The 72,089-nt window shown below is 36.5% G+C and overlaps 2 protein-coding genes across 3 annotated transcripts; both read right to left on the bottom strand.

Moving 5' to 3' along the window:
• Positions 1-17,150: 17,150 nt before the first annotated feature.
• Positions 17,151-40,198, bottom strand: LOC134655977 (nose resistant to fluoxetine protein 6-like). Its single transcript, XM_063511492.1, has 13 exons — positions 39,871-40,198; positions 34,784-35,007; positions 32,538-32,749; positions 32,111-32,196; positions 31,682-31,863; positions 30,702-30,853; positions 28,851-29,019; positions 28,026-28,219; positions 25,819-25,966; positions 24,637-24,820; positions 23,894-24,036; positions 23,486-23,595; positions 17,151-17,325 (listed from the first exon to the last, which is right to left on the bottom strand). The coding sequence occupies exons 1-13, from the start codon at positions 40,169-40,171 to the stop codon at positions 17,184-17,186; spliced, it is 2,247 nt and encodes a 748-aa protein (XP_063367562.1). The 5' UTR covers positions 40,172-40,198; the 3' UTR covers positions 17,151-17,183.
• A 7,750-nt stretch (positions 40,199-47,948) lies between these two features.
• LOC134656148 (zinc finger protein 200-like) lies at positions 47,949-58,944 on the bottom strand. Of its 2 annotated transcripts, none has more exons than XM_063511673.1 (5): positions 58,844-58,944; positions 51,330-52,052; positions 50,341-50,535; positions 48,926-49,171; positions 47,949-48,238 (listed from the first exon to the last, which is right to left on the bottom strand). In XM_063511673.1, the coding sequence occupies exons 2-5, from the start codon at positions 51,987-51,989 to the stop codon at positions 48,074-48,076; spliced, it is 1,266 nt and encodes a 421-aa protein (XP_063367743.1). In that variant the 5' UTR covers positions 51,990-52,052; positions 58,844-58,944; the 3' UTR covers positions 47,949-48,073. The 2 variants fall into 2 exon arrangements, with proteins under 2 accessions (XP_063367743.1, XP_063367744.1); XM_063511674.1 differs by having other exon boundaries at positions 47,949-48,235.
• Positions 58,945-72,089: the final 13,145 nt, after the last annotated feature.

Below are 72,089 nucleotides of genomic sequence, written 5' to 3'. Positions count from 1 at the left end.
AAATATTTTTTTCTACTCCCGTACTTTTATTTATCATTTCAAAGGGTCGTGCACAGACCTTTAAAACCCTACCTTATTATAGTTGTCAAGACAAGTCTTTAGTCTATTCCCCAAGAAATAATTTGTGCATACACGCAGTATCTTTTTGGCGATTTTACGATACTTCGTGTAATGACCACTTAAAAAATATTGAATGAAATACAGTGTTGCCAACCTTATTTTAAATGTCATCTCTCACAAATAAGTGAACAATAGACATGTTTTTTTTTTCTTTTATTTCATTCACTCGTTCATTCTTTTCCCGCCCGTACCCTCCATTTTTGCTACTTCTTGGATTAAAAATATTTTTTAAATTTACAATTGCAACGTTGTTTAACTAAGTACTCGTGGCGTCTTTATTAACAATTTGAGGCGAAGCCACGCCACTCGCCTTTTTTACCTCTCTTAAACAACGGTTGCATAAAATACTATAATATGACTTAAATAATTATTATAAACTAGCGACCCGCCCCGGCTTCGCACGGGTTATCAAATTATACATAAACCTTCCTCTTGAATCACTCTATTAAAAAAAAAACCGCATCAAAATCCGTTGCGGAGTTTTAAATATATAAGCATATACAGGATGCTTCCTGTAACAGGAGCAATAAATTAAACTGTAGGCTGTACTCCTCAAACTGACCAACATTTGTTCAGCAACTTTTGAAAATAACTCATGTTTTGATTTTTATTACACTTTAAAGTTTATTCTAAGACGCAATGTATTGTAAATTTTGTTATGTTTAAAGCGTGACAAGCAACGTCAAACGTCAAACTCACTAATGTCAGCGTACATTGAAGGCAATATTTATTTTGTATGAAAAAGAGGAAGTCTAAAGGATTCATAATTTTTAAAAGTTGCTGAACAAATGTTGGTCTGTTTGAGGAGTACAGCCTTTAGTTTAATTTATTGCTCCTGTTACAGGAAGCACCCTGTATATACATAGGGACAGACAGCGGGAAGCGAGTTTGTTTTATACTATGTACCTACTTAGTGATGTGATGTCCCACGAACTACTCATAAAATATACTTACTATAGGTAAAATTATTAGGTTCGTTCGTAGGCACTAAGTAGTCTAAGTACTCACACCTTTACGTACTGTCAAGTATTTTAATAAAAAAAAATAAAGGTCAAAACAATGGAATTACAAGGCGGAGGGTACTTTGTATAATTATGTAGATTAGCTCGGTTTAGTCGGGTATTAATAAAAGGTCACAATGTACAAAAAACTGTACAAATGTACGTTTTGTACGTGTCTATCATCAGATATGTGTTTGAGAAGTTGTATTACAATTTTACATAATATACCTACTACATAAGTAGGTAATAGGTACCTATACTAGACTTAGCTTAGCATGAGCACTTTCAATACCTATGAATTGAACCTTTCAGGTCTTATCTAATTATTACCTATTCCTACTTATTTTTATCCCCAAATCTATAAATTTTCCGAGATAGGTAATTGAAAATGAGAGAATCCATGCTGGATTTACTTGTTCTGTGCTGGATACCCGTCCTATGACGTCAACAAGACACCAAACCTCCCCGGTCATATGATCACCCTCGCTAATACGTCCCTTAATCTACCGTCCCTTTCCCCCTGCATTAGATAGAGAAGGAGGCAGTTTCCGAGTTTTCCGATGACGTCCACCCGGGCGTGGGTGGCCTTGGGCGGTGTTCTGAATGCTTCCCGAGGCGCTGATTCAAGCTAACCAGTATATGTGGTTCTTAGAGTTTTAATAGGGCTGGAGGTCAGATGCTAGGTTGGTTGGCGGTTCCCTAGTGTTTTGTAGGCTTTAGTAATGCTTGGCCTTGTGTGGTAGAATCGATAGGCGCGCGCTCAGCTGGGCCCGGCGGCGGCGAAGTACGCGTGGTAATGAATCGGTACTTTGTTTTGGAATTCCGATACCCGGGCAAGCGTGGGAGGTTCTATTTGTCTTGTTTTAGTGTGTTTTTACCCGACTACGGCAAAGGCTATGTCGCTTTTAAAGTATTTAATTGAAAACTTACTAAAGAAAACATGACAAAGCCAGGGGCGGAGGCCAGATTCGAATCGGCGTCTTCAGATATCACGGTTAACCCAGATTCTGGACCTCTAGGCAACCCCGCCACAACGGCACCCGTCCCAATTTCCCGAATATATCAGGCGTGGCTCACTCGGCGATTTCGTCGCCTCGCTACAAGTCCCTACAAGTAAGTACATATGGCCCACACCAATTTTGGTGTCTAGCCATAGTAGTTGCCGCGCACCGGTACCTACGGAACGGGGACGCCTGCTCGCGCTCGTCATATCTGTCGTAATAGACGCGTTTTGTTAGGTTAGACAGTGAATCTTCTGTACCTAGTATGTACTATTATTTATTCTGTGACTATATGCCATCTAACTAACGCGCTGGCCACGACATTGCGCGACGGCTTCGGCTTAGGCGACAACCGACATTGTGCGACTGGCTTCGGCTAGGCTAAAGCAAAACCATAGGTGGGAACGAAAGGTCCGATCGCTGTGTCTCGCTCCAACATATGGTTGTCGGTTGTCGCCTTAGCCGAAGCCAGTCGCGCAATATCGTGGCCATCAATAGGTACGTGCATGCACCTCGTATACCTACTATTAATCCACTTGATTAATTTATTCATTTACTCCTTGGATCTGGCAGACTGTGAATAAAATTGTCCGTAATTTCTCCGTAACCAAGATCGAGCATGTATATTTGAAGCCGAGGATCTCTCGAGGACAAGACATGTCTATATTTAGACGGTTTTTATAAACACTTATAAAACAGAACGACGCGGCGTGTTGCAAAAAATGACGATAAAAAAGTAGGTAAACTTTTGCGATGCTAATTGAGATAACTATTGACAAGATACAAGATACTTACAAGAAATGTATTGATAAAAGTCAATGTTTTACAAGTCGGCAAAAAGTAGGTACTCACATATTTTACAAAAATTAGAAGGTACCGCATTTACATAGTAATATTTATGTCACTTATTATTAAATAAAAAACATAATTTAAGTGAAACAAAAATAAGTCAGTAGGTAGTCAAATAGGGTCGCATATAGCTTAAACATACATAAGTTATTAAAGTATTCATTTTATAAAGTATACATTTGTTTATAATGATATAATAAATTACTTAGGGGCCAGTGCACGTTAACAAATTAAATATCAGAAATTGTTACTTAAGAAACTTACCGTCGGATTGTTTCCTTCTAATTTCCTGACTTTATGCCCCCTCTTAAGGCGACTTAGACGTAGCCCACTTTGTTAGGTTAGGTTAGAATGGTTAGATCATTATCTCAATATACGTTTTTCTTACTATATCACATACTTAACATTTTTTCTTACAATTAGTCGCTTTTCTCCGCAAAGCAACTGTACTGTTCATATATGTACTTATGGATTAAGGACTTGAGTAGCATTAAGTAAATAAGCGTAGGTACATATTTCATATTATGTTCATGTTTTTTAACGGCTAAATTGCCATACAAAGGAGAATCGGTTTGTAACGTTTTTATGAAAAGGGACCATTTCTAACTGAATAACAATGGCAATTTGTATTGCTTGAAAATTCAACCAAACTACTGTTGTTTCTGTCTTGTGTAAACTTGTTTATGTGAAATAAAGTGACATACATACTAAATAAAACATATAAGTTATGAAATTTATTGAAAATAGTTCATTGATTCAGCTGTTGTTATTGTTATTTGAGGTGTGCAATAAAGATATTTAATGTACCTATTGTACTAACATTTTTTAATCAGTTGTACGCAAGCTAGCAAGTAGTGACGTAGTTAGCTGAAGCGTGACGTCAGACAGCGTTTCGTCTTGGCTTGACGCTTATTATGCAACCAAATTTGATAAAGGAATTTGAATCAAGTTGTTTAGAATATAGGGTTGATTTTTTTTCTGGATCAATTTTTTAAACATGCAGATTACGTCTGCGAGCGATATTCCAAATTTTGCGGAATTTGTTTTTTGAGGTTGCGGGTTCAAGTCCTGCCGGAAGCGTAATTTTTCAATTTTTTCCTTTAATATAATTTTTTTTTTCTGGGTCTAATTTTAGAGACAAAGTTTTAGAGACTAGTCGTTTTATAAATTTTTTGAAGTGAAAACTTCTTTAGCGGCGCTGGGCACTTTTTGAGGCGGGGAAAAATGATAAACTCGAGACAGCGTAAGGCGATCACGTGACCGTAAGGGGCGTAAGGCGATCACATGACCGCAAGCCTTAAGGTGGCCACTCATAATTTAAATGGCATTTAAATCAATAAAGGAAAACTCAATGTTATTTGACATTTATGTTGCGGACTCCTTTTCAAGACTCTTTACCTATGTTCAATTAATTTGACGTTGTCATGGCAGTATGTAAATAAAAAAGTGAAAGTTTGTCAATGAAAAAGTGTGATCTTATTTGAGATAATAATATATAATAAATAAATAGAATACCTCCACTAAACTATGTAAGGCGTCGGGCGTCGGTAACATAGTGACTATAGTGAGGTGAGTTTTCACTTCTATCGGCACTCCCGGAGTGCAACCGTTGTTGCTTTTTTTTATTTGAATTATCTAGACCAGGTACATAATACATATATGTACTTATGTTTTTATTTAATTGTATTTAATAATGTAGGTACATAATTAGTTTGAATCTTATATGGAAATGTTTTTCTGGAATAAGTTAATTTCATTCATACATTCAAATTAAATTTAAATTAGATTCGACTTTTTTTCTTAAGTAAGAAAAAGCAGTTCCTTTAGATTACTACTCGTATTATCAATATCTAATAAATATTAAAACTTGCTGTACAACACCTCACTTATTATAATGTGGTTGATTAAATAGGATTATATTTATTCTTTATTCTTCCATAATTGCATACATGTTGTACATAAGATATTAAATATTACATTTCGTTCTTACATGCTACCCGATTCGGGTGTTGCAATATCTACACTAATTACTTATTCTAACATTATATACATACAATTTACATATTTACAAATTAAAACTAAATTTAACTTCAACTGTTCGCTACAAATTCATCGACAGAATAAAAACATTTTTCCACCAGGTACTTTTTAAGTTTCTTAATAAATATTATTATATTTTCCTCCGACTTTATATGGGCAGGAATTCTATTATATAAAGTAGCCGCAGCATAGTTTGGGCTGCTTCGGAATAATTGGGTACTTGATGCCTGTATTACTAGGTTAAGTTCTCTTCAGCGACTTTGAATTCGCCTGAATATGTGTGAATTTTTGCGCACGAAAGTTGCCAGTTCTAGAATGTAGATGCCAGATAATGTTAAAACTTCATATTCTTTGAAATACGGTCTACAGCTGGTTGGGCACCTAATCTTAGCCAGTATAGCCTTAGAGCGTAGCAAAGACCTTCCTTTCAGAATACACTCTTTTGTGATAGTCGACAAAAAAAGTTGATTGTAATTTTATTATTTATTTATTAGGTAGGTACGAGGGGTATTCAAAATATTCTCGGTATGAGAATGAAAACAAACAAGTACGAAAAGTTTGATATTTTTATTTTTCAATATACTCCCCCCCTATGTTCATACACTTAAAAGATCGATCAATTATTTTTTTTAATCCCTCGTAAAAATATTTTTTATCTTTCGTGTAAAAATGCTCCTCCACTGCCGCCTTCAATGCTTCATCGTCAGAAAATTTATTTCCACGCAGATCCTTTTTAAGATTGGGGAGCAAAAAGAAGTCGCTGGGGGCTAAGTCCGGACTATACGGTGGGTGAGTAACAGTTTTAAACCCACATTCAACAATAGCTGCCTTGGCAATATGAGCAGTATGGACGGGGGCGTTGTCATGCAGAAGCAGAATACCTTTGGTTAACTTTCCTCGCCTCTTTTCTTTAATTACATCCTTTAATTGACGTAGAATGTTAGCGTAGTACTGTCCTGTGATATTTACACCTTTTTCTTTATAATCGATTAGTAATACTCCTTCACAATCCCAAAATATCGTGGCCATGACCTTGCCAGCTGAAGGGATGACCTTCAACTTCTTGGGATGAGCTGAACCCTTAATGTGCCACTGCATGGACTCTTGTTTACTCTCTGGGTCATAATGATGAACCCAGGTTTCATCTCCAGTAACTATTCTTTGCAGCACCTCATCAGGATTTTCACCGCACAGGTCAATAAAATCGGAACAACAAGCTACACGCATGTCTTTTTGAAGCCGAGTCAGCATTCGCGGAACCCATCTTGCACTTACTTTTGACATATTAAGATGGTCATGTATAATATCATGTACGGTACCAATAGAGAGATTGGTTACTTGTGCTATAGATTTTACCTTCACTCGACCATCTTCCAATATAAGTTTTTCCACTTTATCAATATTTTCTTGTGAAGTAGCTACTACAGGCCGGCCAGGTCTAGGGTCATCTTCAATACTCTCCCTTCCGCGTTTAAACTCGCTTGACCACTTTTGAATGGTAGATAAAGAAGGAGCAGACTCACGGTAAACACAATCCATTTCCTCTTTTATGGTTTTTTGATTTTTACCCTGTTTTGTCAAGAATTTTATCACGCATCGATGTTCTAATTTAGTTAACATTGTCAATTCGCACAGGATGTTCATGTTTGTTCAGCAATTGCAGAAAAACAAAAGACTATCTCGGTTCGAATTATACTTTTTTTTAATGTCAATGAATAAACCTTAGCGGCCAGTAACGAAAGAAATTTTAGAAGAGGTCGTAAGATATCAATACCGAGAATATTTTGAACGCCCCTCGTACTCAGAAATTTACTGTATTTTTTTTAATTTTTCAATTTACAAAGTGTGATCTATGAATCTCTCAATTAAATATTTAAATGGAAAGCATAAAATTAATTTATAACGGTTTTTCCAGAAAGTCGCTTATATCTCGGAATCATAAGTCGTAGTAAAAATTATCTATGTAAGAATTAACTGAAAACACTCACCTTTAACGCCCACCCTTTCCCAGAGTTCTCCACCCCCCACTCATCAGAACTTTTTCTTACTTAAAGCTTAGATATTACCAAAGGAACATGTAAACCAAGTTTCAATACTCTTATTTTACCCGAATGACATTATACTCGTATTGAGTAATTCGGCAGGGGTAGGTAGGGGGGTAGGTATTATTACACTTAGTGAAATTGAAAAATTAAGAAAAAAAAACTAAATGTAAATATTTTCAAAATTGCTATATTAGGATGGGATATGAGGATATTAGGTATAATTTGAGGTACTTAAATTTTACAAATTTTTTTTTTATTGTATTGTATTGTTTTGAAAATTATTTTTATTATAATTTAAAATAAATGACTCAAATGTAACGATGTGTGTAAAATATTTTTGGGATCGGCTCAAAAAGACCTTTCGTTTAATACCACACACTATAGGTTTCTAAACATTTTTTTTTATTATTCCATACAAAAAAAAGATAACCTCATAACTCATCTCGTTTTTTTTTATTTGTTGGTGCTTCGGGTCAAATTGTTTCAAATGTCCTAAAGATCAATCGTACTGATTTTCATACCTTTAACACCATTTGCAGCGTTTTTTTTGCGAACCGCTATCGCTATATGTGATATGTGGATGTTTACGGAAAAGGTACCACATTGTCGATTGTCGATAAGGGAGAATATTTACGGCTTATTATTAACCGGGCAACTAAAATATTAAACAGGAACTTTCATTGGGCATATATTATAATAATATAATTTGGCTGTGCATTAATATTTTAGCCTCAAATATAACTAATATAAGCATCATATTATTTAAAAAAATGGTAGCAACATCACGCCACCTAAAAAAATTATAGGGAACTTAAAGTGATAGGTTGGCATCTAAAATAATAAATTGGCAACTAATATTGTAAAGCGATCATAAAATTTAGTTATCATCTAGTTATCAACTAATCATACCTGAGCATAATTATCGTTTCAGCTAGGTAGTATTTTAACACGAAAGCAGTTAAATTTAATGAATATTGGTCACTTTTTACACAAAACACCTCAAATTAATTTACCAATACGCAATGGTCAGTATACTTATAGTCGAAATTTCTAATCATGAAACGCCTAATGGCCATTATACCATTAGATCTTTAAAATTTTAATTACTAATTTCAATAGTTACCACTGTGTTCTGCTAGAGTCAACAGATAGGTGCGACGACGAGCGAAGCGAGGAGGAGCGTGTTAGGTTGACCGTGTAATGACCAACCAAATATTTTAAAAGAACTTAATTTTTTAATTAATAGATAGCCGTTTTCTTTTTAAAATTTGCTTCATTAATGGTCTCCAATATATTAATTCAGTTGCCACATAAATACTTGGTACCTACCTAAAAATAATCAATAGCTGTAACGGCATTAAAATACAACTCATATTGATATATTTTAAGGCTTCGTTTTTGTTGCCAAACTATTAATTTTAGTAGCCATTTCTATTTTTTTTTAACTAGGGTTAGTTGTTGAACAATGAAACACTAAAAGTTCAAGCCTTCCTATCTCTGGTGTTTTTAAAGTTATGAGTGTGATATTTCGTATGAAGATAAACAATTTATTTGGCTATCATATGGCGTTCTTGGTTTCTACTTACTTTTAACAGTTTCTGTATTATAAAGCTTTTTTTGAAAAATGAGTTTTGTTTCATTGTGTACTTGTGCATGTTTTCAATGAAACACTCTAATTTTTACAGTGAAACAGATGTAATATATATAGTCTACCATGAAACATCCTTAATAAACATTGAAACGTTGTAATAAATAAGTTACATTAATACATACATCCTTTCAATCAATTAATGAGAAAGGAAAGGAGAACATAGTGGTAGGCTGAAATTTGTTATTTAAAAGGTTTCCGAAATATGGAATCGTTATAAGATTGCTGAAATATCTAAAAGCGAATGACTTGTTTCATTGTACACACACCTAAGTTTCATTGTGAATCGAAAATCTGGTCGGCACTTACGGCATGCTGCGAGAAAGGCGCCTTTTATGTCCACGGAGCATGATTGCCAACTAGGTGGACGCGGGAGGGTTTTAAGCATATCCATGCTTGATATCCTACACTTTCTTGCAACATAGTGTTTATAAACGACTGTTTCAATGTTAGACATGTGACCTTAACCTTGCTGTCAATGAAACATTCAACATATAAACTATCCTATGTCAGCTATTTCTTAAGTTAAGTATCTTATATTTTGTCATATGATAGACAAATTATTATCAATTTTCATGGTATTTTAGTTTCACAAATTTTGCACATAGTCTTTAATTAATTAAAAAAAATTATGAGTTTGTTTCATTGTGTACTAATACTGGTGTTCAGTGAACATCATGTTTCATTGTTTACTACATAAAAATGTTTCATTGTGAGACTAGGGGGTGTTTTTTGAAGCAATTAAAACAAACTGCACCAAAGAGTGAAATAAATTTAAAAATATTTTGCTCCAATGTAACTTTAATACACATAGAACACAACAAAATATTAAATAACGCCAAACTAGACTCTATATCTTGGTAAAAAATTGCGAAACATAAATGAAAAATATTACTTTTGTCGCACGAATTCACAATAACGCTCGTAGCAACGTGCTCCTTCTCCGAGGCGCGCTCGCGTATTGGGGAGGTGCTGGGGGTCCCTGAGCCTGCCCTTGCTTGATAGACGGCACTAGCTGATAACACCTAGTTTCCGAGATATCGCAAAGTTTCACTGTGTACGATTGTTTCAATGTTCGACAAGTGACCCTACCCAAATTCGATTAGGTAATTAGTTGACCGGTTAAATACGTGCCCGACGGTACGGACCGAGAATATTAAGCTACGTAAACTTTGACCTTCAGTAAAATACTGAGGGTGACTTATCCGTGTTAAAGACAGCGACGCACGCAGGTTACCTAAAGTCAATGCGGTATTATGACACGAATATAGTAAGTAAATCAGTTGTTGGTTTGATTAAAAATAATACGATATTAACAGGATTAAACTGACATTGCTAGCTGCTATAAATATGATACCTATACCTACGGCAAAGCCAAAGTTATTAACAAAATAAAAAATGTAATAAAAATATTAGCAAACTGGAATCAATGTTTCGATATAATAGTTGCTCAAGCAACGATACTGTCTTGTATTATTTACTCAAACAGCAATTAAAACTACGCCTATGCCAACAAAAAACGCAGGTAGCCAGCAATCATTACAACCCCTAACAAACAGATTTATTCACAATCCAAAAACACCCTAAAGCCCCTCGAAATAGTTCACGCTTACGCCTATTCAACGGGTAGAGTTTATCCGCCATTCGAATTTCAAAATGTCTTAACGTTCCTATGTTGCAACACAGTTACGCCATTTTTAGGTTGTATGTGTGAGTGGGCGGTAGGTCGATAATGATAACACCCCTCGCAGATACCCCCACCCTCTCAGCATCACATGACCTACATAGGGGGGTGCTCGCACACGCACATGAAACTCACACATAGAGCTGTGTGTTTTGTGTGTGACATTACGTGCAATATCTTGCATAAATAAGTACGCAAAAATATTTTAGCCACAGGCTCTATTTGTAGGTGATGACTGTACTGTCAGAAACTCACGTTTGTTTCGTAGCTAAAATAACAAAAACGGAACCCTTATATGTAGTTTCGTCATGCCCGTCTGTCCGTCCGTTGCCTACGTCGGTCCGTCTGTCCGCCTGTCAGCCATCTTACTCGGAAACTATACGATACCTATATTTTAACGAATTTTCCCTTTACTTACCTACAGTACCTACATTGAACATTTCATGGGTTAGGTATCTACTTAAGTAATATTGAACAACGATTAATAATACTTAAGTAATATTGAACTATTATCAGGTAAGTAACTCTAAATCACTCAATAATTAAAGACCGTGACCTCTACAAATTATTATTCAATGCAGTTTTCCCGTATCGATCCCGTACTAAAATTATTTTTCTTTATCTGAAGCCTAAAATGGTAGGGTAAAACACCCGTTGTTTGGCACCATAAGCACTATTGATTTTTTCTTATTTTTTTTGTAGAAAAAAGCGTAAATGGTATTACCTACTCAAAAATATAATAAGTGATCAGTAGAAACACGTAGAAGTGAGAATAAGTAAGTACCTAGCTGAAATAAGAATCATTTTCATTTTAAATATATTGTGTGAATTTATTTCTTTATTGAGATTGAGAGATAATCCATATTAGATTTCCTCAGGCTCATACATTAAATGCAAGTAAATGAAATTTTCAGACTCGATGCGTACCTCCTTAAATAATAAATAATAAAATAAATAAATATTATAGGACATTTATACACAAATTGACTAAGCCTCACGGTAAGCTCAAGAAAGCTTGTGTTGTGGATACTCAGACAACGAAATATGTAATATACAAATACATAGAAAACAACCATGACTCAGGAACAAATATCTGTGCTCATCACACAAATAAATGCCCTTACCGGGATTCGAACCCAGGACCGCCGCTTCACAGGCAGGGTCACTACCCACTAGGCCAGACCAGTCGTTAAGCCTACACATTCAATAAAAGTAGACTTCACCGTCTTCACCAAACATTAATTAGGTAATTTTTTTCCTGAAATTGACAAAAGGTGTCCTAAACCTGAACGAAATACACAAAGTATGTATATTATGTTTGGGGATGTAGTTGTAGGTAAGTACGATTCCAATTAGATACTCGTATGAGTCACGACAGAGGGAACTGGTGTTTGTTTTTGTCCACTAATTATCAGTAGACGCAGAAAATGTTCGATGTCGTTGGTTGTGCGCATTTTTTTCACAGTATATTAAAATTGTATGAATCTTAGGACCTGATACATGAATACATTCATATAATATAATATACAATAAAATTACTGGTCTGCCGAGTGTTGCAAAAAAAGGTGGATTGCTCCGACGATCACTGCCCGCTTGACGCGGTGACGCATACCATACACAGCTACAGCTTCAAGACGCTCAAAATTAATATTCGTGGTGGACAGCCATTTTAAAGTGAACTAAAAAAATTGCGTTTAAAGTACCAACGTTGGAAACAAACAAACAAAAGCGTAAGTAAATAACGATCCATAAACTGCGTCTGCTAAATCTGACTCACGTGACCTAAGTAAAGGTTAAACCTCCATTTTGATTAATGCTGAGATGTCAATAATTTACCTGGATACTAAACAGACTGGCCTGCACAAAACAAATGACGCTCTCAACTCGCACGTTCATACAGAATGTTTTAGCTAGCAAAACAGTCATCTGACGCAAAAAGATACACCTAGGTAGCTACAGACTGATTACAAACATTATACAACATCGATCGGACACAAATCGGCTTGAGTTTCTAAATTCGGCGGTATTACAGTAAGATTACCTTTCTGTGTCCATAGTTAGTGGTTAAAGGTGCACTCGCGTCGTTTTTTCGTGTTTTAGCCCTTTTGAAAATTTCAAAATGGCGTTAGCTCGACACCGGCCGGCGCGGCGGCGCGCGGCGGAATCGCGGCCTCGACCTTGGCCGCCAAACGCGCGCATGCGTCCCGCCGCGGCCCCCTCGCTCGCTCCCCGCCAATTATGTCATTATGTTAGGTTGTGATGAGAGCGCAGGCGCTGGCGTCTTTCGATTCACCAGAAAACTTTGGTCTGGACTGAGTATTCCGGAGTTCTAGAGAGTTAATTAAGGTGAAGCCTCTTATCCCCAACTAGCTGTGACGGTCGTCAGGTAGCGTAGGGGACGTCCGCTGTCTGTCAAAATGATAGTGGTATATAATATGCAAGCAGCGGTTTCGTAAAAATTTGTGCTTACGCCAAATCTTGACTCAGACTTCCTTTAGCCTCCTAAGTCCTCGCGTACACATTTTTGTACATATTCCAAAAAATATTTTGAACTTACATTGAGTAACTAAACTAAGAGTTCCAAATTCAAAAACAAAACAAATGCTTCTGGGTCTTAGGAGGTATTGCATGCATGCAATTAATAAAGATGAAGAATAAAAACCACTAAAAGTTAGGTATAAACAAAAGTCCTTTAAGGACCTTGAAAAGATTACCACCAGCTGACTGGATGTAAATATATTATAAGAAGCTTGATTACGTAATGGTTTATATGGGTTCATGTCACTTTACCAATTCGTCTGGGATATATAGGTAAGTAGATACTAGGTACCAGGTACCTCCTTTAGTTTTATCACGGTCCGTTTGTTTACTTTGCTGATTTAAGCAGATAAAGCCTAGATAAAAGCAATTATGACGATGCGGCTTTGGTCAAACGTTATTGTAGACACCTACCCAATAAAACAACATCACTATATTGGCTTTCTGGAACTGAAATATACCGTTACACGTGGGTATTATTTCTTCACGTTTACATAAGCACTAAGTGGACCGAGGAGGTCGATTTACAAGAGTGCGTTCTATTCTATCATCTATATTGAACTTGTGGAACATAGTTCTAACACTGGTTTGAAAACTGGATTATACAGCTCAATGATTTGGCAGCAGTTGCAAGTTGTTGGCTGGAGTCGAAACTTTGTATTGGTTATAGAAACCACATGGCAACGAATTAATCGCCAAGTATGTGGCCGTTAACGATTTTGGACAGGATTTTGATTGAATTGCTTAGTCTCCGTGGACCGTGACCAATTTCAGCCATACACGCTGTCAAAACCTACTCATTGTCGGTTAAAATTAAAATTTGACCATTCCGCATGCCTGCAAATGCATCTTGACTTTTGTAACCCCATATAGTAGTCTAAAATTATCAATTATTATGTACGTATATTTGCTGAAATATTGATGACGATACTGCAAAAAATTAAGTGTCCATAATCGGGTGTTTTACCTTGGTCAAATAATTGGATAAGTAGTAAAAAACGGGAATTATAAGTAGGTTTCTTTCTTTTTAAGTTGATTTAGTTAAAATATGTCTGAATAAAAAAACTAGTACCTACTAACCAACAACGCAAGATTAATTTAGAGTTTAGACCTCCTATGTACCTAGTTTGATTTGAAAGTTTGTCCTAAGTGGTCAAAAATACGTTAACATTTTTTTACTGCAACATTGTTGATAATTTTAACTAGGTACCTATCTAAGCTAACGTTTGCGTTTGTGTATCAAAGCTTTTTTTTGTTAAATGATTGTAGTTTTTTAAATATTTAATTACATTTAAGTCAGAAAAAAATCCTTAAAATTCTTCGGGAACGTATTTTGGGGCATCCCGAAATATTTTTTATCCTCTAGCCGCCGACATCATATAACTTGCTAAATATGTACAGATGCAATTTTGATTTGTCAAAATAAAGATTCAAATTAGAATGGAACGGGAGACAAATTAAAATTTACTTTACTTCTGGGCCATCTTGTAATTAGCCTTATAGAGGCTTCTGGTGACCAGAGAGCTGGCCAATATTTTGCCCAGCGGATCAGCATTGCCATCCAGCGGGGCAATGCGGCCATGCAGCCTTCTGGGTGCCTTACCGGACCACGACCTAGGCCAAATTATATATAAGTTTTTATTTAAGTTTATTTAAATTATATATAAGTTTTGAACATAAATAAATAATATCATGTTTTGAATTAAAATTCTTGTAATTTTATCAAAGTGCGATGAATACCTTAGGTACTTACATGAATGGGGCTGTTAGGTAACGTTATAAAATAAATACCATTTGCATGCCGAGTGCAGTGAGCTAAGCGCATCCTTTGTGCATCGGACGCTATAGATTATAGATAATAGCATCTTATAGGAGTTATAGGTATGAATGCATTGTCTGCGCCCGTATCGTGATTGCATTTTTATCAGTTTATCACTTGTCATGTCATGCGTCACTTTCGCACTTACATACTTGTTACAACGTGACAGGTGTGATGACAGAAATGATAAAAAACCGATCAACTTAGCCCTTAGCCCTACAGTTTATACAGTACTTAGGCCTTATTCTGTGTTTACGCTCCGTCTTATCGTGGGCATTCTAACCCTAACTTAGGAAGCCTAACCCTAAGGTAGGAAGCTTAACTTTTTCAGGTTTGTTTATTGCAGATAAAATTTAATAAGTACTTACATAAAATATAAAACTATTTGCCGTATATATTAGGTAAATAATAGCCTTATATGCAATATATTCAGTCGCATTATTATTGGGTAGGTAATCTATTCTTTGATTTTTTTTATTTTTATGAAATGGATATCAAATTTATTCTAAAATGATTATTTTTTGTTTTATTCTAAAATCTTTAAGTATTAGATATTTAGTGTGAAGACTAGAACCCATACTTCCAATTACACCTCAAGGTTAAAGACAGCCTGTATTTTAAGTAAATACATACCAAGTATGTAGTATATTCTCAAACGAGATTATTTCTTGTTATGTTATCAGCCTCCTGGCTGACAGCCAGGAGACAACCGCCACGCATATTGTTATAAAAATGTTCCCATCTCGCAATAAGTATGTAGGTAGGTACTTATTTTGATGGCCCATATTGAACTAAAGTACCTACTTACTGTTCAGAACGCATCCTATGTGACGTCACGGACGGCCGATTGCGTCCGAAATTCGAAGATCGGCAACGATCGGATGCGTATATAACGTCCGCCGCCACATAGAGAAATATAGTAAGACAAGAGTGCTCACTCTATACATCAGTTAGAGTTAGACTATTAATTTCAGTGTCTACATCTAGCATCGAGTAGCGGAACTATCAGTACTGCTACTTGACAATAGATGTAGCACCGACCGGAAAGTCTTATCTCAACAGCATAAGACTTTTCGGTCGGTGTTACATCTATTGTCAAGTAGCAGTACTGATAGTTCCGCTACTCGATGCTAGATCCTAATAGTCTTTTTGGTACTAAAACTGATGTATGGAGTGAGCAATCTATGTATTTTTTTCTCTATGGCCGCCAGCAGCCAAACGGCAATTTTCTAAAATATATTGAACGACAAACTCTAGTTGTACTGTATTAATTTTAATTTACAAATAAATCTTTGTACACAAGTTTAAAATAACAAGTCTTCATTGAAGATCCACTTAGGCATCCCTGCACTATCTAGAAAGGAGCCTAGGCCTCAACATTCGGTCCTTCGAACCGGATTAAAAAAAAATTGAAGTTCGGTGTAAAGCAACTCATCTAGGTACTCAAAAAGCCAACTTACATAGATTTGACAGGCAGGTACTGTACTGCCAAGTCAGATCCACTTTCTATTCGGTTTGCCGAGTATATTATTATTTATTATACCATGGGTTTGCCGTAGTATTAAACAAGTAAAGAAGAAAAGGGTGTAAGCAGTGCCATCTAGTGTATAAGTGCGATATTACTGTATAAACGATTGTAATGTTGTTGTGCCTGCTGCAGTACGAGGAAGAGTACAGAGCGCTAGTAGTTTGCAGAGTTAATAGACAGATGGCGCTATTCTCAACATTGCGCATATATTTTTAAAAATAAAAAATGTTGTACTACAAAATAATATATTCATAGACGCAAATATAAATTTCCAAAAGTTAGTTAATAATCTTACTTAGGTAACTAATTTTGCTAGTTTACATATATTTTAACAGCATTATTATAAGGCGGATTATGATATTAAATATTAGGTTATGTACAGTCAGCATCAACATTGCCAGAGAAATAACGTATCTGCCACTTTCTTCTACATACTTTACTTCTCTTTGCTTCTCGTTAGTTCTTTATTAATTAGCTTGAAATTTACACTTTAGAGAAAAACTGCACGATAGTAGGCAGGTTGTCCTGTAGATGTCCCGAACTACTGCCAGGTGTACTGCTGGTACTCGTTTGTTGAGTGGCCGACTTTTTTACGTTCTGTTGTGTGTTTCATTGGCTTGAAATTTACACTTTAGAGGAAAACTGCACGGTAGTAGGCAGGTTGTCCTGTAGACGTCCCGAACTACTGCCACGTGTACTGCTGGTACTCGTTTGTTGAGTGGCCGAATTTTTTACGTTCTATTGTGTGTTTCATTAGCTTGAAATTTACACTTTAGAGGAAAACTGCACGGTAGTACGCAGGTTGTCTTGTAGACGTCCCGAACTACTGCCGGGTGTACCTACTGCTTGTACACGTTTGTTGAGTGGCCGACTTTTTTACGTTCTGTTGTGTGTTTAATTGGCTTGAAATTTACACTTTAGAGGAAAACTGCACGGTAGTAGGCAGGTTGTCCTGTAGATGTCCCGAACTGCTGCCAGGTGTACTGATGGTACTCGTTTGTTGAGTGGCCGACTTTTCTTCTGCTTTACGTTCTGTTGTGCGTTTCATTAGCCTGAAATTTAATTAGAAAATATCTTTTAATTAAGTGGTAGGTAATATACGGTACCGCCGTCCGCTTTAGCTCGGGAAAAAATGCTTTTGTATGTATGTCGGGTCCTCACTCCGGCTGTTCTTCTTAAGTGGCCCACAGATTACCAGTTCGCCGAACGATATCAGCCGTCAGTTGTTCGGAACTGTCACCTTTTGCGTTTAACTGACAGGCTGATATCGTCCGGCGAACTGGTAATCTGTGGGCCCCTTTACAGGTCGCAGTTGACAACCGAACCTCTTGAAATTTTGTGAGTGGCTCGATAGTTTCATGAAATTTCTTGTCGATTTAATATTTGTTTTTTTTTGTTTGGGTTCGTGAGATCAACAGGTTACAGAACCACTATATTTCATATAGCTTGATTACGGTGGCAGCTGTCATATCCGTACAATTTATAACCTTAAAACGCAAAAGACTAGAGATGACAGCTGTCACCGCCAAACTATGTGAAAAATACCTACCTAATTATAGTTTAGACACAGAATAGTACTACCGTACAGAAAGTCCTATACGTACAAAACCGAAGTTTGACAGCGATTCAGGGTCGAATCATGATCTAGATTCTAGACACGCGGTAGCGTGTCCAGCCAAGTTCAAAGAAAAAGGAACTGGCGACGCAGCAACTGTGTGTAATATTACACGAACCATTTCAAGCTACTTTTGACCCCTTTACAACTTGAAACCTACTTAACCTACACACATGAAATTTGGCACATGTATTCAAGTCCCTTAGCATGTCCAAAATACACAATTTCATAAACATAGCTCAAACAGTTATTGATAAATAGATCAAAAACCTGACATATAGATCAAAAACCTAACCCACTTCCAGATGACCTAGAAACTTTAAATTTGGCATCAAGGTAGACTATTAGGTGTATATAGAGGGAAAAATGTGAAAACTGGAAATGATTGATATTTTGATGGAAAAAAATTAACTAATACTTATAGACCAAAAACCTAACCCACTTCTAGATCACTTAGAAACTTGATATTTGGCATCAAGGTAGACTATGAGGTGCACATAGAGGGAAAAATCTGAAAACTGGAAATTATTGATATTTCGATGGAAATAATAATAATTAATACTTATAGACCAAAAACTAACCCACTTCTAGATCACTTAGAAACTTGATATTTGGCATGAAGGTAGACTATAAAGCGTATACAAAAGAAAAAATGTGAAAACTGAAACTTTTTGACAATTAACCGCGCGTTAGCGAGGGTCTCCTTTTCAGCTTAGACAAACTGCTTTCATGATGAATACTCTAGTAATTTCTGTACAAAAAGTAATGATATCCCAACAAAAACATAAATGTGAAATGAGAGCCGGGTCGTTCTACCGTTTCGTGCCGATTTGCCACTTTTTTGGAGATTTTTTTATTTTGAAGTTACAGTGTAGAGTTTGATATTGTGAATGTGTATACGTATTGTGTATATTATTTTACGAAAGGCACCTATATACTAGTTATACTTTTGGAAAACAAATAAGGAATGTAATGAAGGCACAGATGGAAATGAAAAAGCAAGGGAAGGTAATGAAACATGAATAGAAGGAAATGAAATTAGATTAAATATAAATTAACTTTATTGCTCAAAATCAAAGTGATAATATTTTAAACGATGGAACCATAAATATCTTGGCTTTTTAAAAGTATATCTACCCTGTTGACCTGTTTAATATAATAACCTACTTTTTAACAATACTTTTTACGATGTTTCAGTATTCGTTTTCGGTCTCATTATTTGTCAGAACTAGAAACATATAATAATGAGATTTGTAATGTAAAAAACTGCTTACATAAATGAAATTAAAAAAGCTTAAATTATCTACAAATTTTTATAAAAAACAATCGTTATTTATGATAAAATATATTATTCGGGAAAGAACTGAGGTATAATTTTAAAGTATCCAGTATCGATGTAGGTAATGTGACTTAGCCGTCTTTGTAAAGGGCAGATGCTGTTTTTTTAAATAATGAAGTGGGCCAGAATATTATATTTCGGACACGACCATGATAAGCCGTTTCAGAGCTGGAGACGAACAAATAGTTGTGTATTAAAAAGCAAACTAGTGGACCGCAAACACGATGTTGAGCTCTAAAGCCATTGGAGGTCGAAGAGCGTACTCTACGAAACACAAAACCCTGTGTAAATAGAGGCCAAAGGCCGAGTACGCCCCAATAATCAAAATACTTATTATAAATAACAAACTCCATAGGGTTGTAGACTCAACAAGTCGCACTTTCGAGGAAAAATGCAAAGGTCAAGCCGCAGGAGGGTCCGAGATCACATTGGTTAAATTTCAAGCTCTCTTAGTTCTCAAGTTAGGTCTTCTATGGAAGCGCAACGTGATCAGACGGACTGGGCCTTCAGCGTTTATGCGGACCTCGGCCTTTGGCCTCACTTAGCAAAGTTCTGCTCTCTTGCAGATTGATATTTGGCCTTGCACGGAAATGTGCCCCTATCTGAAGCTCCCCCGGGCCTTCGGCCTTGCTTTTTAATACATTCGGCTATTGGTTCTTGTTTGAGGTCAGCTCCATTGAAGCTCAGTCTTTGACCTCGCACGATTGTGCCCGCTGCTAATAGTTAAAAGAAATTTTTAACACCTTTTGCGGAGCCCGGCTTTCGGCATCGGTTGCATTTGGGCATTGAAACAATTTAAGGTCTACTCTCCTGCGAAAGCTCGGCTTTCAGCCTCGCAGGAAAGCGCGCCACAATCGGAAGCTCCGAGCTGCTTGCTCTTTCTTTGCGGAACTCGCAGAAAGGGTGGGAATGGGACGCTCCTCTCCAGTTCTAGATGGTGTTGGACCATTGTTTCATGAACTTTCTAGATTTTTCTAAAGCTTGGCCTTTAGACGGTTACAAAGTTACAAGAAATTTCCCTGATACCCTCCTCATAAATATCTGGCGTCGGAGGACTCGCTCTTGAGCTTTATTCAAGAACTATCAAAAGTTTTCAGTATTTTAATTAGCATATTTTTTTCATTAATAGGCGTTAGATAAGTTTCAATCGGGTCATCTGTCCAAAATGTTCCGCATTTATAAAATGTTGGAAATATGATGTATCTATCCGATATATTTACAATATTTGCCATGACAAAAAAAAACCTACTTACGCGCCTATCTGCTCATTTATATGCAATATCCACAACCAACAGGATTCCCATGACATAGTGTCGGGTAATATTTTTCCCATGACATAGATAAGAACCTATACCCTGAAACTCTGTCAAACGGTCTAACGAAGCACAGACAGGTATTGTGCCTCAGAAGCTGGCCAAAATCCATTTTTTTTATTTACGCTGTACCCCTTCTCAACCATTGTTTCTTAAAACTAGGATAACCCCTCCACACAGTAAAAAAAAATACCACGTGCTAAGGCCATCCACCACCCGCGCAGGCTTAGTCGAAAGTTACCGTTCGCCGAAAGTGTCCGCGTGATTGTTCGATGCGCTCAAATTTCATAGTTTTCAAATATGTGTTATTCCTTGATCGGGAAGTTTTGTGTTGGTTTTTAATATGGATCATGAAGAACCAGGTATGTACTTTATTTAACACTAAATTTTACTTAATAATTAATTGATTTTCTTCATTAATACCCTTGAGAAGTGAGTACCGGGAAATTTTATATAAAAAGACAAGTTTTTCAAGAACATTGGAAGTTTTAATAAGTTTCCAAGCATTTCCAAGCAAACATTTGAATGGCATGTGATAGAATGGACTTTCCTTAATAATATAAAGTGAAAAATAGCCACCCTAATGCACCCCTCTATTTTTGGTGATTTTTTTCTCCGTAAGCACATTCGATACTCAGTACATGAGATTTTACTTATAGTTGTGTTTTTTTGTTTTAGGTTCTTCTGGAATGCGGATATTATCTAGAAATGATTTATTTGCTATAATTGAACGCTCAGATAGCTCAACTTTTAACGAAAAGTTGCAATTTATGGAGCACGAACTACTGAATCAATATACAGAAAATGACCACAATATTCCTGACATAAAGCATAAACTGTCTCAAATCAAGCATCAATTTAAACAAAAATGGTCAGCTGCTCGCAATACAAAAGCCAGATTCCTAGATAACAACGTCGAGTGGCTCAAAGGATGCATATCTCTACCGAAAGCAGGTAGGTGATACCCAAATTTCGTTAATTCTTTTGTTTCGATTTTCTACATAATTAACACGTAGTTATTTACTTAAAAAAATATTTCGTGTAAATTATGATGAGATGTATTGCCAAAAAACGGCTGAGTTATACGTGAACTTGTATGAGTTCTACCCAATGACTCCGACCTTACACAAAGTGCTACGTCATGGGTCCCAGGTGGTAGCGGAAGCCATTCTTCCCATTGGACAACTTTCCGAAGAAGCGGCAGAAGCCCGCAACAAACATATAAGGATGTTCCGACTGAACTATACACGGAAGTTTTCCCGGGTAGCCTACAACGTAGATGTTTTGAACAGACTGCTATTAACATCTGATCCTGTCCTGACAGGCATGAGAACCAGGAAAAATAAAAATAAACATCCACTTTCTGCTGATGTCCTGAATTTATTGTTAGAAAGTGACATTGCCAATGTAAGCTTTGAAGAAAATGACCAATAAAAGTTGAAATATAATACTTAATGTCTTTTTTTTACCTTCTTAACTCTAAAACCTAAATAACAAATGGTTAGGAGGCCATTGGGACAAAAAAATATTTTTGGCCAACTTTTAGGGTCAAATACCAGTCTGTGCGAAGTCGAAAGAATTGGACATATATTATATACGTTTCAAAACATGGGAGTTATGATTTAAGAGCGTATGTGTGTATATAACTCTTGGGCTGTGGGCTAAAATCATAAAAAGGTATCACATCTGTCATACAAAATTATTGTTCATTTCCTTCCAAACTGGTTCATTTCCTTCACCCGACAATATTGGAAGAAATGGAGAGGGATGAATTGGAGTGGAATGAACTTTCGACGGTTTTTTTAAATTTCTTTATAGTCTTTAAGGCTAGATTGTCATCAAGTAAAAGTAATGAAGATATACCAAAATGCTAACAGATTATTAACAAGGTGATTTTTTTGCAATATATATAGCACCAAATTACTTACTGGATAAAAATGAGTAGTAACCGTGACAAAGTGCCTTTCCGGTGAGGAGAACCTAAATTACTCGTAAATCAAGAGCGCGAAACCTCCTTCGTTGACGTATTGCGGTAGACTAAGGTACTAAAAACACGTAGCAATCACAGTTATTCGTGAATAAAGGCGCGTTTAGATTTGGCATGAGTGGCAATTTTTTAGAGTGAAAATGAAGTCTTTCGCGTGACAAAATTAAAAAGTGCGTTCTCTCTATGATAATTTAACTTTAAAAATACGTACCATGTACCATTATAATACTGATTATGTGCTTATTTATAAACAATAATGGAAAGTAGGGTTTATCTGCAAATAATAGTGTTTTTTAATTTTCGAACCCAATGGTACGCCATTTTAGGTGCGAGGGAAATGAATTTTTCGCATGTTTTTAATTTTTATTTAATAGATCATTAGGTTTAGCTAAATTCCAAAACTGGCGTATTTTTCGTACCACATAAACATACCTTTTAAAAATAACCACAAGTAAAAAAATATAATGTTAACGCTTCATGTGGGACACGAAATCGGCACGAAACGGTAGAACGACCCAGCCAAGTTCAATATTGAGAATATGTGTCGTTATGTTGACTCGCCGACAAAAGAATTGAGATCTATATGGGTGCCAAGTTCTGTGCTGTGTAGAAAATCCTGAAATTATAAAGGGTTTGTCTTGGCTAGTTTTTACGTATAGGCATATAGGTAATATATATTTTTCTGTTAGTTTTTCAAAAACTTGGTTTGTTTGGTTTGTTTTTGTTGGGATATCCCTTTCTAACTTATGGCATCCCTTTCGGCTATTTAGGGTTGTCAAAATTCAAGTGATTAGGTATCTTATCTGTGGTCGTGCACGCAAAGGGACGACAAGTTGTCTCAACCCTAATAATTGCTCGGAGCAATGCTGAGCCGAACAGTGCTGAGTTTGCCCGAAGTCAGGAGTGTCTCCCCTTTGGTTTAGATACTTGTATCCCAAGAGAGCGTTGATATACTTACACCCGTTTAACAAATATGTCAAACAACCGCAGGGCAGGCGCTTCAGCGATCAGCCAGATGAAAAATGCTGCTATGCAGCCCCAGAATATAACACCCGCCGCGGCAGTGAACTGAAAGTTAACATAGTAATTAATAATTATGCCCAGGCATATTATTTGATATAATAATGGTCGTCTGTACAGTTGTGTACAGTCAGAATCAAAGTAGTGGGTGAAACAACGCATCAAAACTATCTGCCACCCTGAAACATTTTACCATATACAGACTTAGGGATTTATCTAGGGATTAATTATTTTAATTTAAGATTCGTAGTTAAGTTTGTAAATACGAATTTAATTTGATGAACAATCGTGTTCGTGATGATTATCATCAAAATATAAAAACAATTGGTAAGTAGGTATAACTTACTATGTCACCAAAATCGTAATGCTGAGAGTTTCGAGCGACGAAAACACTTCTCATGCAGATGAGAGTGTGGGTCAAATACACCCCGTACGACAACCTGCTCAGCGGCACCCACACGTGCCAGCTTAGACCGGCTTTTATAAGAGCTGGAAGTAATCATAACATGATTGATTAAATAGGTACTCCCCAAATCCAAAAGTTACCTTGAAGACATCGCTTTTTACCTAGCCTCGCCTCGCCTCGCGTGATCCCACCGGTGATGCTCAGGCATGGCACTTCAGTAATGACAGTAATAGAGCGATGCTTTGAGCATCGCCGGTGGGATCAGCAAATTTCTATGGAGCGTGGGAGTAATACTATAGGTAGGTACTAGTATTATATGATCTGTGCTGTAGGTGTAGTATGATGGGCAGCCAACGTGTTATGTAACTACAAGTAAGTATCCCAATTCCCAATGAGCAACGGAAGAACAATAAGGTAGAGTCAGACCGAGAAAAGTCTGCAGCGATTTTGCTAGCCCACGCAGTGCAAGTGTCATTTTAAACGTCAAACTTCTAGGAATGTATGACGTGTAAATAACACTTGCACTGCGTGGGCTATCAAAATCGCTGCAGACTTTTCTTGGTCTAACTTCTAGCACTTACGGTCTAGCTAGAGATACCGACTAACATGGCGTTTACGGCGCCCGGCGAGAAATCGCGCCATCTATGAGTCGATACGCTAGATGGCAGGATTCATTTACTTACGGACGTATCCCAGCGAGCAACACAACACCAACATGGCAACGCCGACGGTCCAGAGGGGTCGATTGATTGCCGCGTAAACAGCGCCCTCTATAGGGTGGTACGTGCGCCATAGGAAAGTAGTCCCGCTGATGAGCACCGATAGCATGATGACGATGCCCGATATAGAACCGAGGATAGCCCATTTCTGTAACCAAATATAGGTATCACCAGGCGTGGCTCACTCCGCGATTTCGTCGCTTTGCTACAGGTAGCTAAAAGTACATCCGTTCCACCCCAATTTTGGGGAAAGCTATGGCCGCTAAGCTTATGAGCCGCGCGTGGCGCTGTCGCCACCTAGCTGCCATATCTGTGCTGATCGTAACAGTACTATTATTTATTCTGTGGTATCACTTTAGTTAAGTGCACTGTTGATACTGGTAGTGGTAATGCCTCTGGATCTTGGGGGGCTTAGGGTTGGAATAAGAACATTTTATTTATGCTATGAACACTAACGGATATTTCAATATTTTTACCATACAAGTTGACCTCGCCTACATACAAACTTAATATGCAAGGAGGCGGGTAAATAACGAGTAGGTATCTCTGCAAATGACTCTGAACTACAAGCCCTACTAACTTTATAACCCCCCCTTTTAACTGTATGAGGTCGATATGTGTACATTTATTTAGTAGTGCACAGTAAAGAATTATTTATAAATTTGTTTAAAGAAGTATTTGTTTCTCCATTTTGGACTTCACGGGCCTATAAATCCCGGTCTGTTGATAGGTTAGCGTGGGGATATAGATCCAACACGTAGAGGCTCTTTGAAGAGCTTTAATGTCATTATTATTATTGTCACTTAAAGTTAACTGAAGGAATTTATGTCCTACAATAAAATAAAATGGTTATTTTAAAATTACAGACAAACGTTTTTCTCTAAAATAGGTACGCATTCCATTCATAATGTATCCATGCAATTTTCAAAATCCTCAAGAGCCTCGGGGGTCTGGGGGTCTCGACTTCTACACACTCACAGAACTCTAGCAAATACTTACTCATAATATTATTAACGTCCCAATAATCACCATCAGATATATCGGAGGTGCTCACAAATATCTGAGCACGCCTCTATTGTCAGGGCGTTAGAGTGCGTGTTCAGATTTTGTGAGCACCTTGGCCGCTCCGATATATCTGATGGCGACTGTACCTACCCGTGAAATCCTCATGGCATTCTTATTCTTGATGAATATGAACCCGCTAAAGAACCCGACGATGTAGGAGGCTGCGCGGTGGTGGCTCTTGATGTACATGTGGTGGAAGTCCGGGCTTCCCCGCGGGTTTGAGACAAACCTGGGTCAAATATAATAACATAATCATTTGAGCGTTTCTTTGAATTTTTGCCATTTTTATATATTGTGACATTTTTTGCCACTTTTGTGTTATTTCTAGTCAAGATCGCGAGCCCTTTTCATCCTTATAGCAGAAAAAAGTGCCCTAAAATTTACATACCTACTTACATTTTTTCCTTTTTGTTACTTTCATACAAAGTATGGACATGGTAACACAATAGGAAAAAAACTCTGGGTCATTTTTTTGTCCCATTAGGATTGAAGAGCTCGTGATTCTGAGTAAAAATAGCACAAAAGTGGCAAAAGGTCACAATATATAAAAATGCCAAAAAATAAAAGAAAGGTTCATTTAATCTAAAACAGAACTCAAGTAAATAGAAGTAAATCTATAAATGGGCCTTGCGGCATAATACCGATTCGGTATTATGCCGATTCGAAGGGCTTCGGTATTACCGAAGATGCTGGCGGCATTTTCTAGCTGGATTGTTGGGTTGATACGTTGAGCGAGGAAGCTGCCAGTTCTTCTGTGTCATGTGGCATCTCTGAGTCACATCGAAAGGTCTTTGAAATATAATTGTAATAATTTTCAGATGCTTTCTTTGGGTGGCTTTGAACCAAAATCTGGTTCGTGAAGATAACGCACTGGTAGATTTATTTACTTATTTAACCTTTATTGCACAGAAGAAAAAACCTACAGTACATAACGCAGACTTCATCCCATACGACATTCTCTAGCAGTCAACCTTAAGGCTAAGCAGAGATATTGTGAGCGGTGCTACAATTACAACAGCAAAACCAAATCAAATAAAAATTACAATAAACAATATCTGGCTCAATTCTCTAATAAAACAAATTTTGTGGTTCTTGAGAACAAATTTATCGCTTAAATGTTTATTTTTCGTATTAGATTAAAGTACGTTCTAGTACTTAGTGTTTAATACACACTGTAAGAGATAAATGGCAATTAAAAAAACAATGGAACCGGAAAGTTGCGCAATTTTACGATGTTGACCATGATTGACGTTGACGCATATACAGTGTGTAAGTCAAATACGGGCAATAAATTAAACCAGATATAGAATTTACCCGTCTTATCATTAATAAGGTGTTTTTTTAAGTTACACTTAATTATGACCCCGTGATTAATTTTTTCCACATGTACCGAGCAGCAATGTACTGTAAACATTAAGAAACAAGATGATAATGACATTACGAGATACGAGCTTTTCATAGTAACTGCCAACAAGCGTTGACAGTTACTTTAAAAAGCTCGTATCCCGTAACGTGTGTGGTGTATTACATTGCGGGCCGAATTATTTTGTATGGTTATAATTTTCAATGCATTTCTAAGTAAAATCTATCTCAATATACTTTTTAGGTCCTATGCTAACCACCGTTTAAATATTCGCCCGTATTGGATTTACACACTGTATAAGATAAAAGTCAATAAACAAGAATTTTCCACTGGGTTACTGAATGAGTTTAATTTTCGTGAGAAATAGCTTGGACGACAAAGTAGCTGTTAGATAGATCAAGTAATCAGAGCCAATTATTCTGTTCTTTCTAGTAATTCCGTGAGGTGACCACGGATAAATGCGTTGATAATGCTAAGTAGCGTTATCACGACTGCCTAAGCAGTGTCTGTTAGCTAAAATGTTTTCTGAAGGAATAAATGAGAATATCTAAGTAAAACCAATGCTACATTAATCTTGTAGCGATGTGATCTCTCTCGCAGTGCAGAGATACGAAGACACTACGAAAGAGTAGCAGCTAATAAAGAACAAGTCACAGAATTGCAATAGCCCTCAGGGCTTTTTAAATCGTGTCAATTTATTGAATGTATATTATTTATTTTTTATTGATATTTAGGACAACAATTGCCGTAAATAAAAGTTTTACATACCTATGAATGTTTACATAACATATGGCCAATAACAGTTATCCAATAATTAAATTTTACTTAGAATAACGTAAGTAAGGTATTATCATCATTATATAGGTAATCAAAGTTGTCAATGACAATATGAATGCAGTGAATAATGAATAAGAAAGTCACTTACTCGAAGGTAAACAGTTGAATGGGATTCCAGTTGTACTTGTAAGTCAGCACTCCAGGCAGCAGGACCGAGGCGACTGTGATGGCGCCTGCGCAGACTAAGCCTAGCCTTGGTTGGCGCGTGTACAGCCAGTACAGGCAAATGGCGGCGCAGGAGAAGTGGAAGTCGCAGGGGATGTACCACGATACCACGAGACACTGGGAATTATACTTGGTCAACCAGATCTTGACAGTAGAAAAAGGCGGCAAATTTGAAAAATGTAGGCGCGAAGGGGTATCGTCCCATAGAAAATTTGAATTTCGCGCCTTTTTTTACTGACAAGATTGGGTTGACCAGCTATACATTATATTATAAATACCTACATTCTATGCAATAGCTTAATTGACTCAATTTTTAAAAATCAGGTAGCTGTATAAGAGAAATCTAAGCCAAGACATAGGTGGATGGGCTGTGTAAGAGATGATATGAAAAGAAAGCAAATAAAATTATGTGTATGGCGAAGACCTCAAGTGAATGAGACAAGGGCAAGCTAAGCGAATGATAAACAGTGATTTGCGATGGTACCACAAGGGGTTGATGACCTCAATCTCTAGAGGTAATTTCTCGTCGTTTCAACTTTAATTTATTCGTACATGCCAAGTTTCGTGTTTTCTGCCGGATGGGACTATAGTCCCATATGGTATGTTATGACATACTTACCTCCATACTAAGTCGAGCTCCTTAGAGCCGTACTATATGGCGTCGTTTCGCTGTGTGCGCCAACCAAAACGCCGATCACAGCTGAACATTTTCCGGGCGGTACAATGACGAGGATACTTCGTTACTTACAATGTGCTCACTGTCGATGTAGTTATTCAGCATGAGCAAATTGAGCCACCAATTCTTGCGACATGAGCCGGTTTCGCCCTCAACGAGCTTCGGCCACATCGGCCCGGAGCCCGTGTAGGGGTACACTGCGCTCACGAAGAATATCACTATTGCAAACGCTGGCATTAGCCTGGAAATGGAAGATAAACATGTACGATGTTTTGCGTAAAACTCGATTGTTCTTATATCTAGATTTAAAAGGCAAGTAATGGGTAAGGAGCTAGCTAGTAATTAACAAATCTAAATGTAATTTTAGGCAATGAAAAATAGTTATTTGTACAACAAGTGATCAAAGTTTGATATTTCTTCGAGTGCTTATTTTGAGTCCCGTGCAAGCGAAAGATTCTATAATAATAAATCTAATTTACGCTCTCTCTAATAATCTAATTTAGAATCTTGAGCGTAGTAAGGGACTCAAAAGCGCACGAGATGTAAATAACTTTGATCTCGTGTAGTACACAACATTTTTCACCTCAGCGCAGTGAGAACATACCTATTAGACAACTTGAAAAATGTAATCCTTCTTCATCACTTAATACCTGCACTCATGTTTTCTTAAGATATACAAACAATTAAGTTTAATTACCGCAATGGAACACAAAAACAAAACGTAATAATAAATTCCAGAAAAATAATATAGAAATAACAAACATTAACTGACACTTCAATCGCCAACTTTGACAACAAAAAAACCTTTGTAAGATACGGTCCGAATTGCGGATACGTACTATTTGTCAACTATGGTAGAAATTCTTAAAAGTAAAATAATTAATTTTGCGTGATGATCTGTGTATTTTTTGAGTTCGTTATTTTAATTGTACAATAAAATACTTAAAATATAGTATTTTATCAGTTTTTATGAAATCTTAAACTTTATTTTTATTTATTAATTATTAAGAATTCATACTCGTACGTGGTTTGGAACGATGCGGTCTGAAGTTTTTCGGGGGTCTATTATAAACCGTGAATATACTGTTGAATGTCGTTTTAACTTTTTTTTGTCTGTTTCTTTTTGCTAACAGTGTGAAAGGGACAGAGATAATAGAACCCAAGTATTTCGAACTTTTATTAGACCCCGCATGTTGAAATGACATTTGACTATAAAGGTCACTTGAACGTCATTTTGTCTCACTCAGTGAGCAAAATCGCATTTTGCTCACTGTTTTTAAGAATCAAAGTACCCTTGTTCGAGCTGCTGAGGTGAAAAATCTATTTAAAGAGTATTTTAAGAGGCAACAGGAGTGGTCATTTCAAACGTACTCGACTGTTTCCTCCGTGGGTTTTGAAGCTAGAGCAATGATTTTTTCAAAACAGATTAATATTGTCAATATCTGTGTCGGACCGTTTTGCTTTTTTTATATTTTTGTTTTTTAAGGCGCTAGAGCCCTTCAAAAATGGCCAAAATGGACTAATTGACTATGCCGCAATGAGAGGCGTGGTATTCAAAACTGATATCAATTAGCCAAAAAAGCAAAACGGTCCGACACAGATAATTTTATAATCATTTAGATTTCCATATTTGGTTACGATTGGTTAAGATTTGGAGGAGGAAACAGTCGAGTACGAAACCTCGATTTTTGAGATTACGCAGGATTTTTCGCCTTGTCCTTATCGCACTAGTTTTAGGAGCCGCTTCCGTTAGCCAGACGGGTATATTTTATTTACCTAAAATATTTAAATTTCAGCTCCTGTTTTGTCTTAATACAAAGAAAATTGGTAACGAGGTTAAAGTAGAATGAATATCTGTTATTGCTTTAACTTTAGAATAATTGGGTCGAAAATTTTGAATAAATCATGAATAATTAAACATACCTGATATATCGTTTCAAAATGGCTAATAGCGGGTTAGGGAACCTCTTCATCTGGCTGAAGGCTGTCGCTGTCAGGAACCCGGAGAGCAGGAAAAACGTGTCGACGAACAAGTCGTCGTGGAGGACGATCCAGCCTCCGGGGCCGGGTGATAACTACGAACATGTGTTTACAATTATATATGACACCGTTAGATTGTGAACTAACGGCTTCACAATCTTACGGTGTCAATACATACATACTAACCGCAATACCTACTCAACTGAGTAGCTTAACTCCAACCTCGGATAAATGAGATAAATCCAATTCCAACAAAAACGTAAATGTGAAATGAGAGCCAAGTACAACATTAATAAGCATAATGTGTCGTTGTTTGATTCGATCGCCGACAAAATAATTGAGATCTCGTGGATGCACGGTGCAGCCAGCCGACCTCTTCATAGCGTTCGACCCTCCCATACATGCGCGCCGGGCGCCGCGCCGGCGACCGCACAATACTCGTACTTATGTCCGAAAAATCTAAGGGCTCGCATATAGGTATGGCATGTTGTACACAACATCTACAGATCCGAGTAGCAATGTTGAGCTCTCTTAGAACGGATAGGATATAGGTTATCTTAGGTTTTCGATAGCTTGGTTTCCACAACTCGACGTCATAATATTGTGAGTATTCTTGCCAACCAAACTCTACCATGAATCCTAGCAGACCCTTAATGTTGCCGGCGACTTCTGGGAGAGACCTCGGTGAACCGAGGGGTTGGGCCCGGTACTCTGCCACCCCTGGGCATTCGAGAATGACGTGGGCTGTCTCTTCTGCATCCATGCATGCCCTGCAAAGGGGGCTATGTGTAGCACGCAGGGTTAACAGGTGCTTGTTAAGACGGGCGTGGCCAGTTATGGCCCCAGGAACCGGAGTTTTGGAGTCTTCAGCTGCCTCAGTCTTGATCTCCGTGACAAATGGATAGGATAGACGAAGAACTCACCTGATCGACTTGTTTCCCGTTGCTCACGGCTCCTGAATTAAGTATACCAAGTTGATGCACAACCACAATGCCGCACAGACCCAGGAACCGAATCCCGTAGAACACTTCAATGCCATCTTTATGCATTTTCAGTAGGTTGTTCGCGTTCTCTCTGAGGCAGAATGCTTCTATAATATCATCTTCTGTAAAGAGTTTAATATTTTGTTATTATTTACGAACTAGTAGTAGACACACAGGTAGTAGTAAAAAATCGTAGTTTTGTTTACTTTTTTTTCTTGGCATAATTCTGCAATAATACTTTGCGAAATAAAGCGTGCGTAAGTATCTACCTCTGCCATAATTGCATGGCCATTGTCTACCTATTTAATTGAAGCAGATAAATCATCGAAATAATAATTTGTGATTCATTCTCATTACAAACGAACTTACTTAGTGTTGTTGGCTCACACTTGAATCTTCTGTTGTTAAGATAGGTGCAGACCAATGACGTTATAATTAGGACAGCCAAAACAGCTCTGAAAAGAATAATAATAATAAATACCATAATATTGGTAAAAAAGATAAAATTATGATCGATGTCTTGGTTTCTGTTTCCCATAAATGGAAGAGGGAGTGGAGTTTATTTGTAGTAATTTTCTTCGAAATCGATATTTAATTAGGTGATACCTAAACTATTTTTAATTTTCCTCGTACTTTATATGAGGTATTCACCAACCAGAAAGTTAAAAACGAACGCACATAACAATACTTTGTTTTCAAAAAAAAACTAATTATGACCTTAAAACGGGGAGATTCTTGCTAAGCACTGTAAGTAGTAATAGTGATGTAAATATGTACTAAAAATTAGCAAGCTCACATGAACGCCCAAAAGGCAGCATCGTACGGTCTCTCCTCTCCCTGCCTCTGGCAGTCCCCGGTGGTGATCCTCGGTCGTATGCCCGCTACTCCAATATGGCTGCGCGCGAGCATGGTCCTCATCAGTCGTTCCACGGAGCCGGAGCCGCAGGAGGCTGGCACGCACACCCCCCAGGTCAGCTCGTTTAGGGGTCTCGAGTGAGGTGGGTGTACCTTTTAGGATGGTGTTTAATGTACAGTTAGAATGCTGGAATAGGAGCTAGTACGCAGAGCAAAGGCAAAAGACGCAAGTCATCATCATAACTTAGGTACGCCACACGGAAAGGTTTTACATCAATTATGTAGTAGGGTAAAGGCACCAGTAGTCAGCCTTATAACGACTTTTTTAAGTTTGAACGTTCGGCATTTCTACAGGATTAGTCGGATAATTAAACAAATGACATGGTTAGATCAATTGTTTATCATAGTTTTAAAACAAAATATTTTAAAAAATAACAATCCTCTTTATAATATCTCTAATTAAGTTTAAACAAAAAGTGGCACTTTTCTCCAGTAGTCAGCCTCCAAAATCCAGTAAGCAGCCTCTGTGTACCCAGTACTCAGCCTATATAAACTATTCATAATAATTAGATCAAAATCACTAATATTTATATCAAAATCAACGATATTATAATATTTATTTTTTCTTTATAATTTTTGTTATCGTTATTGTAGTTAGTTGTAGTTTTTAATTTTAGTTTATAATTTTTTGCATATATCAAAATCAACGATGTTATACAAATATCTATTTTTTATTACTATTTTAGTTATTGTTATTGTAGTTAGTTGTAGTTTTTAATTTTAGTTTATAATTTTTTTGCATATACATATGTATTACTTACCTACTTGTTTACTTATTTAATAAATAAAAAATCTTATAGGTACATACAATTCTTATGACACTAAATTTGTTGGCCATAGGAACTTAATTATTCTTGCAAACTAAGAATTGCTATATTTATTTTCTAATAATTAATCCGTCAAAAATTAATGAGGTAAATCAGGTAATATAATTATGTTCCTAGTAGGTATTCGGTAAAAAATAATTAATCGAGTCTATGCAGATCTAATTATCATTAATAAACAGTCATATACCGACCAGGAAAAAGCAAAATGATAGTAATGTATAGTTAACGTCAATAATATGTATACACTTTTGAACCTTATTTCAATGAGATAGGGTTTAAAAATGTGGACATATTTTTGGCGGCGACGTACCAAGCAAGGTCAATGGCTGAGTACTGGATCCGCGAAACCCAGTGCTCAGCCGCATTAAAACGTTATTTCAAATGCGGCTGACTACTGGGTTTTACTTTAAATTGACTAGGGCATGCCTAACTAAATTTGAAAATGTAAATTTAACGGTCCTAACGGTCGCATTGGCTCGAAAATAATAAAATAAACGAATAACCCAAAGGTCAGCCGTGGGGGGCTGGGCACTGGATTCTTTGGAAAAAAGTGTTATCCAGTGGCCATCCCCCTCAATTTATAAGTGAAAAATTGATATTTTCATTCAAATATAATGCAATTTAATAGATAAACTAATAAATAAACCAATCATTAACAAAAACATTAACTTTTAACATTAAAACATAGTTTTTCTTGCCTGTTAAGAGAACACCACGTGCAGTAAAAAATATGGCGGACATGACACTATTGCACTCGTCGACAAACAGCACCTGTATGAACGAGTATATTTCTTCACACCGTTCCCTCACCGCACCTGTCGTGTGACGTATTAACCAATAAGGAATCAAAGCTCCTATTTGAGTACTCGCGATTTGTTTAAACGAATATACCAGATATTTATGACCAATAAACGGCTCAAAAGGCTGACCACTGGTACCCGGCTGGCCACTGGTGCCGTTACCCTATTTGTTTACGTCAACATTCTGTAGCAACAGGGTCGCGACTTTAGATCATAGAAACAAATTTTTGAAGGTGTAATAAAAATAGTGCAGATCCGTTAAAGGGCATATTCGGTATCGTGTTCTGATTAGGAAGACGTCTATGGTCTATGGGACAGGTCGTTCATGTTGCCAAGTAAAAGTATTTTCGGTCAAACAACTTGAAAAATTATTGCAAAGTATCCTAACAAAACGATTTGTACCTACAGCTGATAAGTTAACCCATATAAATCTATAATCATTATATTGATCAGTCGCTAATTTACATGTTTGTACGGGTGTGCGAGTAATCCTTATTTACCTCTAAATAATCCAGTACCGACTGATCGGGATCCACACCCATAATAAACCGTTTCTTGACAGCATAGTCCGTTCTTTCCAGTACTATATCTGCCAAGCAATACTGCGTCTTCAATTCTGGGCGGGACGGGACCCAAGGCGGGTTCAGGCATTCGTCGAAATTTCCTAGCTGGTAGCGGTTTCCGAAGAGCAGGCCTTGCGGCTCAGAGGCTATGGAATCCCAATCTACAATTAAAATGTTATGTAAGTTATAGTCCGTCAACCAAATCTTGTCAGTAGCAATGTAAAGCAAACTAAAGTAGGGCAACACTCAAAGAGCAGTATTGCGCTAAGAAAAGCAGCAATGTACATCGAACCATAAGATTTTTTTTCCGCTGAGCGCGCCCTGCGTACCCTGCGTACGTCAATTCAAATTGTCACTCGCGGTTTATTGAAAAAAATTGAAACATGGACGGACAATTTAAAAGCGATGTTAAAACAATGTTAATCAAAATGATGAACAAATTTAAAGATATCAAAAACAACTCTCTATCGTAGTGCTTATATTCTCTTTGTTCCCTATGTCTTCTAAGTTTACTAAAATAAAATCATATCAAAATGCAGATAATTAGATAGTGCATATATTTGTTATTTACAATATAATATGCCACTTGTTAATTGATATTTGATATTTGATATTTATTGAAAACAAATTTTACAGCATTACAGCTAACACCAATGCACTGTAAAATTAAGTATTAAAATTAAGTAAGTAATAATAAAGCGATTAATAAGCTACCTATTGCATGTTTAATTCGCAAAAACGTAAAATATCTTTAAAAAGTTTACGACTTTGGTCGGCAAACAAGTCGCAGTCAGGTGCAAAAGATAAAAGATTATTAAGGAGTGTCCGGGAACGGACAATTGGAGAGTACTGGTGTGCAGTCGTGTGAAAGGTTCCATTATCTAGGAGGCGATGGCCACGACAACGTAGGTAGTTGTCGGGAACAAACAAGGTAGTCGTTTTCGCCACCAAGTCTAAGCAGTCTGACTCTCCCCTTAATATTTTAGATATAGCAGACATTAGATTAACATTACGCCTTATCTCGAGGGAGTTAAAGCGTAGCATACCGAGTAAAAATTTGGTTGGGTATAAAAAGGGGTAATACCCGTAAGTTTTTTTATACAAGAAGCGGAGAAAAGCTTTCTGTACCTTTTCTAAAAGCAAGGTGTAGGATTTTTCATGCGGGTTCCAGATTAAAGAGCCCGATTCAATTTTAGTTCTAACTAATGTAATGTATAATAGCTGAACTACTTTGGGATCATTAAAGTTTTTTGAATTACGGATGATGAAGCCCAGTTTTTTATAACAATCTTTAGCGAGAGATGTTATATGCTCGTTAAAAGTAAGTTTAGAGTCAAACATTATGCCAAGATCTTTAACTGTGTTAACCCGAGTGAGTGGAATATGGTCTAGCAAATAATCATTATGAAATGGAGAGTGAGCACGGCTAAAAGTCATTACGCTGCACTTAGATAGATTAAAGAGTAATTTGTTTTTCTTACTCCAGTGGAGCAGTGCATCAATATCTTGCTGTAGTAGGTCACAGTCGGTGGAGTTATTTATGCAACGAATTAGCTTCAGATCGTCAGCGTAGAGTAATGTGCGAGAGTGTTGAACTACATTTTCGAGGTCGTTTATCATTAAAATAAAAAACAAAGGACCAAGAATCGAGCCTTGGCTTACTCCAGAACGGGTATGATATGGAGGTGAATCATAACATCCGTGACGAATAAACTGTTTTCGATCTTTAAAATAGTCAGCAATAAGCTTAAGTAGTTGCGGAGTGAAGCCAAACGCGGTGAGTTTCTCCAAAAGGATGTCATTGTCGACACGATCAAATGCTTTTTGAAAATCAAAATATATTATATCTACTTGTAAACCTAGATCAAGGTGATGGGAAATAAAATCTGTTAGTGATAATAAATTTGTGTTAATGTAAATTAGTGTACTGTTCTGAATGAATATGACATACCTGTGTAATTTTTTTGATTGGTATATATTGTACAATATACATATTAAAAATAAAACAACTGATATTTGGGTGTTTATTTAATTTAAAGGTAAATAAGATAAGGGGCACTTTTCGACTTGGTTGCGTTGTACACGTATATAAACCGCCATAGGTAAGTATTGTCTGAAGAGATACTTTCTACTACGAACGCCTTATATTGGGCAAGATTTAATCCTGCAACAAACATGTATGGATTAGGTAGATATTGCGAAAGAACGGCGATATAATCAAGGCTCTTAATACTGTTTAAAAGGTTTACCTTTGTAAATAGTCACAACTGATTGCTGAAAATATTAGACATGTGGGCCTATGGACGGTTTCCAGGATACAATTTATGGTCTTGTTGGATAGATTTAGGCATACGTTTTAATTTTTACCCTACAAACAAAAAAACTGAACATAATCTTAAAAGTTCGAAAGAGTTCTTCCAGTATGTACTTGTCATAACCTCAATTTTTAGTAATGTTTACCATCAACGAGCATGATTGTACATTGTAGGCCCCTTAGCTTTGCTTATTCTTATTTAATGTATTGGTATTTAATGGTGACAGCAGAAATATCTCTTGAAACAGAAACGATTCAGAATGAAATCCAAATGAAAACAAATAAGGTGACGGCTGTCGTTCACGATCCACATTCCACAGATAAAACACAGATGACACGCATTTTGGAATTATTCGAACACAGTGTTGCTAACCCGCGATTTTTCAAATTTGCCGCCTTTTACTACTGACAAGATTTGGTTGACGGACTTTAAATGTGGATAATACCGTTTTCGGTGAAGGAAAACATCGTGTGGAAACTGAACTAATTCCAATTAGGCCTAGTTTACCCTCTGGGTTGGAAGGTCAGATGGAGGTCGCTTTCGTAAAAAAAAACAACGGGTTGCACTCAGGGAGTGCCGACAGAAGTGAAAACTCAATGACTAGTTCAAAATATCTGCAGCACTATGTATAATTGACCCATCCTCCTTTCTATTGAAAAACTTTAGTTCCGAAATTGCTGGTCAGTGAGCTTGTTTAAAATTCGAAATTCAAATTTGAAGCGTTAATTGTTTAAAATTCAAATAGAAATTGTAAAGTTACCTTGCAGACCATGCATCTAAATATATTTGGTCATGATATTTTGAGTTTTATTCACCAGTACTAGAGTTCACTTTTATTAGCGATTTCATCAAGATGTAGCTTTATTGAATTATATTTGAGTGATATAAAGTTAAGGCGTTATTCATAAACGTCTGCTAAATTAATCAGCTGACCGTACAAGATTAGAACCTTTTTCATGTAATGTCATTGAGTTTTTCTTTATTGATTTAAATGCCATCTAAACCTTACGGTCACGTGATCGCCTTACGGTCACGTGATCGCCTTACGCTGTCTCGAGTTTATCATTTCCCCCCCCCCCTCAAAAAGCGCCGCTAAAGAAGTTTTCACTTCAACTAGTGCCCTCGTCAATTCCTGGGATTAGTGCCAAGCGGACCCCAGGCTCCCATGAACCGTGGAAAAAATGCCGGGACAACGCGGTAGATGATAAGTTAAAAATGCTTTCATTAGTACGGAACTCAGAGGCCGATACAGATAACAATCTGTATCGGTTTTGATTTAATTTTGATACGACCTTGAATATCGCTCTTGGTGTATGCGAAATGAAGAGAAAGTTATGCGTAAAATATATTTGTAATTCTTATTATGCTTGGCAGTTCATTACCCGTTTTTTGTTGTAAGTACTTCTTAAAAAGCATTCTCTCCGAGATGAGATGACCAATAATGGGCGTTTTTTTTTAAGTTGTCCCCTACACTTTTTTTCAAATTTGGGATTTTTTGTGTTATTTCTACTCAGAATCACGAGCTCTTATTCTATCCTAATAAGAGAAAAAAAGTGTCCTAAGGTTTTTATTTCCATTCCTTCACCATTTTTCATAGACTTTGTATGGCGGTCGCGGAATGGAAAGATCGAAAAATGTATGGAAAGTTTGGGACACTTTTTTTCTCCTATAAGGATAGAAAGAGCTCGTGATTCTGAGTAGAAATAACATAAAAAATCCCAAATTTGAAAAAAAAGTGTAGGGGACAACTTTAAAAAAAAAACGCCCTAATACTACAATTTATTGCTCAGTGAGAAGTAGGTGGTAGTAGTAATTATGGCTTAATTTAATCACAGATCTGTAGTAGTTAATAAACAAAAGCGTGACAGCAGACGATTCGGGTCAATGTGATTGATTGGCATTTTAGAAAATTACATAATTACTGGATTTAAACCATAAGTACCTAATGGATTAGGTAGATTCTCCCAAAATTAGAAAATATACTATTATTATACAAATGCCCCGAGTGGTTTGGCTGAATACCGAATAATTGCCGAATATATACGTGGGTTATTTAAGTAATGACACTATTTCTCTCGGGGTTCACATGAATTAATGATATTTGGCAAATCTTATGAGTCTTATGACCGATTATCGCTACGTGAACTTCCTAAATCTTATATAGTTTTCTCTGTAGTTCAAAATAAAAGGAAACATTTAAACCATAAGTATGTTTTAACAGAGCAAAATAAAGAACAGATATATAATATAATAAATTTAATTAAACTACTTAAATAACCTTCCTATACCTACTAATATAAAAATTTACTTTTTGCGTTCCACCGTATAAGATTCGTAAGGTCAGCTTAGGGCTTTTGCAACTACTCTAAAAATACCTACAAGGAGTTTAGAGCTAGAGCCACTTATACCATATTGGTGAACTCTCTTTTACGAATTGCGAAAGTGTACTCCTACCATTAATACAAGTAGCAATAATACAAGTAGTAATTCAAGTAGCTCTAGATTTATTTTCTTGCGGTTGCAATTAATTGCCTTGACTGATCTTAGTTTATTTGTCAATTTGTATATTTATGTATTCTTTCATTAAACATGACATGAAAAGCACAAATTTTTTTGTCTAACCAATAGTCCATAGGTATTATTTTCAGTAAAAACACTCATTTATGTAAACCAGTGCCAAATTTTTCATCTTTCCCTTGTCTCACTTACCCCAAACCGCCCAAAGCGTAAAATTCCGCAAATTCCGAATCAATTGCAAAGTCTGATTCAAACAAGCCTCTTCCTGTTTACTCCAATCTTGATTTTGTAACGCGAATACCACATCTTCCAAGTAAATATCCTTATTAACTTTTTCGGTGTAATTATTTTTCTTCTCTTTGATTTCAATCTTCTCTGTATCATTTTCAAGAATGTCTGTTGTCACTTCCACGGTTTTTGGACGGGTTGTGACAAGACAAGTGGTGTTGCACAGTAGTGCCAGTCCAACGATAACTAGAAGAAAACACTTCATGATGTTTCAAATGATCGCAAGAGACTGAATCATAGGGCAGCCAGCCTCATTGTAATACAATTACAAATACTAAGGCAATTATGTTAGATACCTAGTTAAAATCGTTATGGAAGGTTTATGGAGAAAAAATTGTTTAATTATATTTCAATACAGTTGTTAAGCTTGATTTATTTATGTATTTAGGTACCTTTTTATTTCACGCCCTGTATAGGGAAAAGCTCATAATATAAGGGCATATCCGGGAATACCTATAAAATACTATAATAACTAATAATAAATTTAAGTAATTTCATATATTATTTGAAATATTTTTACACAATTTTCAACTGCGGTTATAGGACATACGTGATACTAACGATCGAGGGTTCCGTACTTTTTAGTATTTGTTGTTATAGCGGCAACAGAAATACATCATCTGTGAAAATTTAAACCGTCTAGCTATCACGGTTCATGAGATAAAGCCTGGTGACAGACAGACAGGCGGACGGACGGACAGACAGACGGACGAACAGCGGAGCGTTAGTAATAGGGTCCCGTTTTTACCCTTCGGGTAGGGAACCCTAAAAAAGATAGTCAAAACATTAAACATATTTAAAATCGCATTTATTTCTACGAAACCTCGATAAAAAGAGTTGCGTAAGTTGCGTTGCGGGTAATAATAAAATACTTAGTAAATTTATATATGATAATATACCTTCCCGCGTCGGGTTTCCATTTAATTCTTGTTAAAATGCTAATTGAGTCTTGATTCAGACGTACTAGACGTAGCCATTTATTTTATCAACATCATGCCACCTATTTTGTTTAATGTCCAACAGTTATTTGTACAACAAGAGATCAAAGTTTGATATTTCTTCGAGTGCTTATTTTGAGTCCCGTGCAAGCGAAAGATTCTATACTATTTAGAATCTTGAGCGTAGTACCTAAGGGACTCAAAAGCGCACGAGATGCAAATAACTTTGATCTCGTGTAGTTCACAAAACTTTTCACCTCAGCAGTGAGAACATATTAGAGAACCCGAAAAATGTATTCCTTCTTCATCACTTACCTCTATTCACTCATGTTTTTCTTAAGATATACCAACAAATAAGTTTTCACCTCAGCAGCTCGAACAAAGGTACTTTGCTATTTAAAAACAGTGAGCAAAATCGCATTTTGCTCACTGAGTGAGACAAAATGAGCAAAATGCGATTTTGCTCACTGTTTTTAAGTAGCAAAGTACCCTTATTCGAGCTGCTGAAGTGAAAAAGTAATTGTTCAACTATCAATAATTATACTTTTAGTATAGTAATAGAAAGAGTAATAAATGAATATATACTTGCCTAGTTTATTTTATTGTATTGGCCTTAAGTTTACTTTAGCGCCATCTATGTAAGTAGTGCGGGTCCATCACACCGAGGGGTAACTTTTTCACCCCTTGCTCTTTACACCGTCTACGTCCCCTTGCAACTTTAGCAGTAAGTTCCCTAGATGTCGCCACATTTCACTGTTAAACAGTTTTACATATGAATTGAAGGGATGTTTACAAAAACAACATAACTGCTTAGAGCGGTTGACACTTTTTTAAGAACATTGTTAATCGTTTCAGGTGTCAGTTATGTTGTTTTTGTAAACATCCCTTCAATTAATCAGAACAGAACTAGATTAGGTAGGTACGAGTAACAACAGCCACAACAGGCGTCAAAAGCTATCTTCCAGATAATCTTTATAAAATAGTCATTTTCTAGTTCTCATAATTTTTTCTTCATTACTGTACCTACATATTTACTTCACTAGTTTACGCACATTTTTAATATTCATGACTTTATTAATATCCTATGTTAGTCATGTTCTATGACAAATCAGTAGTTAGATACTAAATACCTATATACAATTATCTATGTTAATGAGACTGACTTGGCATGTCAGTAAGTTTCATAATCATTATACACTCAAGAGAAAAAAAAATGTTATAAACTGAAAACAACTTATCTAGTAACAAAATAGTGACCAGACCAGCTATCATGGTCGCATTTTTATCATCTGTCATGCCATGCGTCACTTTCGCACTTACATATTTGTTAGAACGTGACAGCCATGGTGACAAATGATAAAGAGGCGGCTATCTTAGCCCTACAGACCAGCTATCATGGTCGCATTTTTATCACCTGGCATGCGATGCGTCACTTTCGCACTTACATATTTGTTAGAACGTGACAGCCATAGTGACAAATGATAAAGAACCGGCCATCTTGTCCTACTGTAGGGCTAAGATGGCCGGTTCTGTTTAGAGGAGGCAGAGAGGAAATGTAACTGTTGACAGCTGACGGATCATATCCGTAACAAAATCATAACCACTTAATAAGCCTCCAAGTGGCAGAGGCCAGGTTTGAACCAACGTCTTCAATTTGCGTGCCTTACACCATTATATGGAATAAAATTATTGATTTATATTGTAATTGAAAAAAGTTTACCTACTTAGTACAGAGATTTGTTTCAAAAGTTATTATGTTTTCATTGCTTTGTATTTTTTGACCCTGACCAGCGCAAAGTATCGCATCGTACCGTTGTTGTATCAATGTTGCATAATGGGGTTGGCCGGCCGAAGTATTTAGTAGATGGCGCCAGCATAGCTTGCCCTGTCAATCCCTAAAATGTGTAATTTTTTTATTTTTTTTTTAATGGACTTTTACGCCTTGGATGCCAGCCCTTAAGCCAAATCTCATAGAAAAAGGGGCAAGCTATGATGGCGCCATCTATGCAAACCTTTGACAGTTGCCAACCCCATTCACCCCATTGTATCGTTAAGTAGGTACCTATAGTAAGATTTTTGTAATATGCCTGAAGTGTAGAAACTCAGGAGAGCTCTCAAGAAACATTCAGACGTTAAAATTTCGAACAATACCTACCTATATTTTGTTTACCTAGTGTTGATTTCCTTGCAAGTGTCAAAATATGAAAATGATCACGTGACTTTTCATTGCATCTGTCACCCCCGTCACCCCAATACATTCTTTCTTTTCGATCGGCGTTTGTCGATGTTAGATTGTTATCTTGGCTAGGCTCCCTGATCCAATCTGTTATAGGTACATGTATGTATAGGAATGAAATTAAAACAAACATTTTCTGAGTACATGTAATTATTTAATTTTATTAGATTATTACATTATTATAATACAGTAATCTAATAAATATTTCCAAACATGTAATGTAACTACGACTGACATAAACAAATTTATTTATTTTAAACCTAACAGTGCAAACTACATACTAAGTATAGGTACCTAATGTATGAATTAGTATCTAGATATGTTTTAACAATTATTAAATTGCAACATTGTATATACAAATTAAATCTAAATAATATAATGTAGGTATCTAATATTAGTTAAGTAGGTAAACTAGGTAAAAACTAAAATAATAGGGGATCAGACTGTTATAAAAAACAGATAAATATTACATGAAAATCAAAGATACAAATTAATACGAGAAAAATAAACACATTAAAAACACACTAAAAAGCATTTAACTATAAAAAAAGAAAATGTGGCTAATTCAGTTCAATATTCATAAAAATACATTTTGACCCTTACAAAACAGCCTATCTAACCTAACCCCTAACTCTAACCCCTTATTACTCTGTTAATTATTGCAATTTTTACTTGCATATTACTAAAAATTAAAAGCTAGAAAAAAACTCACAAAAAAAATAGAAATAAAATCACTATACCTAAGATAAGGCTTAGCGCAGATTGAACGGAATATGACCGGAATGTCCGTGACCGCGGAAACCCGTAAAATATATTTTATTTAATTTGATTGAAGGGGTTTTGATCATACAGGACTATACATTCCGATTTCAATCCCTTTGTACATACACTGAGCTTACAACAAAAAATAAATTTGAGAACATGTAAATAATACGGTTTACATTAAAATGTATAATTTATTTTCAAAAACGTTATAGTCGAAACTACGTAAAAAATATTCAAATGGGGTTTTAATAATAATTGTCATTTAAGTACTTTTGTATTTTTTTTTACTGTGCTTATGATAGAAAACACTAAGAGATCGGTTTGAAATCTTACCCAACTAAAATTTGGTAAAAATAAAAGTTATACATATATCACTCATATCATATGGTACAAATTTTAAATAAATATAAAAGTAAATAGCGTTTTCTTATGTACAATCTTTGGAACGCGTTACACACATAACACACTGACTAGAGCTTCACTCTTTAGAGATTTTTTTATAAATAATTATAAGCGTATATCTCTACCATGTAAATACTATATTTATTATTAAATAATATCTATATACTTTTTTCCTGAAATATGATAGTTTTTACATGTAACCTAAATCGATTTTATTATATTTGCTTATATTAAATGACTTAAAATGGTATACAACTAAAATAAAAATATTTCAATTACGGTTCGGACACACGGACGCTGATCCGCGCGCCGCGGCGGTGTGCGAACGGGACATCGCTATATGATGTCCATAGCGCTGTCTCGCTCAGACAACGGATCCGTGCTCGGATCTGCGTCCGTGTGACTGAAGCCTTAGGGTGAACGTGAAGTCGCTGAAATCGATCATGGTTGTCAATTATGACTTCAAATGCATATTAGCGCTGGCATCAAGAAAAAAAATTGGTGATACATTGATTTTAATATATGTTATAGCATAGAGAAATATAGTAAGACAAGAGTGCTCACTCCATACATCAGTTCAGACTATTAATTTCAGTGTCTACGTCTAGCAACGAGTAGCGGAACTATCAGTACTGCTACATCTATTGTCAAGTAGCAGTACTGATAGTTCCGCTACTCGATGCTAGATGCTAATAGTCTTTTTGGTACTAAAACTGATGTATGGAGTGAGCACTATATGTATTTTTTTCTCTATGGTTATAGTAAGTACTAGAAATTCATAACGTTCGTATGTATGTATATACTTATACGTTTATACGTTTGAGTTGTTAAAGGAGGAATATGAAATAACTCCTTAGCAGCTCCGTAAATTGTTTTTGGGTATTATTTGCTATACATATTTTGTCATTTGAATTGCCAATTGTATTTTCGTTACTTAGATGACGTTTTCGCTTAATGCACCATTGAATATTTGACTAGTTTTAAATTTATTATTTAGACAGACTAGAATTATATAATGACTAGATTCCTTTTTAAAAATATGAACGTAACTTGTTTTACGCGTGAGGTGACTAGACTAATATATTTCTCGGATTTAAGATTTAATCTTCCAAAGAGACTAGAAATAAGACTAGACAAATAAAATATGTATAATAAAATACACCGCTCTACGTAAAAATGAGATTTTACATACTAACAATGACTAGCAAAATAGATTCGATTATTGAGAATAAATAATTTAGTTTATGTTATTATAAAGTTTTATTTAAAATCTGGAGATCTTTAAATGACTAGAATTCAAAATTAATTAAGATCTTTCTAATAAATAATATGATCATCAGTAATTCAGTAGGTATATTATAATAGACTAGACTGACTACTTTGGTATTCACTAAGGCTAATAATAACTAGAACAAAAAGGTTTACAAAAAATATACCAACTTTTTTGTAATCTACGTAACATTCATGACTAGATTTTTGACTTAGATGGATACTTATGCAAAATTTCAATGACTAGAATCGATTATGATTTTTGTTTTGGTGATATTTACTTCTTCATATTAACACAGATAACTAGATTGACTTTGGTTATATTTATATCAAAAACTAAACCTAATGTTGACTAGATTTCATATTTGGCTGAGATCGCTTTTTGTAGGTACGGTAACTTTTTTTTGGTGACCGTTGCAAATACTATCTAAATAACACATGAAATTAAAATGACTAGTACGATTTTGAACCTGAGATCAATTAAATAATTATTTTGCGTACGTATATAAATAAAAGACTAGAATTATTTTGGTTACGAAATCACGTGTTTAGACTAGAATTAAACTGAAATTAAGTTACATACTTACTTACTTATTTTTTTTATTAAAATGACTAAATAAAATGTTTATTCTATTAGGGAGCTGCCAAGAAAAATGTATGTATGCTTATTTTTCGATTTCGATTAAGTGTTGCCTAAATTACATTAAGCACATTTTTGTCGATTAAACGTAAAGTAATTGTAAAACTAAACAAAGTGTAAATTAGCTCAATATTGTGACCTAGTTGCAAATAGACTCAATTCCGATGAACGTGAGCCACTGAAAAAATTATTAGTTAGTAACGGGGTGCATCTAAAAATATGCCTACAGCTACACGATCGATTGCGGCGACTTCCCTCTGTGTAATTGGAAAACAATGCCAATTTACCTTTCATTGAACAAAGCAGTTAGAATTATTTTTTCAATGAAAATAATACTCAAATACTTGGTATTTACGTGACGTACGTACATACATAGTTGTACTTTGAAAGTAAGCGATTTCTCGCTTTACGGCCGTTTAAAAACTTTCAGTATAGACGAATTATTTAATAATATGAGCTTCAAAATAAAGCTATGCATTTATTCCAAATTTGTAAAGAAAAAATAGGAAACAGTAATGTCTACAATACAAAAAGTGGATACATCTTACATTATGTTCTTAAGTTCTATTTAGACAAATAAAGAACGATAAAAAATATTAAGCTGTTATAAAAAAATTGCCTTCATGAAATAGTTGTTCCAAGTTTTATTACGAGTATTAAGTTAAGTTATCAAACTATAAGAGTATACAAGTTTGCAAACGTAGAAGTATCCACAGAATAAGTGTATATTATTTCTTTCAAAGAACTTAATTAAAAAAAATGTATATAGCCTCAGGCCACAGAGCTTTAAATACTTATAATCGAAATATTTTATATTTGTATAATAAAAAAAAAAGTAGTATGAGAAAGCAAATCGATATTGGTTATACGAATAGGTATTCTGTGTTTCTGGACAAAGTCATTATTCGTAATTTAAATTACATGAGATCTGAGATTTACATATTATATTTTTGTTTGCTAATGTATTTTTTGTCTATAATTTTATTCATCTATCGGTCGATGACCTCGTTTGTGTATACTTATTTGCTTATTTTGCTCTATAGTTTATCAATACTTCTTAAGTCTAAGGATATGCATAATTCACGTGAACTGTTTAACATTTCACGTCATAATAATTTGGAATGTTGCTGTAGGAGATCTTAAATATTTACAATTAAAATAATATACTTTTTAAATGTATTAGACTAAAGTTACCTAAATCACACCAAACTACTATAAGTATTAATGTACACCTAAAATACTAACTATTAGACTTATTAGAGAATAATTTTTATTGATAAAAGTAATAAATAAATTTATAAAGTAATACTTATACTATTTATGCGTGCGAATGCATTAAAACAATAAATTCGGAACTGATGAAATGTATGCAAAACTCGTCGATTTTAGTAAATGTGGAATGACATTTCCATATTGTGATGTGATGACACTGATGACTAATAATTACGACTATAGGCTGTTGAAATCCGAATATTTTTTTAAAGTTTGATATGGAAACTACTTACTGGATGTATTTTGTATTTCTAGGCTTGTGGAAGAGTTCTTCAGGTTTTTAAATGTTGGTTATTTTTCATTCCCAATTTTAAAAATGACGTCAACAATTAATTTTCTAGAACTCATACGTATGTTGAAGCTAAAACAGTTGCCATCCACATTCACAGTATTCACACTCACCGTTCGTTTACCGCAGAACACATCAAAAGTTTAACCGCGCATCCGCTCGGCATCGGCATCATCTGTTCCAACTTTTTCAAGTCCTTAAGAAAAGTATATCTGCTGGTTATTATGCACATACTGGTAGGGGTACATGTTCGCAGCGTAGACGGGGAACCGCGGCACGGGCCGCAGCACGCGTCGTCAGCCGTCCCCGCCGCCGTTCTCATCCTCGGACCCCGTCACATCCAGGCTTCGAGAGTCCTCGGATGAGCAGGAGGAAGCGCAGCGACGCTCCCAGTTGAAGTCCTGCGCTGGTGCTGGGATCTTGTTCCAGAAGGTGTTGAAGTTGTTGTCGCGGGCTTCCTGCTGTGTGGAAAAAAGTTGATTAGGTTAAACATCATATTTTAACGTTTGAAAGATTTTGGGTCATTTATTTCTATAAACTTACTACGTATGGTCAATGTGAAAAACACGGAAGCCAGTCTACAAGTTCTTTCGTCGCTTCTAACTCTTCAGAAGGTCGTGAAGGTCGGTAGAGCAGTAGATAGGAGCGAAGCTCTTCCTTTCTGTGTCTGAGCGAAGCTATTAAAATACGAGTTCTTGTCCTAAGACGGTCTTCTCAAACAACGTTTGTCCTAAAGTCACTTGCCCTAACTGGTTTGTCCTAAAGGGCACATGCTCTAACGATCAATTGTCATAACGATTATTTTCCATAATGTAAGGTTTTGAAAAATGGTTAGGTTTTAAAACTTACTGCCACAAAAGTGGGTTAGGTTAGGGTTAGAACTGCGACCCTCGCAAAAAAGAAAATATGATTAATAACATTAGGATAAGTAATCAATAATTAGGGAAACCAAATTTAGGGTTTTTACTGTTAGGACAACTGATCATTATGACACACAATATTAGGGAATGCAAAGATAGGAGAAAAGACTTTAGGGATTCAGATATAGATCCCAATCAAACATGTTATACTCCGGTCTTCTCCACATTGACCTTTCTCTAAATGAGGTATATGCTCAGCTGAATGAGACTCAAGTTTAGTAAACTTACCGGTTGATACGCCGCCGGTAACTCGGAGCGCACTTGCTTGAACGCCGACGGCTCTTTCTCCTCCGGCTGTTCATGAGCGAGCATATGCTTCCTGAGATACGCCTGTCGTCTGAACAGTTTCCCGCACTGTTGGCACGGGAACCGGCCAGGTTCTGACGTCGGAGGCTCGCGGCGTTTTGCAGCGCCGGGCACGCGCGGCTTGTGCCAGCGGCGGTGGGACGCTAGGTTTGCTGGGCAGTTGAATACCTGATGGAACGACAATGAAATACTTAGTTTTGTAATCTATTTTTAAGTTGCTGATATAGTTAATCATATTTTATGATTTGCCAAACGCTATGCTAATGAAAACAATCGTGCTGCTGCTTATAAATTATCTTTGTTAGGACGTATAATTGGTGGCTAAAGATGCCTATAGCTTCTTTAAAGTCATACGCTTACCAAAAAAATGTGCACCTAAGTACTCTACAAACAAACAACCTATATCGCAAGTCCATTATTATCATTTTTAACAGTTGCTTGTTTTCAAAACACAACAAGGCCGCCATATAATTGCGTAGATACTTAATTAGGGTCAAAACGCAAAACCTTTCGCCGTCTCCCCTTACACGAGCACAAACATAAATTCTCTATGAATGGAAATTAAATTGCATCCCTACGTTCGGGATGCTCGATATTCTTCGGTCACGCATCACGAAACATATCAATTAGAGTATAAACATCCCCACATCCCTCCGAAGGGTCGTAACTTACAGCGACTGACTGCTAAAATACGCTCTTTTGTTTAAACGGGGCTAAAGTGCTCACCGCTTCCCATGGAAAAGTGCCAAGTGTTTACAATAGCCCCGGCACCTGAAACGTTTGGGATAATTTGTTCCCACGCAAAAGAGCGAATTTCTAGTTTAGATGAAATTGATGGAGCATGATGATGCATCGCGATGAGTTATCTGATTATAGTAATTGAAAAGGGGTAGTTGAATGATAGATGGACAGTTTTTTAATTGATATGGAATGGTGAGAACAAATAGTTTTGGATATGTGAGTTCCCACAGTTGTTTAGTGGTAAAGTGCAACGTATTAAACGCAGTTTGTATTGAGGGGTAGGTAAACATGACAAATAAATGTATTATTACTTATGTTTATATGAAAATAAATACTGACACCAATACTATAAAGTGAATTTGCACTGATTCTACTAATTCACAACAACCAAATTTTAAATATTTTTAATAAGAAATCAAATTAATTCCAAAGATATGCTACCATAAAGCGGCAACTTGGTGTGTTTTTTAATCCACGTTATAATGAATTATTATGAAAGCCTTAATTACAGCCGAATAGCTTTATTAGGCCTACCTGAAACCCCATAGGCATCTTAAGCATAAAGCTCGCAAACTGTAAACAAAAAATTAACTAACCTTATCACATTCAGGGCACCGGTACTCGATGTGCACGATCCTCGAGCATCGGTGCTGCGCCAGCGCAAACGCGTCCCCATACAGCCGTCGGCAAAGCCGGCAGATGTACCGGCCCAGGCGGTTATCTATGCTCGCGATCAGCGCCTTGGCCTCCTCCGTCACCTCCACCACGTTGAATGCGGGGTCTATGTCGCCCTGGAATGGTAATCTATAGTTACAGGGTTCTAAAGCTTTGGTTTCCTCTGAAAGCAGTGCCGTCATATAGCGGCCGTCTCCATACAAATACTACGACATCCATATTTAGCCGTATTATTTAGTATGGAGACGGCCGCTATATGACGGCACCGCTATCCTTATCCGAAAACCGATCTTAACCGCTCGGAGAAAGGATGCTACACGAACTTTCATAAAACAACCATTTCACAAGTCCCTAAAATACTGTTGTAAAATCAGATTAAGTACACATATTTAGGTACAGCTTTACGGTGTCGTAGCCTGTAGGTACGAGAACCATGGCCAGCGCGTGTTAAATTAGGTACATACAAGTGTTTTTGTAGAAGGGCATTTTTATAACTGTATTTAACACCCCAATATTTATTCTAATTGGCGTAAATACCCCTGACAGTTTATCGTGAACACCATTAACTATTATTTTTATTGCATCAAAATTAAACGTTCGAGCACACTATCTCAATTCAAAGAAAATGTACGAGTTAGAACAACGATTTATTCCGGATTTAATGCCTCACGACCCTCCCCCGGCTGCGGCTCGCGAGCTTAAAGCTGTTATTATCGCACAAACATAGAACAATATGCGATTTCATACCCCGCTTAATTGCTGGGGCGATAAGAAACTTGCTGCGACCCACGGTAATGCCACGGTAAGAACCGCTAATTAATAGTTCCTGACCAACACATTGTCTTCGATACAAAATTCCATTAAATCTAATTTGTTTCCAAGCACGCACACATTTCACACCTTTATTTACCTTGCGGACAACTAAAGTCTCATCTTCGGCTAGATCTCTTATAATAGTTCCAGAGACGGGTGATGTCTTGTCTTCGTCGAACATCAACCTCCGCACCGCTTTGCTCTTTTTCAGCGGTTGCGCTGGTTTTCCTGACTTTTTCGGACGTTCTTCAACATTTTTGACTTCAACAACTTCCGGAGAACTTCTTTCGCTTTTTGTTGGTGTATCGTTTTCAACCGGCAAACAAGTTTTAAGTTCTTCGAAAAATTGTTTGGTAAATTTAAACTTTTTCGCCTCCGGACTATCGCTGTCGTTTGAGTTTTCGTCGTCAACTTTCCTTTTCTCTGATTTAGAATCAGTTTCCTCTTTGGTATCGTTGTCCTCAAAATGTCTGAATATTTTAGGGGATTTTGGGTGTTTAGTTTCATCTGGTGATTTTCTTTTTTGCGCTGGCGGAGGTGTACAAGGAGGTGTAATAGGGATAGTAGATTTAAGGGATAGGTCAAGCGGGACGAGAGGTTCATTGTAATAGGCTAAATATTGTTGGAGGAGAGTCGGATGCTGCTGAGGGATCAGGTCGTGGAGATAGTTGGTGGATATACGGACTGGTGGGGCAGCATACTGTTGGTAAAATCTTGATGTCGACAACCGGTGAAAATTTGGTAACGTAGCTTCCATATTACTTAGAGGAAGCCTTTGCAAAAGCAGGAAACATTTTCCGCCTCCATTTATATGTTTTATCTGTAACAAAACAAAATAATGTTGTGACAATTTGACAAAGCAGCTATAATAAAGTGAAGTGCAATATAGTGAGAGGCAGCGAGGGTTGAACGCAGACGTTGATTCAACGACACTACAACGTTCATTTGTGTGATTGCGCTACACTTTTTTACTATTAGATTGGTCTGTTAGCGCTAACAGTGTAATAGTTGATTTAAAATGGCAGACTAAACCTTTTCTTGCAGAACAAATGAAGTATTATTTATAAGTATTTTAGATTTTTGGCAAATCGGTACACTTAAATATGCCAGGACCTTGATTTTAATCTATGTGTCCGTTTCAAGCCTTTTTTAAGAGCGCTTGAAATAGAAAGCAAATATTTATCATAGTTACCATTTCCCATTAGCGCAAATAGAACTACATTTTCAAAAATGTTTACATTTAGTTACTGCAATAAAATAATTTTGGTATCCTATTATATTATGCCTCTTGTTTCATTGTGTAAGAAAGGCAGCGTAAATCAAATCAAATCCCAGGCGACAAACCGCAGCAGCATTCGGCCGACAAATCCGCATCACCAACAAAGCGGGGGTAAATAGTTTACCCACGTACCTAATTACTGTCGTCGAGTCTCCCACGCTCACCCTGCGAGGGAAGGAACCCTCTATTGTGTAATGAAATAGCATGAATTTTTATGAGACAAGATTTTTCTGTTTGCGAAATTTATTAAGTGTCTGGGGTATGGTTTGTACTTGTTGAATTTACATATGTTAGGTAGGCAATTTGATCTTTTTTCCCATTTATAAACATATTCCGGTATAGCTATATCATTGTTCCAACAGTTAAGGCTCTTAAATTATTATTCACCAGAAACGATTAATTTTTGCTAACAATGATGTCACTTAGTTCTAGGGTCATGAAAGTTAGCAACGTGGAATACAAGCGAACGCTTTCATGTAAAGGACTCACGTTAGACCGGGCCGCGTCCGGGCCGGAGCTTCCGGCGCATCGTTTTCTATGGAAAGCATCACGTGATCACCTGTCATCTGTCATAGAAAAGTAAGCGCCAGAAGCTCCGGCCCGGACACGGCCCGGTCGGCCCGGTCTAGCGTGAGTCATCCTTTAAGGTTCCAAGTAAAATGAATCTTGTCCCTTAGAGTCCGTCCAAGTCTGCACTGAAGATGTTTAGCATTTTGCTTGTAGACTACCTCTACATCGTAGACATCTTCTGTAAATGTACAGGGTGGAAAGATAAGTCGGGCCCTGGAGGGAAACTACCTTAAATCCTTAAGCTGGCTCATTTTACTTAAAGGAGACATTCCTTTATTTTTAAAAAGAAACAAAACTGCATTCAAAGTATTTTTCTTTTTTCTTCAATTTGGCTTGTCTAAAAAAATCTTGAGTACTAAATATTAGATTTTATGGGTATTTTGTACGACAGACGAGTTTAAGACCTAATGTTTCTTGGAGAAATGTTATCACTGTATCGACCAGTAAAATAAAATTGCGAGTTTTTATTTTTTGGAATTTTTAGTCGGTTCGAGTCCCAGGCGAGGCAAGCGAATTTAAAAAAATCTTTGAATGCAGTTTTGTTTCTTTTTAAAAATAAAGAAATGTCTCCTTTAAGTAAAATGAGTCAGCTTAAGGATTTAAGGTAGTTTCCCTCCAGGGCCCGACTTATCTTTCCACCCTGTATAGTTAGGTTGTACATGTACCTATTCGTATAATGTTTACCTCAGAGATCTTCCGCGATATTTCAAGTAGTAAAATGCCGCCTAAAAAAAGTCTTCAGCAGTAATATAAAATACAAATACATTATTCAATTTGAAATATCAAAATCAGTTTGGAGTGTTGTGAGGGCGGGAACGCTGGTCGAGGCGGGGCCAATTCGGTAGGTATAATTACAGGGGTAAGGCGCTATGCCCAAATTATACAGCCACGGCTATTTACTCAGGATTTGTCTATGGTGTTTGATCGCCTTTGGTCAGTGGGAGGCGTGAGTTAAATCAAGGGAAGATAAGACTACGGAACAATCTAGTCACCAAATTTCATCGAAATCTGACTAAAAAAAGCGGCCAAGTGCGATTCGGACTCGCCCATGAAGGGTGATAGGGCGCCATTAGGGGATTTATGACGTATTAAAAAAAACTACTTACTAGATCTCGTTCAAACCAATTTTCGGTGGAAGTTTGCATGGTAATGTACATCATATATTTTTTTTAGTTTTATCATTCTCTTATTTTAGAAGTTACAGGGGGCGGGGACACACATTTTACCACTTTGAAAGTGTCTCTCGCGCAAACTTAGTTAAGTCTAAAGTTTAGAAAAAAATGATATTAGAAACCTCAATATCATTTTTGACACACGTATGGTTTTGATGAAAAAAAAAATTTGGGTTTCAGTTCTAAGTATGGGGAACCCCCAAAATTTATTGTTTTTTTTTGTGTGAAAATCTTAATGCGGTTCACAGAATACATCTACTTACCAAGTTTCAACAGTATAGTTCTTATAGTTTCGGAAAAAAGTGGCTGTGACATACGGACGGACAGACGGACAGACGGACAGACAGACAGACAGACAGACATGACGAATCCATAAGGGTCCCTTTTTTCCATTTGGCTACAGAACCCTAAAAATACAACCAAATGAGTAGGCCTATGTCTTTCAGGGAGCGATATAGGCCGCAGGTTACACATACGCATTTTTTTTCGTAAGTAGACTTTTTTATTTATGTTCCAATGATAACTTTTAAAATCTGTGCAACATGAGCAACGAATAGTTCGGCAGCTTTTTAAGCTGGCTATTCAGTTACAATTCTCCTCTCGTTTTTTAATCAAAAAAAAAATACACAAAAATCAACCTTAATTTATTGATAGTAACGATTAATTATGGCTCTGAACTTGTATTAGTAATTACTGATTTTGGTTGATATCTGACAAAATTATCTTCTTAATTTTGTATAATATTCTAGACGTTACTGTTTTAAATTAAATTCAGAACGAAATGTTATAAATCCAATATTCTCACCAATTATTTAATTTTCTCGGTCCTACACTAATAATCATTTATTCAATAACGTCCACTTACATAACACTACCCGTTAACTGATAGAAAATTCAACATCTATTGCGTAATCACCAGTTATACAGTGTAATTGCCGCTGTAACCTATCCTTATGAATACCTTATGTAAATACCCTTAAAGTAATATTTACTTTCGGCCAAAGACCCTCAATTATGAAGAACCGAGTGTTAAAAGCGTTACAACGGGGCGTGCATTTGTAAACTCTTGGGCTTGCTTTTCTTAATCTTTTTCAAAACCAGTTTAAGATTGATCTCTAATTACGCATAGTTATTGTGGAATATGGTGTTGCCTTTACACTGGTTTTCCTAAAGCGATATCCTCAGCAAGTGGTGTAAATATTCCTTATGCTACTTTACCGTCATTATGACCTGATTGAGGTGTGAATAATTTATTAGATACTACGATTATCTATTATAATATTTGTAATTAGTAGACCAGTTTATTAGAGTTAAATTTGTTATTAATTAAATTGATATTTTTATAAAACACACCAATAAAACTGAACTGCTACGGGGTATTTCATTTTGACTTTTCTAATATGTTGGTAAATTTAGTGTCATTTTTGTTCCGCGTCTTTATTCGACCGATTATTACTACACCTACTTTAAAAAAGCCTCCGTTGGACATTTTTGAAGTGAAAACTTCTTTAGCGGCGCTGTGCACTTTTTGAGGTGGGGAAAAAATGTTAAACTCGAGACAGCGTAAGACGATCACGTGACCGTAAGATTTAGATGGCCACTCATTTAGATGGCATTTAAATCAATAAAGAAAAACTCAATGACATTACATGAAAAACTGTTACATGTAATGTCATTGAGTTTTTCTTTATTGATTTAAATGCCATCTATATATATAGTCCTCCCCGCCGTGTCCGACGACGGCGACTCCTCCAACTGATTAATCAAGAACATGGAATGCTCGGACATGACTTGCGAAGCCAAACTTGGTTTTGAAAATCCGATTACACGGTGCGCAATGGAGCTGGCCGGCTGAGTTAACGCTAACGCTAGATGGCGTTAACCTCCATTATACATAGTGCATTTTGCACTAGTCATTGAGTTTTCACTTCTGCCGGCACTCCCTGAGTGCAACCCGTTGTTTTTTTATTCAAACTAAAACCATTTTATATTTTTATCAACACCAAAAGATTTACCTTATTAGTAAAATAAATGTCTGCTTGTTTTATAATAAGAAATCTTGTTTACCAAGAAAATAGTCTTTAAATTATCTTCAACGTGTTGCCTACACTGCTTGCATATCAAAAATAGAGCTAAGAAACTCTGGAAGTAAAACTTTATAGTTCGTAAAGGATATCCTAGGATGCTGTGTGGGTAACGTGATACATCGGGCATCGTCCGGCTTCGAACTTCGTCCGACGGACTGAAGAACCACAAGTGACGTATGAGATAGACAAGCTAGACGTAGATGCTACGTGGTACAGTCAGCATCAAAAGTAGCAGATCAGTGCTATAGCCGCGAAAATCTAAGTTCGCAAACTGCGGGCATTTTCCTCTGTCACTCTAATTACGCCTTCATTAGAGTAAAAGAGAAAGATCCCCGTAATTTGCGAATTTCGGTTTTCGCGGTAGCTCCTCAGACTACGCTTCCAAAGTATCTGTAATTCTCTAAAAAATTAAGACGAAAGTGGATGACCGTCCTGATACAGTCTTTCCTTAAAAACGCAGTCCCCATTTTTCTCTCTGGATATTAATAAAATAAAAATATTTGGACACAATTTGATGCAGCGACAACTCTTGTTCGCTTTCGCTCGGTCAAATTAACACGAAACTCCCTACTGTGGAAACTAATTAAGGCCAATTTAAATAAAACAAACATCAAACATTTAAAACAAGCTATTGAAAAACAAGCAACAACAACGGTTGTACTCCGGGAGTGCCGATAGAAGTGAAAACTCACCTCACTATGTTACCGACGCCCGGTAACACGATACATACGTTTAGCGGAGGTATTCTATTTATTTATTATATATTATTATCATTCTCAAATATGATCACACTTTTTCATTGACATGTTTATTTACATACTGCCATGACAACGTCAAATTATTTTAACATAGGTAAAGAGTCTTAAAAAGGAGTCCGCAACATAAATGTCAAATAACATTGAGTTTTTCTTTATTGATTTAAATGCCATCTAAATTATGAGTGGCCGTCTAAACCTTACGCCCCTTACGGTCACGTGAAACGTGATCGCCTTACGCCCATTACGGTCACGTAATCGCCTTACGCTGTCTCGAGTTTATCATTTTTTCCCCACCTCAAAAAGTGCCCAGCGCCGCTAAAAAAGTTTTCACTTCAAAAAATTTGTTCGTATCTTGCCGGGTATGATATTAGCCACTTATTTAAGTGGGTCGTGAATAAAATAAATCAGTTTTAACAATAGACCATAACTTAATCAACTTAAACGTTTTATTTAGATTTAATTAAGTTTTTATGGTTCCGTATGGGACCCGATACATTCCACTCTTCTTTTTCCGAACAGACTCTACCTACCTACTCGTATTTTTTACTTTTTTTTTAATTTATCTCTACTGTCAATGAAAAAGAAAGGGTGACCGGGGATTTATTAGAGATATTTAGAAGTGTATTTAGATGGTTTTATTATCACTTGAAGACTTGATAAAGTTTAAAAGACGAATGGCACGTTGACACAGTTAATTTATGATCAATAAAAACTTGTGAAAGTAATAAATAAAAGTAGGTACCTAGTTAAAAAAAAAATAGGTACCTATACCCACAACAATACCCATATACCCAGGCCATTTGTAAATTGACTATAATGTTTTATCGACATTAAACAGCATCCATGGAACTTGATTCCCACCGGCTTCTCTATTTAAAGAGTAACTGAGTAATTTTTGGTGAACAAGCAAGTCAAAACAGCTATATATTTATAGTATTTTATGCAACCGTGGCGTGAGTAACAATTTGTTAAACAACGTTGCATACAATACTTTTTCTACGTCCAAGCACTTACTTCGAAATAAAATTGTAAATTTAACAAATATTTTTCATTCAAAAAGTAGCAAAAATGGAGAATATGGGCGGAAAAAGAATAAATGAAATTTAAAAACATGTCTATGGTTCACTTATTTGTCAGAGATGACATTTAAAATAAGGTTGGCAACATTGTATTTCAATCAATATTTTTTAAGTGGTCATTACACGAAGTATCCTAAAAGTGCCAAAAAGATACTGCGTGTATGCACAAATGCTTTTTTAGGGAAAGACTTGTCTTGACAAATAAGGTAGGGTTTTAAAGGTGAGTGCACGACCCTTTAAATGACAAATAAAAGTACGGGAGTAGAAAAATGCATTTATGCGTAAGTATTTTATTATCGTGTGTTATGATATCAAAATTAACACATTATTTTTGGCACCTATAACCAATTCTGCACCATTAACCATTTAATATTATGTTCTAATAAGAAATAAAATGAATTTATTTATTTCAATTTTCGTGTGTAGATATAAAAATAAATTGTTAATTACTTTAATTATTAACAAACTTTTAAACACTAGGTACATATACAAGTATATTGATTTGGCATCTAATTTATAATCAATTCATATCGAAAACCAATCGAATCGGGACAAATAATTCTATGCTTATCCGCCATTCTTAAATACTAAATTTAAAAACAAATCACGGCAGAGATGCGAATAATCCGCTTGCCGCTAGGGCGTTACTATGACAAACTGACTGACCTGTATGGCTCCTCGCTGACTCAGCCGGCGACACCCCTACACTTTTAAAAAGTTTATCAACTTTTTGAAATTTAAAAATCGAATATAGAAAATAATGTTGCTGGCTGGCTGGTTTGAAAATTATATCGGCACTTTATTTTTTATATAGGGTTGTGAAAAGTTTAGTTTCGTATTTTTTGGGCTAGGGGTGCGCGGTCCGCGCTGTAGTGCGGTCGGGAGTGGACTGACGGAGGGTGTGCGCCCTGGCTCGTGCCAAGCCGGCTGCCTCAACCCTCGTACAGGGTGTTCGTTTGCTTTGAATAATAATAATTAAGGTGGACATGATTTTAACAGCTTTTTGTGTTTTATATTTTGATGTAGAGAAATATGTCGTTTTAAAAACGCTAACATTTTATACAAGCAGATTTTTCTTTCTAGTGAAGTTGGTAAGTACTTAGAAAAAGATAATTGGGGTATTAATTGTATTAATAATTACCTAAAGTTACTCGGTATTACTACAGGCCTTACCGTCCCCCTGATTTTCTAAAATGAAAGGTTATACATTAAATGGTATTATAGTCACTTAAGATTTAAGATACGCAAATGCAACCGAACTATGTGTGATTTTGTTTTAATTATGTTTACCGTGGCACACCACTACCTACTTCGGTTACATACATACATTTAATACTCACAATAGAAGAATAGAACGAAGGCTATATATAGTTTTAGACTAGGGGGCTTACTGTGAAAGGCTTTATATGTGTTTATGCATTCAAATAAAAGTATGAATTCATTATAATTTTAAAATAAATAGTTTCGAAGTTATTTGAATAAATGCAAAAAATTACCGTTCCCCCTTATTTCTGAAACTATTCACATACATAACATATGAAAAAAAACTTTACTATAGTTAGGGTGGATTGTTAAATTTTTTTTGTTAAATCCAACTCAGAAAACGTAGATTTACTATAATTGCAGGGAAATATATAAACATAAACGATACGGTCAATTGTGATTCAAACTTGACAAAAAAAAATTGTTAAAAAATGTGCGAAGTAGTCCTTTGGGGCGCCAGTCCGATTCGCACTTGGCCGGTTTCTTTAACAGTAAATACTTATTTGCCATGATTAGACCGCAGCATAGTCGTTTGAAAAAAATCTGTATAAGAGCCGATTTTTTGTCGACGATTTATTTTCGTTAAATTTTAATACAATTTGACTAGTTTGAAGAGTAGTACGAAACCCCAATTTGGGACAAAAAAAATGTAATTTTCCGCTGAGTTACGAAAACACCAGTGTAAGAATCTTTAGGACTAACGGTGAAATTGCAATTATTTTGAATAGAATAGGCAACCCTATCTATCCACCAAATTTTATCGAATCCGATGAAAAAGCCAAATTAAAAATCGGCCCATCCATTTTAGGATCAGCCTGTGCAAAATCCCGCCAAGCCGCGCGGTCTGCCAGCGTACACAGTCCTACAATTTATAACAGAGCCCCCATGCGCTACAAGTGTTCACTTTTTCAACTACACTACCTACAACCTTATCGCATTTAACATCTTCCCCGAATACTTAAACAACTCGACACATCACTTAATTCGACAAGGTTCTTCAAGCTTCGCACTACAGTTTCTGATAAGAGATAGAGCCCGCATCTTACTGGAATGTTAATGTAGTCACTTGTTTGTGGATTTTTTTGTCCTTTTTGTTTTGTACGGGTTAGAGAGGGTGACAGGAGAATAGTAATGAACTTGTGAATTTCAAGGTGCAGGATGTTGTGTAATGATGTTTAGGTATTCTTATCATTTAGTGTTGAGGTATTTTCAGTTTGATATTTAAATTTACTTGTTCTTAAAATAGTCCGACCGCTGTTGTTTTGAACTGCAAAAGTTTTGATTTAAAAATCTAGTTAGTCAATCTGTTAGTTCCGATGCAGGGTTTAATATTTATAAATTATAACTGTATTTAACTGGTGTTTAACTTAATTGTATGTTGTATCGGTTTACTGGGATTTAAATTACTAATCAATTAGGTAAGGGGGCGACAAATTTTAAATAAAAGACTACTCAGGTATAAAAATGTTAAATTAATTAATCTAATTTACCCGTCTGTAAGGATGATCATATTAATATACTAAATCTTAATTTAAAAAGGGAAAATTGAATGCAGCGAAAATATTAAAATATTATCATTTTTATAAATAACAAATAAATATCATGAATCAAGTTAATGACCTAAACAATTTTGTCATTAAATTATTATTTTTAATATTTACCTTAGGTATAATAATTAGGTACATGCAACTACTTTTTACTTTTTTGTCCTTTTAAAATTTTATCTCTTTACCAGATACAATATTTCCCTAGTTTAGGTACATTTTAAAAGAAAAGTATTTTAGTATTTTGAGATTCCTTTAGCTCAGATTAATGTTTTCTTTAAAGCTGTGTGGTATTTTTTCATACTGTAACTGTTTCAATTGCTAACACCTTATAGCTCCCTATTAACATTACTAGTGTTAATTTCCAAAGTATTCCAATAATAAAACTCCGTGAAAGTCCGTAGAGGTCTAAAGGAGACGGCGACTGGGCGGGCCCGGGCCGCCCGCCCACCGGCCCGCCTAGCTGGCCCCGCCCTCCCAGCATCACAATAATTGGGCTTAATTGCATATCCATGTATTCAATTAGTGTAGATTCAGGCTTTTGTTTCGTTTTGTTGGTGCCGTTTCATTTTGACTATTGTTTGGGATAATATGACAAATTGTTCAAAAGATAGCTGCTCTGAGATGAGATTATATAGTCTTGTCGAATAAATTGAGATGCCTGTCATTCTGTTCTTCTAGGTTTATGCATGTACACTTTATATCATACGAGGGGTGAGTGGTCAAACCCGATAAGTCGAGTAAAAGGGTTTTTGAAATTATAACTACCTATATGTGACATGCGTAGAATTCTTATTTGAATGATAAAATGTTTGGATTTATCGGGTTTTACCGCCCAGCCCTCACATACATGTACACATTGTACACTTAATAATCTTCCTTAGTTCAGTTTAGTAATAGTAATAACATCGTGTACCATTTATTGTGATTAAAGATAAGGTTTTAACGACTTCAGCCAGCCTATTATGGATAGCTTTATCCATCTTTATCCACGTGATAAAATAACTGTCACTGTTTAACACCGTGGGAAAGAAAGTGACGGACACCGTTTTATCACGCTGTCACGTAGACAAGAACGACCATCATATCCGTACTGGTCATGCATTCTTGAGTATTTTGTTTTTTATACCACATCTGTGGGAAACAAGCATACGGCCCGCCTGATGGTAAGCAGTCACCGTAGCCTATGGACGCCTGCAACTTCAGAGGTGTTACATGCGCGTTGCCGACCTTTTAAAAACCTGTGTCCTTTCCTTTGTTTTGCCTAGAGTGTTAAATGATCATTTACATTACATATCTAGTGACTTTTGGAAAGGAAAATGTTGTCATCGTCTTTGAATCAAACGGTACCTTTTTTTACCGTAACATTTTTTTACACGTTAATCTATTTTTTTACAAGAATTCTATTGAAAATACTGAATTCCTATTGAGAAAGCATTGCGTGTATTTCATATTTTAAAGTCAAACGAATGACCTGTGCAAGTTTTAGGAAGTTACTCATACATACAATATGATAATAATATATGATACACATACTCGTACATATTAGAATTCGGCTTTGCAAAAAGTGTGAAAGGCCTTTTAAATTTAATCTTGCCTAATATGAATGCAAATATTATCACTAGCCCTTAAGTTCATTAATTACAACAATGGTTCCAAGAGTTCCAACGCCCTGACAGGGCTCGAGCCTACTTAAGTTAAATCCTGCGCGTCCGGCGCCCGCGCACCCGGTGACCCGACCTGCCTGCGGCCGATAGCCTACAAAGTACAGTGCTTTCAATTGTTCACTGGATTACAACGTCGTATACACCGGCGAGCCAGGCGCCTAGTCAAGGTGACAATCGCTATCGATTCGCCATCGAATCGCTTTGTATCTCTCTATCACTCTGCCATATTAGTGTGACAGTGAGTTGCGTTTCGTTCGCTACAGAGCGATTGGCATGTTGTCTATGGGGCCAGCTTCGTCAGTAGAAAAAGACGGCTTTGATAAATATATGTGCGAAGGATTGACCTCTCATTTGTATTACAGTGAAAGATATAGAGAAAATTAACGCGACTAGCTAGTAACATAGGTCGGGAGCTCCGTTTCTCTAGATTCCTAGAATATACACACATAATCGTATAATTTTAGCTTAAATCTTGTACAGTCGAGTTCACAAACATCTTTACAAACCAACGTTCCAAAAATACATATACATATATCTTTAAGATACTGACAATAAGACCGTGTAACTATAGCCCATCAACCACATAAATGTGAAATGAGAGCCAAGTTCAATATTAAGAATATGACTTTGCCGGAAAAAGAATTGAGATCTATATGGGTGCCAAGTTCTAGTTTGCTTGGGGTGTAAAGTTCAGGATTTGACTTATCTAGTTTTAACGTACGTGTACGCTATATTATTTATCTTATGTTACTTTTCTAAAATATTGTTTTTTGCTATAAAAACTTACGTAAATAAGTAAAACTTACAAGTGTGCCTTGGGCCATAGTGTAGGCAATACAGTGAGCCACTGTGGCTATATGCGCTGCGCAGCGGAACCTAGAAGCCCCACTCGCGCACGCGCCGGAACTCCCGCGCACCCGGCATTTCCCTGTAATTAGACCTACGGTATCGATTACCCAGCAAGAGTACAATTAGGTGCAAGGCGGATATTGATTTAGGTATGTCGCAAGTATGATCCATTCTGTTAACTGATCATTCGTAAACCTTATTGCAATTACAGTAGGCTGCAAAAGATAAATGGCGCCCTGCAGAGAAACTCAGTCAAAGGGTCAGTTATTTCTGCACCTATATAGGTAGCTATGTCAGGCGGTCTAGCATGAGTTGCGTTCTCGCGCGCGACTCCATACATGGCGCGACTTCAAGTATGGAGTCGCGCGCGAGAACGTATTAACTCATGATAGACCGTCTGGTATGCTAGTTTAGTCAGCTGCGAAAGAAGCAAGTTGGCAAGGTAATTAAAATGGACATAAAGGTTGGTTGAATGATAGAGAATGCCTTTTGGCATTACGTCAGCCATTTGTAAATTTTTCCTTGTTGTGAAATAAAGTTGAAATAAATAATACGACTGTATTTTTAAGACAAAAAAATCGTGTTTAGATTATTTTTAACACTTCGCCCGCTTAGCTTCTACTACTGACTACCAAGTAGATACTATCTACGAGGTAATACGAGTATGTAACGTTGTTACAGGTTTCCTTCCTAGTAAACCTGTCATGTCCTTGTAGAAAAACAATAAACAAACTACCTATACGTAAGCGATTTGCTAACGATTAGCAGCTAGGTAATTGTTAATTAGCCATTGTGATTCTCTTCCACGTTTTTACAGCTTGAGGTCTGAGGTCAACACAGTTTAATCATTGCAAATAAGTGGGTACCCTATATTGATTATGGTGTTGAAACGGCGCGTTTGATTAAAACAGATAAGACATAGACTTTAGGAGCCCATCAACGTGCACACTAGCGCCACTACTAAATAATCGTGATTATTTCAATTTAACGAAAGATATTTAAAAAAAAGGGGGCCGCTACGTACTGTATCTTGTATTAAAGTACCTTTTGAATACATCAAACTAGTTTCTATGTTGCTGGATTCGTCAATCTGTGAACTCAAAACAAAACCGGCCGTTTTAACTTTGGACGCATAATCATTTTAGCTGATGCTTATTTTAGCCGATGCAGAAAGCTGAATATAACAGATTATAATTTTGTTTATCCTACCGTAAAGACTGCTACTACTAAAGTACATTTTTAAAACAGAAAAAGCAGAGAAATTGCTAAAGAATATCTAGCCAAAAAACCTAATAACTGCTTACATATTAACATATCTGTAGATATGCATAAATGTATAGACTTTTAAGACTGATACAAAGCTAAATTATTATTAATGTGGTTCCAATTCCAATAACATATTCGCTTCACTCCTTATTACTGGGCTTTAGCCTTTATTTCTTTACTATTTGTTACATATGGCAACCTAAGCCAGATCCATCAAGCTGAATGCCAAGTCTCAAGATTTAGCATAGGTTATACAAAAATAACTGTTGGCTTTCAAACTCGCGAACTTCGTATTGAAAATATCAAGTATGAACTAAAATCGTTTTAAAAATTTAAAGTTATAAACTACTTACACTTTTTTATGGAATAGGAATAAAAAAACCATAGGTCACTTTTTTATCCTGTTAAAATCGAAAGTTTCAGAGCAGAAAAACCATTGGTCACATTTTTATCCTGTTAGAATCGAAAGTTTCAGAGCAGAAATAATAATGATTAATGACAAAATTTAAAAAAATGTAGCGTAGGTACACATTAAATTAAATGGCGTAGCTAACAACGAACCTATAAAGTAGCCAGCATCGTGGGAACGCCTAGCCATCGGAAGTGTCCTCGCACCTTTCCAAACGTTTCCCTTTTGTTTCCCTTTTGTCCCGCTCCTGATTGCATCCCTTTTGTTTCGTTAGTGTAACGAGCTCCCGATGAGTGCCGGTGTGTCGAGTGGCTTGTGGGAACGGGCTCTTTGTACAACGTTTTTTCATTCTTTAAAGGTTTGTTTGATGAACTAAAGTTGTAAATTACCTAATAACAGGATGAAATAAACTGTATAAAGTTCTTCAATAAGTACACCAGCATGAAGGAAATGAGTCTGTATCTACATAAAAATGCATTAAAGTTAGCAAAAAAGAATACGACATTTGCTAGACTAGGTATTATAATTTTACAAATATTTCCCGTTAGGATTATGGACTTTAATTGTTAAAACAACATAAATAAACCTTCAAATGTCAGATATATACCTATAGAGGTTACTCACGATGCTAATATATTTCGTACTCAAGTTCCGAGATTGGTATGAAGTCGAGTCGGTGTGAAAGCCTCGTAGCCTTACTGGTTACTTACTTAAAACAAAAAAGAAAATAACGAAATTTTGGAACATTACTACAGGCCACTACCACCACACATTTCTCTACAAACAATAACGGCATTCGATATCAATCGGACAATACCGTGTAAATCAGTACGTTGGGGTGCGCGAGCGCGGCCCAATCACAAACGCGGATCAGGCAGATGCGCGATCATTGTTGTACTGCGTCAACTGATAAAGTCGTATCTACACACGGATTGCATAGTGACATACGCCCTTTTGAATGGTAGTGTACTGGGACGGGGGGAGAAGGCATAGCTCTAGGGAAATTCTAGTGGATCGGTATGATGTCGCTGACATATTTAAATGGAGTATGTCACACTTGTGCAGGATCATATGACCAGACTAAAATTTAAGTGGAAGGCATCATGTCGATGGAGACATGCATAAGATTTTTTTATATATGTAGGTAGTCTTTTATACTTTACCATGGAAGTCTAGCTAGGGCAACCGCTCGTTTTACCACGATCACTACGATAAAGTCCCTAATATGGCCCTGCAACCTTTTTAGTTACATATAGGTATACCTCTTGTGTATATTTCATTACTGTCCACGCTCCACGGTAACGTAACGTTTAAAGTAGGTGCCATACTCCGCAAGGGTATGTATAGGTCGCACTGAAAGACTTTTACTCTAGACCCCACCTTTTACTTCTTTTACTCAAGAACTAAAGTAGGTATACTTAACATCATTAAACTTACTTCAGCAGAGACATTTGTAATAAAGTCATCAACTTCCTGACCTCGCTGAATATTCAATAATTGAAAATGTCAATCAATTGATTGACTGCTTAAACGCAAAGGGCTCTATTTATTTAATCTGTTTGTCTTCCATGGAATGCCTGTGTCCAATAGAGAATACTTAATTTCTGTTGACATGCTAATTTTACTAAGAAATCAATAACGTACCTGAATATACCTAGAGCAAACCAAACGATATCATTATTTGCTCGACATTCCACTCTGTCGATTTGCACTGTTTACACGAAAGAGGCTCGAGCTAATGAAATTTAGCATTTTAAGAAGTTGATAAGTAAATGAAAAGTTGTATTTTTTGTATCCAGTAGTGAATGATACGAATATAGTCAAATTACTGCTTGTTCGGCCTGTATACAATTTGTTTGTTTACCATTCATATTTTCACATAAATATGTTATTTTCCTTTTATCTTTTCGAAAAACAAATGACAAATTAGAACCCAAATTTCTGTAGACTCGCTATGGTGTCTAAGCTAACTCTGCTGACTTTTCCATTACAATGTGTATATATCCTATGCAGAGTTCGCTTGGTGCTACTCTATAACCCATTAACCAGCCCGATAATAATTCGATTATAGAAAAGCTAAAGTGTAAAGGATATCACAGCAGCGAAGTCGAAGGATCTGCAATGTCACTAGCGCCCAAAAAACAATGTTGGACACCCCTGAATTCGCACGTTAAATTCAAAAATTGTTTATCAGCCACCGTCGCCGGGCAACGCACCCTATTGCAGGTGTGCTTGGATTTAATCTGCTGATTGTGACTGACAGACGCACCTATACGGTAATAATAATGGGCAGGGGTCGATACGGGGGTTGAAAGTTGAGGTCGGTTTTGGACTGTGTTCATTGACGATTTTTTTAGAGATTTGTCGGGTAAAATAAATATAATGATAATAAGTTAACTGTTAAGAGTGTCAGGTAAACTACCAATTATCTACTAGGTATAAGAACTTAAGGTTTATTAAATTGTAATCACTAGCGATGTGACTATACAATTTTATCAATATTTTTTTTGTCAGCTTCAAATAACCGTTGTTCCTCTTAATTAACCATGTACGATAACTTATTCCTATCAGGTTTTTTTTTATAAAATTAATTCTTATCTGTTAACGTTTTCCCAATATTGTCTAAATATTAAGCATTGTGTTTCCTGATTGATAACCAGCTATCGAACTTGGTTTTACGATGAGGAAAATTTAAACTAGTACAATTTATAGGTACATAACTACACAATGTAGCTAAACCAAAGAAAGCAGTAACCATCAACTTCCGACCAACTTATTTTAATGAGAAAATATTGATTTTTCATACATATTGCCAAAAACGTGAACGCACCGGATTTCTCATCATATTACGTAATATGCACATAAAAAAATGGCGTAACGCACGAAATCTCCCCTCGACGCAACAATAGTGAAGTAATTTACGAGACATAGCCGCTTGGTCCAAAAAGAATAGGAATAAAAGCTTTCGTTGTAAAGGCTCGTTCAGCGTGACGCGGCGCGCGCGGCGCACGCGCAGGCCACGCGCCGCGCACCTTGCCACCGTTGGCAAAAAAATAGAAAAAAAAATATGTTTTATATCGATAAAATCTAAATATCCCTCTTAACCCCTAGCCACCCAAAATTCTATAAAAAGGGATCCAATTCCATACAATTTAATCCATACTAATTTTTGAATCTTTTGTTTAAATTCCATTTGTCTTGTCAAGTTTTGATGTCTGGGCAGATAGAGGATAATATTGTGAAACCAAAAAAACATTCCTAATGATGTATGTTTTATTGTATTTTTAAATAAACAAACAGAAGCATTTAAAACAGTCTACCGTGCACATACAGTCTGCTGTGTAAAAGCGAATTTTCTGTAAATATTAGTAGGTAAGAATTAATTTTTCTGTGACAATGGGAGTCAGAAAATGCTCAGCTAAATATAACTCGATTTAGAAAGTAAAATACCTCAAATAATTGTTAAACGAAAAAACAATATGCGATTGTTATACGGGACACATCGTGGAAACCTCAACATTTTATAACAATGACTAATTAGATAAACTTAGATGATCATTGATCACCTACACTTAAAAACAACGACAACAAGACTTTGAATGGAAATTTACATAATTAATGGCCTGTTTTCCGATTCTCCTGAGATGTTTTTTTTTGCACTAGGTACATCCCAGTTAAAACAATTACGTAATCATTTCAAGAACATCTGGGTTTTTTTTTTCATGCAGACCGTACTTGCATATCAACTGCATTATTTTATCGTTTTTTCGGCACACGCTCTTTAAAGGGGTGGATTCAGTCACCTATGCGAACATATACCACTCACTGATTTAATTTACTTGCTTTATTTATTACTAGCTGTGCCCGCGGCTCCGCCCGCGTGGAATTCGGTCTGTGTCAGTAAGCTAATTGATCTCTAATTTCTCTTTCTCTCCCCTGGAGGCGGAACTTGAAGTAAAGTTGACAGATGGATACGATTAGCGGACTGAAGTCCAGATAAAATATTTTACAATTAGGTAGGTACCACTAAACAAAACTACACTCCAAAACCAATAGTTTTTTTCGCCCTTATTCCAATATTAGACGTGATTTAAATGACACAGAGTAGTAGGTGTATAACGGACAATACAGTACTACTTTTGTATTTTTACGTCCTTGACTGTACCTATCCAAATCATGTCCATGGCAAATATCATCCAATTCTGTCCTCCAGTCAAATCATTCTGAGCATGATAAATTAAGAATTATACACATAGAAATCCATACTTCCTAACAAACTTTCGAATTTAGGTCTAATATTATATTAGTTAGAAGTAAGATTAGAGGAAAGGAGAATATTATAGATATCAAATATCTACATATATGAATGTACCGGGGATTACTTTTAACAGTGTAAAAAAATGTTGAATTATAACTTTTTAATTTAAGTGTTATTTATTAAATAACACTTAAATTAAAAAAAATTGGCCTAAGTCGTAGTCGCTTGGTAGGGTGCCCAGAATGCCATCTTTATTAAAGTACGGCGTAACCCTTAAAATCGTATTAAAAACGCGAGCGTAGCGAGCGCGAAATTTTTTTGATAGAAAAAAAATTGAGAGATGCTATGTCAGGGACACAGCCGCAATGGTTTACGTGAAACGTTGGTGTGGATATCTAAATAATGCAAAAGCCGAAGGCCGAGCTCCATGTAGGGCCGAAGGCCCGAAGCGTCCAGGCTGTCAGTGCTTAAGCACAGAACAATAGTATAAGTGTCTAAATACGAAGGCCGAAGGCCGAGCTTCGTGTAGGGTCGAAGGCCCGAAGCGTCCAGGATGTCAGTGCTTAATCACAGAACAATGGTATCAGTGTCTAAATGCGAAGGCCGAAGGCCGAGCTCCGCGTAGGGCCGAAGGCTCGAAGCGTCCAGGATGTCAATGCTTAAGTCGTAGTAGTAGTCGCTCAGTAGGGTGCCTATCAGAATGCCACCTTTATCAAATGAGGCTTAACCTTTAAAATCGTATTAAAAACGCGAGCGAAGCGAGCGCGAATTTTTTTTTGATAGAATAGGATTTGAAAGAAGAGAGGCTATGTCAGGGATATAGCCGCAGTGGTTTACGTGAAATTTTGGTGTGGATATCTGGAAGGCCGAGTTCCATGTAGGGCCGAAGGCCCGAAGCGTCCAGGATGTCAGTGCTTAATCACAGAACAATGGCATCAGTGTCTAAATGCGAAAGCCGTAGGCCCGAAGCGTCCAGGATGTCAGTGCTTAAACACAGAACAATAGTATAAGTGTCTAAATTCGAAGGCCGAAGGCCGAGCTTCATGTAGAGTCGAAGGCCCGAAGCGTCCAGAATGTCAATGCTTAAGTCGTAGTAGTAGTCACTCGGTAGGGTGCCCAGAATGCCACCTTTATCAAAGTAGGCTTAACCTTAAAAGTTAAAAACGCGAGCGTAGCGAGCGCGAATTTTTTTGATAGAAAAAATTGAGAGAGGCTATTATGTCAGGGACACAGCCGCAATGGTTGAATTTTGGTGTGGATATCTAATGCGAAAGCCGAAGGCCGAGCTCCGCGTAGGGCCGAAGGCCCGAAGCGTCCTGGATGTCAGTGCTTAATTACAGAACAATAGTATAAGTGTCTAAGTGCGAAGGCCGAAGGCCGAGCTCCGCGTAGGGCGGAAGGCCCGAAGCGTCCAGGTTGTCAGTGCTTAAACACAGAACAATAGTATTAATGTAGGTTAATGTGTGTGCTGGGAGTCCTGAAGCACTCAATGAGTTTAGGAACTCCAGAGGGTCTGTTGTGGCGTTGCCTTCATCCAAGACAGTGTTAATGGATTTAGGTATATACTGCCTGTTCACTTTTGATTTCTGCCAATATCCGCGCATGTGTAGGTAAGTATAGACGTACGACTCTCTCCAGTACCCGCTGATACACCACAGTACTTACCGTCGAGCACGTCTGTCGTGCGAATCCGCTGAGCGGTCAACCGTTCTTCGCACTGCGTGAACGTCTCCGATTCTTCCTCAGATTCCTGAGACCGTGCTACCTTGTAACCTCAATACGTTGCGAGAATTTCGCGAGAAAATTGTTTTTTTTCGGAAAGGTATGGTGACGCGTTTAAAATGCAAGTCCCAAATTGTTTGACACTTACAAAGACATAATACCTATTTAAAATTTAAAAACTTTCGCGTTTTGAACACATATTAACTCACATTTATATATAGACGGGCCTATCTCGAAATGTATTTTATTACCGTTATTTACCGACGTTTCGACACAGGTTTCACTGGTCGTGGTCGCGGCTAACTGATGTCCCAACAAAATGTCAAAACAGAGATTTGTGCAACTACCCGACGAAAAGTGTATGAAAAAGTTTGGGGTAGACATCATATTTTCAAACCACCCACTTCACATAATGTTAATTATTGTCAATGGACCTGCGATAGACCCGTCTATAAATGTGATTTAATATGTATTTGAAAAGACGTTTGACATTAACTAAGAAAATTTTTGTTTTTTTTACAAAGTACATACACAAAAAAAAAGTTTGCACCACTTTCTTAAGTTAGCGCCATAAGATTCAGGTGCAAACATAACTTAATTGAGTGTAGTGGCCACCCCCCCCCTTTTAGGGGTTGAATTTTTCTAGCCTAAAATAGGGCCAGGGATTTTCTTGACAGATTAGTAAAGTTTGCATCAAAATCCGTTCAGCCGTTTTCACGTGATGCGCGGTCAAATAAACAGATAAACAGACAAACAGATAAACAGATAAACAGACAAACAGACAAAAATTCTAAAAACTGTTGGAACGTGTTCTGTTATCGATTCTAAGTATCCCCAACCAACTTTTTTTCGAATATCTTCCATGTACAGACTTTCGACCCTCTTCAGCTTTATTATATGTATAGATAGATAATTTTAGGTACCAACGAATAAA

This window comes from Cydia amplana, chromosome 17, assembly GCF_948474715.1.
Source record: "Cydia amplana chromosome 17, ilCydAmpl1.1, whole genome shotgun sequence".
In the NCBI taxonomy this organism is placed as follows: domain Eukaryota; kingdom Metazoa; phylum Arthropoda; class Insecta; order Lepidoptera; family Tortricidae; genus Cydia; species Cydia amplana.
This window is presented reverse-complemented; position numbering and strand designations above follow the sequence as displayed.

What these genes read in the sequence shown, in the direction of transcription:
- LOC134655977 (XM_063511492.1), bottom strand. Translation starts at nt 40,171, where the DNA reads ATGAAGTGTTTTCTTCTAGTTATCGTTGGACTGGCACTACTGTGCAAC. An exon ending in CGGTACTGGATTATTTAGAG is followed by an intron (nt 32,750 to 34,783) that starts GTAAATAAGGAT and finishes CCATCCTAAAAG; the next exon opens with GTACACCCACCTCACTCGAG. An exon ending in ATTCAACTGTTTACCTTCGA is followed by an intron (nt 25,967 to 28,025) that starts GTAAGTGACTTT and finishes TATTTGACCCAG; the next exon opens with GTTTGTCTCAAACCCGCGGG.
- LOC134656148 (XM_063511673.1), bottom strand. Translation starts at nt 51,989, where the DNA reads ATGGAAGCTACGTTACCAAATTTTCACCGGTTGTCGACATCAAGATTT. An exon ending in GGTGCCCTGAATGTGATAAG is followed by an intron (nt 49,172 to 50,340) that starts GTTAGTTAATTT and finishes TCGTTCCATCAG; the next exon opens with GTATTCAACTGCCCAGCAAA. An exon ending in TACCGGCGGCGTATCAACCG is followed by an intron (nt 48,239 to 48,925) that starts GTAAGTTTACTA and finishes TTTTCCACACAG; the next exon opens with CAGGAAGCCCGCGACAACAA.